The following is a 72089-nucleotide window of genomic DNA, read 5'->3' on the forward strand; positions in this document are numbered from 1 at the left end:
GTAAATAAATAGAACAATATGATAACGGAATAGTGGAAAACTTAACATTTATCGTTTTATTATTACTTGTAAATAACAAGTAAAGCATTTACATAGTGACCTCTACCCAACTATGATTAATGATTCCAAGATCCAAATTCATATTAACTTGGGCATCGGTAAAGCCGAATACAACCCTCATCAATATAACTCGGTGGATTAACTCTTTAATCGATTCTACTTTTAGAACTCTTGGTCGATAAAATTACATTAATATTTATCTTTAGCCCGAAACACATCCGGCAACCGTCGAGAATACTTTCGTTGAGTTCAACCCAAATTTCGAATAAATGTGTCCATGATCCAAATTTACATCAACTTGGGCATCGGTAAAGCCGAATACAACCCTTGTCTTTATAAACTCAGTGGGTAGACATTTATCACCCACTTTCCCTACATAACAAGGTTTGTACCCCGGTAGGGCCGAGTGCACTCCCTCATGAAATAGGTTTTCATGGTTTCTACTTTTTGGTAAGGCTAACTCTCAATTGTTTATTTTAGCGAGAGGTCATATCAATTTATTATCTATCACGTTTTAAGTGAACTAAAGCGGTGAACTACGATAATTGTAATTGACACGGTCGATATACTCGATTTAATGATAATGCATGTTTTAGTTATGGCGATTTAGCGATGCATGCAACATATAAATAAAATGCAAAGCATTAAAATAAAATCCTAGTATGGCCTTCCTAAAATAGTAAATCTAATAAACTATTATAAATTCGGAAACCAACTCCTTTGGTCCCTTGAACTTCGGTCTTGGCACGCATTTCAAGGCAACACTTTCTTTGATGGATCGCCTTCTCGAGTGCCACCGTCTTCAAGGAACTCCGGAATAAATAAATTACATAATAAATTACATAATTTCCTATTATACATTTGTAATTAAAATAAAAATAAATCTATTAAATTACAAAACGGTGATACGAGATCACAATAAATTACAACCGAATCGATATTCCCATAAATTTCAGGTAATATCAATTAAAACTAAGGCCATACTAAGTAAAATTACATAATTCAAAAATTACATAAAATTAAAATATGACAATCATAAATAAAATGCAGCAATATAATATGAATGAACATGCTCGATTTTATTCTAAATCGCCTTTAAAGAACCAATATCGTATATTAATCGGTTTTTACGGATTTGCGTGATTTAACCTTTTAAAAATCACAATAATTACATAAATTCATATTTATGTACAAGTTAAATACCCTAACCATATTAGGACTCAAAATTAGTCTCCACTAACATTTGACAATAATTAAACTTGGTTTCTTAATATTGTTCATAAATGGACCCAAAAATACAAAATTATGCCATAAACTTCAAATTAAATCATAAAAATTTCAAATAATTTCAAAATTTGAAATTTAAACTCATGAACATTCTGGAAAAATACCATGACACTCATAATGTTCAAAACTTAGGTTAAAAATTTTGAAAATTTATTGAGAAAAACAATGTTGCGGTTTATCGATTTTAACAAATATGACCATAAAAATATGAGAAAAATTATTTTTATCAACTTTTCACTTTTAGATCTGAAATATATGATAAAATGCAACATGTGACGTTTTTGCTTAATCATGAAGTATGTTTTAGCATTTTTTACTAATTAAAGTCACTATTTATGTGATTTTTCATCAAAAATTCATAAATCATGCATAAAGACTTAATTATAGCCAAATATTTTACACACATCTTATAAAATTGCATGTGACAACATACTAAATTTCCATGACCAGATTCGAAATATAACTCATATTAACCTATTTACCCATTTAAATACGATTTTAACTTGAAAAATCCATATTTCGAGCAAAACAACTCATTTTATCATGACAATTTACAGGCCATTAGTAGATAATATATGTGAAAACATATCTAAAAATCACTAAAAAATTCCAAGTTTAGCTAATTTTCGTCAAAAAATGACATTTTTATCATAAAAATCACATTTTAATGCCAATATTATATAAAATGAACAATAAAATCCATAAACAAACCAAAATGTCCTAAAAATCACTTAGGACCAGAAACTTTTAACATGCAAATTTATTTTAAGGTTTATTTTCATAAAACCAAATTAATTAGTTTTGTATGTTAATCATATAACTCGGAAAAACTATAAACCGATTTGCATGCAAATAACCTAAGGCTCATGATACCGCTTGTTGGAATTCATTAAACTAACTAATATACATATTCATATATGTTCAAATTAATTTAGTCATAAAATTAAAACTAGATCTTATGCATGCAAACTAAAATAGACAAGAGAAGAAATCGTCTTTTTTACTTTGTGATTTCGGATTAATGGGCACTAACAAATTCACCTATTTGTTAGTTCTTGAGCTTTCCTTAAAATGGATGAACAAAAGGTCCAAATTAGAACCTCTCCCAAATGTGAATACCCAAGGAAATCTCTTAATAACTAATATTATTTTGTACTAGAAATAATATAAGTCTTACTATAAAATTGACACAAAAATTGTGTATTTCCTCTTGAAAATTTTCGGCCAAGAGGAGCTTTTGTGAGGTTTTTATTTCTCTAAAAATGTTTCATAAGACATAGAGAGAATATATTTCTTACACTAGAGAAAATTAGAATTGTAGAGAATGAATATGGAGGAATCCATATTGGTGCCTCTTCATCAAAACCGGTGGGGGTGTCTATTGGGGAGCCAATGCATGGATCCAACTTTCTTCCCAAGAAGTGTAGGCTTGCATGGCTACATGTAGGTAGGTTATCATTGTGTTTTTCTCTTATTAAAATAATCAACACAATTTATCCACTAATACCCTCTAATTTTCGGCACATGTATAAAATGGGTGGTCCATTTTATTTTGTCATTTGTCAATTGTAGCATATGTGACATGTTACTTGACATATGAAATTGTAATGTATTTTTAACATATTAAAAATCAGCATACTCATAAAATATGTCATATACAAAATCGACTAGTAATTCGTAATTACTTGTACCAAAACGGTTTATCAAATTATAAATTATAACGTCTTGTATTTATAATAAATTATTCATTCAATTTCAATTTCAATTGTTTCGTAAACAATAATTTCATCCAAGCAATAAAACAATTCGATTACTTAGACCGTATCTAATTTAATCGAATTACAATAAGACACGTTAACTTTACTCACAAAATCATCCGTCAATTTTAATCAATTTAATTAACTCGTATCGGAATACGATTAATTAAATAATCAATTAAGAGTATTTACCTATAGGTATGACCTAAGGGGATCAACTGATCACCACCGTCGCACGACAGTAATGTCAAACTCTAGTCAGCCAATCATTACCGATATGTGTGGACCAATTGACTGTAAAATATTACCTCCCACAAGTATTCTTTAAATGAGATTTAAACATTTGATCATCATGATCAACAGTTGTGATCGCATTATTGTCGGAGGACACATATTCCAACATAAGACTAGTACAGTATGACAAACTAAGGTGCGGTGGTGTCGGCTGAAGAAAGAAAGAAAGAAAACTTGTGTTTCTTGTACTTGCGTAATACGCCCTACCCCTCTAAAAATACGGTTACGACCTCGTAACCAACCCATACCTGTGCGAAAAGGTAAGGGTATCGTTCTTTCATGGTTTCCTCGGCCTCCCACGTGGCCTCTTTAATTAGATGGTTAGACCATAATACTTTTACCAATGTCGTTTCCCATGTCTTGTATTCCTTATCTTTCGGTTTAGGATCTGTTTGGGTGTTTCCACATATGTTAAGGCATCATCCAACTCGATCATCTCCGCCTCAAGTACGTGTGAAGGGTCACTTATGTATTTATGCAATTGAGACACGTGAAACAGGTTGTGCACTTGGTCGAAGGCCGAGGGAAGTGCTAAACGGTAAGCCACTTCTCTGACTCTATTCAATATCTCATAGGGACCAATGAAATTTTGGCTCAACTTGCCTCTTTTCCCAAATCTCATAACTTCTCTCATGGGTGAAACCTTGAGTAACACCTTGTCTCCTACCGCAAATTCAATGTCACTTCTCCTTAAGTTGGCATAACTCTTTTGCTTATCTTGTGCCGCCCTCATCTTGTCTCGAATTACATGGACTTGATCAATCATGTCTTGGATCATTTGAGGCCCCAATAAGACGGCTTTGGTGCTATCATCCAAACAAATTGGGCTCCGACATTTTCTTCCATACAATGCTTCAAACGGTGCCATGCCAATGCTAGCATGGTAGTTATTGTAGTAAGAGAATTCTATCAAGTGTAGCCTATCTTCCCAAGAACCTCCAAATTTCAAGATATAAGCCCTCAACATGTCTTCCAACGTTTGAATAGTCCTCTCTGTTTTCCATCCCTTGCCGGGTGGAAAGTCGTACTCATCTTCAATTGAGTACCCAAGGAGCTTTGAAGTTCTTGCCAAAACCTTGAAATGAATCGTGAATCTCGGTCAGACACAATGTCCTTTGGGAATCCATGAAGTTTGACCACATACTTGCAATAAGCATTAGCTAACTCCACCTTGCTCCAAGTGTCCTTCATTGCAATGAAATGAGCCGATTTAGTTGACCTATCCACAATGACCCAAATCATGTTGTTCCCATTTTGAGTTCTTGGTAATCCTACTATGAATTCCATAGATATCGACTCCCACTTCCATTCCGGTACTTCTAGTGGTTCCACCTTCCCCTGTGGTCTCTCGTGTTCTCCATTCACTCTTTGGCAAGTCAAGCACCTTGCCACAAATTCTGTCACTTCTCTCTTCATGTTTGACCACCAAAAGGTCTTCTTAAGGTCTTTGTATAACTTATCACCACCCGGGTGCACCGTTTAAGGTGTGTTATGAGCTTCATCCATTATCTTTTTCTTAAGTTCTTCATCATTTGGTATGCACCATCTCCCTTTGAATCTAAGGCTTCCATCCCCATGCAATTCAAATCTTGAGGGCTCTTCCTTTTTAAGTACCCCTTTCCACTCTTGGATATTCATATTACTTGCTTGCTTCTCTCTAATTTCATCATATAACTCGGGTTCTAAGGTTAAGTCCCCAATTGCATCCCATTTTATTATCACATGAAGGCCCATTTTATTCACCTCTTCCTTTAATCTTAGCATGGACAAAGCGGTACACAAGGAGTGCACCGACTTCCTACTTAAGGCATCGGCCACCACATTGGCTTTCCCCTCGTGGTACACTATCTCCAATGAGTTCAATCCATCTTATGTGCCTCATGTTCAACTCCTTTTGGGTATAGTTGTATTTCAAACTCTTGTGATCGGAAAACACCTTAAAGGTTGCTCCATACAAGTAATGTCTCCAAATCTTCAAGGCAAAAACAACGGCTCTCAGCTCTAGGCCGTGTGTTGGATAGTTCTCCTTATAGGTCTTCAATTGCCACTATGCATAGGCAATGACTCTACCATTTTGCATAAGTATACATCCCAAGCCATTCTTTGAAGCGTCGGTGTACACCTCGAAATTCTCACTCCCCTCCGGCAAGGCTAACACCGGGGCCATGGTCAAGTGCTCCTTTAAGGTCAAGAAGGCCGTCTCACAACTTCCGCCCCACTTGAAACAGTTTCCTTTTCTCATCAACGACGCCAAAGGTCTAGCGATCTTGGAGAAGTCATTCACGAACCTTCGGTAATACCAGGCTAGACTTAAGAAGCTTCGGATCTCCGCTACGTTCTTGGTTGCTACCCACTTAGACACGGCCTCAATCTTGGTCGGGTCTACGACAACTTCCTCCTTTGATATGACATGGCCTAAGAAAGCCACTTTCTCTAACCAAAACTCGTACTTACTAAGTTTTGCATAAAATTCATGCTCCCTCAAGGTTTGAAACGCTATTATTAAGTGCTCCTCCTTGGTCTTAGAGTAGACCAAAATGTCGTCTATGAACACTACCATGAACTTATCTAAATACGGGCTAAACACCTTATTCATGAGATCCATGAATACGGCCGGCGCATTTGTTAACCCGAATGGTATTACTACAAATTCATAGTGTCCATATCTCGATCTAAAAGTGGTCTTCGGGATGTCTTCATCCTTAATCTTCAATTGGTGATACCCCGACCTCAAATCAATCTTTTAAAACACACCGGCTCTACTAAGTTGGTTGAATAGATCGTCGATCCTTGGCAGAGGGTACTTGTTCTTCACGGTGACGATATTCAACTCCCTATACTCGATACATAACCTCAAAGTCTCGTCCTTCTTCTTCACAAATAGAACCGGTGCTCCCCATGGTGAAACACTAGGTCTAATGTACCCCTTATCCGCCAACTCCCAAAGTTGCTTCTTCAATTCCTTTAACTCCTTTGGACCCATCCGGTACGGAGCCTTAGAGATTGGTCCCGCACCCGGCTTCAAATCCACCCTGAATTCCACTTCCCTTGGTGGAGGTAATCCGGGTAACTCCCCCGGAAATACATCTTCAAACTCTCTTACTACTGGTATCTCTTGAGCTTGTAGTATTTCCATGCTTTTATTCCACACATGACACAAAAACATGGGACATCCCTTCTTCAAACACATCTTTAAAGTCATTACCGTAATGAGTTTCACTTTGGGTTTGACCAAGTAACCCTTGTACGATACCCTAGCACCTTTGGGTCCTTTCTAGGCTATTTTCTTTTGGTAACAATTTATGTTGGCTTTGTGTTTACTTATTCAATCCAATCCTAGGATTACTTCAAATCCGTACAAAGAAAATTTAAAAAGATTTACCGGAAAGTTTGTTTCATGTACTATGACCGACCCTTGTTTATACACTTTTGAACACGTGATAGACTCTCCCGAAGGTAAGGACACATCGTCATTGGCTAATTCTCCCTCCCTTAAACCTAGGGTCGACACATGACTCTTAGACACAAACGAACGGGTGGCTCCCAAGTTAAATAAAACAAAACAAGGATGAGAATTAATAAGAAATGTACCGGAGACAACATAGGCATCCTCTTCAGTGCTCTTCTTATCCATGGCAAAGAGTTTGCCACTAGCCTTGGGCTCACCTTGTACCGTGCTCGCCGACTGGGTTGATCTAGCCCCCGAAGCATTGCCTCCCGTAAAGCTTGTTGCCCTAGATGGAGCTCCCCGGTTGAAGTTTCCCCGGCTATTTCTGTGGATGCGGGCCCACGGGGGCGCTTGGGAGAACAAGAGTTTGCATTTGTGGAGTCGCCACCAATTTATTGTGGAAAATTGAAAATCGTTCGAATACCTCGTGCCATGTCAAGACACAAAGTAGTGACATGAACACCAAGAACTCGTTACCCTTAGCATTCTATGTCTAGAGATCTGGAGTAAGGGGTGAGGGTACGTATTAGGAAGCTCTTTTGATCGAACACCTAATCCCGCCCGCCTCGATAGCGGCCTCTACTAATGATTAGGGAAATTGTCTATACTCGATATATTGTCGATTTATATTCATGCAATGCAACATCCAATAAATTAATCCTAGCATGTGAGAATTAACTAAGTCGGTTAACACGTAATTTAATCATACAATTGGGTCAAAGTTGGAGATTTAAGTTCAATTGCATGTGAAGGCATACAAGTGATACAATAAAAGAAATACAATAACGAAAATAAATTACAATAATTACATAGGATTAATTGATTTATGTTGAAAATACATCTAAAACGGATAATTTGAGAAAGAATAAATAAATAAATTAACGAACAGGAATTAGGGTGATAATACGATTAGTAGTTAATTAATACGTAAACTAATAAACTAGGTCAAGGCAAAACAGGAGTTCAGGGACAGAAATCAACCAGGAACAGGCGCAACAGAGCTGCGTCCCTTGGAAGAGGCGCAGCAGTTGCTTCATCCATTCCTTGGCTCAGTTCTGGCTGTGAAGTCGGAATTGCGAGTTGTTAATATTCGTTGGTGATTTTAATGCTTGATTAATGATAATTGACTCGGATGAAAGTGATTAACATGTTATTTACATGTGATTAAGGGTCATAAAAGCAATAAAACATGAAATAAAAACTAATTAGAACGAATTATTTACAAGATTTATAAGGTTAATTAACGAATTAAATAACTAACTAATTAATTAGGTTAAACAAGCTATTAATGACGAATTAATGATGGATATGATAAACAAAAGACGGGAATATATTAACGACAAATTCCAGAGACTCAATATTGATGAATCGAACCTCTAAAACCCGAATTTGATTTCAATGACGAAAACCCGCAAATATGAATTACTTGGGATTTAAGTCGGGATATTAATGGCGAATTAATTAACAATGATGATAAATAATACATGTCAGATTATTATGCTTGAGTAATTATGTCAAAGAATCAAAGGACAATCGAAAGAAAATAAAAAACAAACGAATTGACAAAAGACGAAGGAAGAAGAAAGGAAGCAGGAACTGCGGCAGCCTCACGAAGAGGCGCAGCAGGTGCTGCGTCCCTTCGAAGAGGCGCAGCGATTCTTTGCGTCCTTTCTCGACGGTCATCTTCTGGTAATTCGTAAAAAAGGATTTAAAGCATGGTTTTAGAAATCGGTTTTAGCAATACTTTCGACATAAACCTTACATTATTGATTACAAAAGTAAATAACAATAATAAAATAGGGATTATACACCCTCAGACTTACATGTTTGATGAAAAGAGATGAACTAAGTTAACATTTAGTGATGCTCGACTCGAATGTAGACGAAAGTGCCCTCGCAAGAGGAATTAAAACAGATTGATTAAAGTTGATTATGGTGGAGTTGGTCAAATTGGTCAGTCATGCAAAACGAGGCTAGTACTCAGAAGGATCCGAGCTTACGTGGTCGAATGTTCAAGCACGTAGACGCCAAAAAGTAAGAACGTGGTCTAGAATGCAAAGGGAGAAGAGAAGGGCGGACACTCGAGTGAGAAATATGTGAGACCGAAGGTCTCTATTTATACTAATCACGCGGAGGAAATAGGATTTTCGGAGAAACTTTGGAAGTGAATCTCGAAAAGATATGAAAAGATACGAAAAATACGCAGAAAAGGACTTGGGAAGAGGCGCAGCAGGCACTGCGTCTCTTGGAAGAGGCGCAGCACCTACTGCGTCCTTTCCCAAGTGGTTTCCTCCTGCGGAAGAAAGATTTCCGTGTTTTGGTTATGGAATAACGGATTTATCTTGTTTTCCTTAATATTTTGTGTGAATATTACGGGAAATTATTTGCCAAAGATTAAAAGATTTATAAAATATGGAATAGAAACATCCAGAACATTCCAGAACATTCTGACTCGGTTTTAGAAAATGAAGACGGTTTTATGACCCGGACTCCAAATGTACTCCAATTACTGCCAAAACGACCGTATCGGCACGTAGATGACAATTAAGAGGTAGACACAAGTGTTTGAGCGATCACTTGACGATAAACTTACGAACTGTCACAAATCGTTCCGCGTGCCAAACATGCGGCCCAATCATCACCGGGTGGTTTGCGGGAGGTTTAGAAATGAGGTATCTACAGAGCCCCCACTTTGATTGAGGCTTGGACAAGGCGAAATTCAAAGTATAGCCATCAGGTCAATCGAATATTACAACCTGACGACTATGGCGACGCGAGGCGGCTCAAGGGGTCTGAGCCAAGGAATTGTCATCAGGAGCATTTTAGAGTCTGTCGACTATCGGCGTTTAAAGTCCATTAGACTACGTAAGGAGGCTCGCCAGCCATAAGAAGAGACCATACCTGAAATTCCTTGAAACTCCAGAGGAAATAAAACGCGATATTGGGAGAAGACAGCAGGACACAGTCTGGAACTGTTGGGAGAAATCTGCTTGTGTTGTCTTCAAACAAACCTCAGAAGAGCTTGGGGTCGATGTTGATCTCCATGTCTCGAGAGGGAATGACTGTCGGTCGTGAACTCTCGCTGGGGGAACATAATCGGGAACTGATCTTCATGTCTCGAGAGGGAATGTCTATCCGTTTACTCTCGCTGGGGGAACATAATCGGGAACTGATCTCCATGTCTCGAGAAGGAATGTCTATCCGTGTACTCTGGCTGGGGGAACAGAATAAAGGTGTGTCGAAACACCTGCCAAAGAAGGAACGCTCGTTGTGACAAGCTAGATCTTGGATAAAAATAAGGCGATAATTTGCTGTTGGCTTGGAAGATGTGGATCCGGGTGAAGAATATACGTCAAACGGATCAAATATGCGATATGGCATCAAGGAAGAGGCGCACCAAAGATGGGCCCACAAAATAACGAACTCATAACTAATTTTCGAAAATTCGTATGAAGGGAGGCTGAGGAAGAGGCGCAGCAAGAGCTGCGTCCCCTGGAAGAGGCGCAGCACTTGCTGCGTCTATTCCTGGGCGTGTCTTTCCTGCGTAAAAACCCGATGAAACAGGGGGTTTATGTCATTATTTCGAAACAAAAATTCTCAATTTCTCTCTCAAATTCCAACCATTTCCGTCAAAATTAGATCCAAAAGCTTGCATTTTCCATGACTAATTGAGGTATGTGTATCAATCTTGCATTTATCTTCCGTATTTGATCAAATGGGATTGACAAAATTAGGGTTTTCGACCCTAATTAGTCGAAAATTTGGGGATTTTCCCCCAAATGATTTTGCCTTGCGGAATTGACTTTGTAAATGGCTAATTGGTAATATAAGGATCATAACCATGTATTTGTTTTGGATTTTTGTTGAGTTTTGAGTATTTGAGTGAAATTGAGACGGTTTCACAGCTAAACCGTAAATCGTTTCGAAAATAGCCTTAGGACTGCCCATTTGTGACGAAACTTGATATCTGGAATCCTTGTATTATGGGTAAACTTCCTACCATCTCGGAATTTTAATTTGTGACGGCTTTTTCAAGACACTTTCTAGGGCATAATCGCCGTTATAACGAAATGCTGTCGAAATTCCGACTCGAACCCATGACTAGGCTTCAACTTAGGCTTGACTTGACCCAAATTACCACATGAGCAGACGGGTTTGTGGGAAAGTTGCCAAAGATGGCGAGAAAAGAGCGATTTCGGAGCTCCGAAAACTCGAAAATCCCCTAATCAAGGCTTGACGTCACTTGACGCGGCCTAAATTTACTTTAATTTTGCAGGTGACGAGGCTTCTACATCCGGGAGGGATCCCATGGATGTGGACACTGCTATTGACCCTTCTCAGGTGCTTGAGGAGCCGTTGGAGGAGGCTTTCACTGCTGCTGTGACGGCTGTTGAGGACGAGGTCCTAGAGAAGGAAGTCATTGAGGAGGAGGAGGCCCCGAGACGGGCCAACGTTGGACGGGGTGGTTGCCAGTTGAGGGGAGCACCTGCGTGGGCTGAGACCTGGGACAGTAGGCACCTGTTTTGGGCTGCGGAGGGTCACCTGTCCTACAGGACGGTGAAGAGCTTGGTAAATAGAATTCATAACTCTTCATTCATCTTCTTTCATCTCTGTTTGTCATTCCTTTTCTTCTTCATCTGAGCTAAAGATAGCTTTTGTTTCAAATCAACATAGGAGGTCGGGAACGTCATATCGTTCTCGGGCTACACGACGGCGATGGGGTGCTACGAGAGGCTGTCGGCTGAGGAGCGAGCCATGATCGAGCGGCGAGCGTTCGGCGCCTTGGTGCAGGCTTGGAGGGATATTACGAGGAGGATGCTTCGGGCTAACTTCAGTCTCGTCCGAGCTTTCTTGGACCGGTTTTGGGACACGACCTCCACATTTCACATGCCTTTTGGTGAGGTGGGGGTCACGTTGGAGGACTACGGCATGATCTCTGGTCTGCCGTGTGGGACTGAGGTGGTGGAGTGGCCGGAGACAGCCATGAGGGTTGACTCGGCGGAGGCTAGGAGGCTGATCGGCTGGAACTTGGCGCGGAAGGCGGCTGCGGTACTTGGCTTGGTGCCTAGTTCCTACGTTCGAGACTACTTTGCGGGGAAGACCCCGACGTCAGTGGTGATCGAGGGGAGGGAGACGGCTCCTCCTCCCTGCACTGCAGAGCAGAGAGTCCGCTTGTGGCTCTGGTGGTTCTTCTCTTTGATCTACCTCGGAGACAAGGGAGAGAGGCTTTCGACGAAGCTTCTTCCCTTTCTTTCTGACCTGAGCTCTCTAGGCCGTTGGGACTGGGTCATTACTGGTTTTGCGGTCCTCATTCGCTTCATGAGGGCCATGGTTCGTCCGGAGTTGATGGAGAAGGGGACTTCTCCTGCTTCTGTCGGCCTTGGACTGTTGTTGGAGGTATGAACCTTCACCGCATTTCCTGAAAGATTATTTCCTTTTCTTATCAAATCACGAAAGATCATTATTGATTATCTTAATTTATAGGCGTGGGTGTACTCCTACTTTCCGGGCCTCGCGCCCAAGAGGACGGAGCCGGTGGAGAAGGCCTATCCCGTCGTGAGGGATTGGGTGATGTGTTGCACGAGGAGTCGGCGTTCCTTCCACGACGTCTGTCGGCGGGAGGTGAACGCTCTTTAGCTGGACGGCGTGAGTATTTCACCTTAAATTTGTTTGTCTTACTTTCTCTTTCTTTTAGAACTGATCATAAGAATGACCCTTCGTTCACTTTTCTAGTGGGTGCCCAGGCCTTGGGAGGAGTACGTTGGCGCTCCTTCTTTCGTGGCTGAGGTCCTTAGACCTAGGAGCTCGAGGCGGCTGCTGCTGAGGACGTCGATGGGTCCTGGGTGGTACTTGGGTGAGCGCTTGGCTCGTCAGTGCTCTCGGGACGTCTTGACGGTTCCCATCGATCCTCCTCGGACGATGTTTAGGGAGCCTTCTGAGGCTGAGAGGGAGGCTGACCTGGCTGACGTCGGTGGCGACGCCCTCCTTCTTCTTGGTGAGGACTACTCAGCGTTCCTCTACGGGAGGTTGGCGTACTGGCCGGTTGTGGTAAGTGCTTTATCCTCTTTCATTTTTTATTATTTGAGAATACGATGAAAGATCATCGGTTAACGGAAATCATTTGACTTTGCAGGAGGTCGAGGCGGCGGGCATCGAGCCCCCAGAGTACCCCGAGACCCTTGAGTACACCGACACGACAGGGATGACGACGATCTCCGAGCTACGCGACTTTGACGTGGTGGTGAGAGATGCTGGCTTGGATGAGTGGCAACATCTGATTCGGAGGGTGAGTCTTATAACTTGTATAGTTTTCGTGTAAGAACACATTTGCTCGAGTTTGTGCAATCGCTAAGAATTTTCCATTTGAAATGCAGGTTGCGCCATCCCGGTTCGTGGCCTTGTGGAGGGTAGCCAACCGGCTGCGGGCTACTGCCGTCGAGGCACTTGCTGGTGGCCGAGGACGTCAGGTATGAACCTTCCGCTTACTTAATTTTTGAATTTTCTAATCTTCCTTTATGTTTGAAATGATTGACATGAGCCAATTCTTGTTGTTTGCAGAGGGAGCGCGAGCTGGAGCGAGAGCTTGCCCAGTCCCGAGAGGAGACAGCTCGCCTGCTGAGGGAGCTCGAGGTCCGTGACGCCGAGGTTGCTACTCTCGAGGCGAGAGTTGCTGAGCTAGACGGCGACCAGCAGTAGCTTCCGTGTTGCTTTTTGTTTTTTTGGTTGTATTTTTGTACATTTATACATTTTAGGACCCACTTTTGGACATTTGGATCTTGTTTTGGGGCTCGAGCCCCCAGTTTGGTATACATATCCCTTTTTGGTTTTATATATGATGGCCTGAGTGCCTTTGCTGCTGGGTTGTTTTGTTTGTACCTGCAGGTTAGCTTTGAACAGGTTTGGTAGATTACGGTTTACGCCGTCATGCTGCCGAAATTTACACAGAAACCTCATAGAACATATATTTGTACATATGGCCTAAATTAGCGCAAAACAATGACTCGAAAATGCAAAACTATGACCAGAAATGAAAATGCAAAAATTTGGTCGGAAATGACCGGACGGTAGGGAGGGTCACCCCCTAAAAAAGAAAAAATAAAAACATATAAGTTTGAAATGTGATGTGGAAGGAGAGTGAAATGACTCCCCAAAAAGAAAATTAAAAAGAAAAATGTATAAGTGTGCTAAAAATGATATAATTAAATTAAATACAAAAAGTATAGATTTGAAAAAAAAAATGAGTAAATTAAATTAAATTGGTGAAATGATTCCCCAAAAAAGAAAATTAAAAGGAAATGTATAAGTGTGCTAAAATGACGAAAATGTCGATATCGTCTCGAAATGCGTGCCCGCAAAATTAGGAAACACGAATCATGGCAACCTGACGCATTTACCAAAACAATAACCCGTATGAATAGGAAATTATTCGTTGAGGAATTTAGGAAAGATCCAACGCTGAAAATCACAGAAAGAAGGCTGAGGAAGAGGCGCAACAAGAGTTGCGTCCCTTCGAAGAGGCGCAGCGCCTGCTGCGCCTGTTCCCCAGTGCATCCGTCCTGACGGATTTTAGGAAACGACTTTTAGTATAAATAGAGACGTCGAGGGAGGTTTTATTCACATAAATTTTCCGTCTTTCTTCGTCTTATTACACAAAGCTCTCAAAATAAGCATACATCATGAATACTCTTGAAATTCGTCTAAGAGAATGGACAAAGGAGTTCTGTAATGTGGAGAAGCATGACATGGGTGCTTATAATTTTGGATCGCTTTTGAGCTTGAAGTTGATCAAGGTAGTCAAACCATTTCTAGATGCTTGTCTTGACTATTGGGACCCTAATTATCACGTATTTGCCTTCCCTGGAGGCAACATTTGCCCATTTCCTGAACAAATTGCTGCGATTGGTGGTTGGGACCCGGAACATTTGCCTGCTATTCCCTCCACTTCTCAAGGGTATAAGAACAAGTTTAGAGACTTGCTCGGATTGGCCAGAGTTGATGTTGACCGTCTTGTGATATCTAAAGGAGTGCGAATGTTGGATTTCATCGATCACTTCATCAATAGGGTTGATCCCATTGTCTCTTATGTTGCGAGGTGGAGGGCATTCGGATTTTTCCTATTACATGTATATGTCCTTCAAGGGCATGTTGATGAGGACATGAGGGGCGACCCTCGTCTCTTGAGCTTGATTGAGCAAATGGAGCTGCGCAGGAGCCCATCTTGTCTGTGTTTAGGAGAGATCCTATTGGGGTTAGATAACAGGAAAGCCAATCGCGACCTTCCTTACTTGGGAAGTCCCATTATATTGCAGGTAAAAGAATTTTCTTTTTTTTTTTTATATTTTTTTTTTCGTTCGTTTTTTGTTTTTTTCTAATGCCCGCTTTTGGTAGGTTTGGCTTATGGAGCGTCTTCGATTGATCGAGCCCCCAGTTAATGTTCCTGCTTATCATGCTCGCTCAATTGCAATGAGGACCAGGCTTTACATGGTGGACTTCACTCGAGTTTGCAATTACTAGGAAAACAAATTGAAGAGCGAAGACGACCCCTTAATTAGATGGATCGTACCGTGGTGGCATCTCAAATCTGTCACTGGAGTATCTTCTTTGGATCCTACCCGTTCTGTTCGCATTCCCGGCCTAGAGTTTATGATATGCATTTTCCCGGAGAGGTTGATGAGGCAGGTTGGATTGAAGCAGATGATCCCGAAGCTTGACACTTTCCCGCAGACTGCCGTGGCGCTTACTACTGAGAGTCAAAGAGAATGGGCCATCAAATGGGCTCAGAGTAACATTTGGTTCTTGAATTCTTCTGTCAGTGCTCTATGGGTGTCAGACTCCTATCTGCGATGGAGGAAAGCTGCTACTCCGGAGGAGTGCGAGAGACTGAGGAAACGTGAACCTGTTGACTACAAGGTTCGTGAGGTGGAAAAGGAGAAAGAGAAGCATCTGACTGAGGGAGACGAAGAAGCCGGGTTTCGAGTTGTCCATCCTTCGAAGAAACCGAAGACTGCTCCTGCCGTCGAGATGGTGGTTGACAAGAATGGCAAAGCAAGACCACGAGAGAGACCATTGGTGATTAGGTCGGAAGTGGCGCAAGAGCGTCCGGCTCGAGGTCGTGACAAGAAGTATGATAGAAATGACAAAGGCAAAGGGAAAATGGAAGAGTAGCCTAAGTCTTCATTATTATTTATTATTATTATTATTGTAATAAGAAGGTGGGGTTTTTAGAATCCTAGCCTATTTATTTTTTATTATGATTTTATTATGTAACGTACTATTATTAGAAATGAAATAAAAAGGTTAATTGGTTATGAAACCGTTGTGATTTTCTTTTTATTATTCTTGTCGAATTTCAAATGCATTTGCAAATGTCCTTCTATTTAAATTTAAAATAATTAGATGGGTTGTATCCCGTGAAGGATTGCCTACGTATTCATTTTGAAAAATGAAATCAAACTCTTGTGCGTAGTTCGAGTAAATGTAAAAGAATAATTGTTCTAAGCAAGAGCTTGTAGTGAACTTAGAAAATGAGCATGAGCTTTACTTACTTCGAAAATGCAATTTAGTTTATTTGATGAGATGAGAATGACAAATTGTCAAATTGCAAGAGCAAGATGACATTAGCTTGATTTAGCTTGGCCAGGAGCCGTTTCTTTCGTGCCACAAGAGCGACACGTGAGGTTACGCGAGGCGCGTTTTTGCTCCTATTCTAGGCATAGTAACGTTTCAATTGGTCAAGGTTTGTTGGGTTGGCAATTTCGTTCCCGTCTAGGTCTGTGATTCTAACCGCCCCCCTGGAAGTATGGACTTGACTAGGAATGGCCCGGCCCAATTGGGTTTGAATTTTCCTCGTGGGTCGACAGGTAGAAGAGCCCTAATTGATTTGAGGACCAAGTCTCCTTCTTTGATGTTCCTTGGCTTAACCCTTTTGTTGAAGGCTCGTTTGATACGCGCCTGATATGTTTGCACATTGTGTAATGCACGTAACCTTCGTTCATCCAGGAGGATGAGTTCTTCATATATATCCCTCTTCCACTCGGCTTCGGGTATTTGACTTTCGAGTAAAATACGCAAGGATGGTATTTCTAACTCGACTGGTTGTACGACTTCCATGCCGTAGGTCAAATAGAAAGGAGTAGCCATAGTGGGCGTCCTAACGGATGTACGGTATCCCCATAAAGCGAAGGGTATCTTGCTTGGCCAATCTCTATAGTTGTCAATCATTTTCTTGAGAATCGTGACAACGTTTTTTTTTCCTGCCTCTACTGCGCCATTGGTTTGTGGTCTATATGGCGAGGAGTGGTGATGCTTAATTTTGTACTTGGCTAGCAATTGTTCAGTTTCAGCTTGGAAATGTGATCCATTGTCACTGATGATCTCATGTGGGCAACCGTATCGACAGATAATGTTGGTTTGTATGAACTTTGCCACGTTCTTGGCCGTAAGACTGGTGTAGGAGGCCGCTTCTACCCATTTGGTGAAATAATCGATTGCTAGTAGGATGAAACAGTGACCTCCTATTCCGACTGGAGTGATCTTGCCGATGATGTCAATTCCCCAAGCAGAAAACGGCCAGGGAGATGTCATGGTGTAAAGCAATGAAGGAGGAACATGTTGCACATTCCCAAAGATTTGGCTATTATGGCAATGTCTTACATATTTGATGCAATCAGATTCCATCGTGGTCTAATAATACCCTAAGCGTGTGATTTTTTTTGCTAGCATGGGTCCACTCATGTGAGGACCACATTCTCCATCATGGACTCCTTCCATCACTTTCCGTGCTTGTGAATGATCAAGACAACGTAGGATTACACCAAGAGGTGTTATTTTGTATAACTCTCTTTGCATGAGCACGTATTGGGAAGCTAGTAAGCGGATAGAGCGTTGTCCCCTTTTGTCCATTTCTGGTGGATAGGTGCCATTGAGTTTGAAGTTTAGGATTGCTTGGAACCAAGGTTCCTCCGTAATTTCCTTTCATCGGTGATTTGGTGCACATAAGCTGGTTCTGATCGTGAGTTCGATGCATAAAGGCATTTCTACCATGCTATCCGGCATATTAATCAAAGATGCAAGTTTTGCAAGAGCATCTGCAAATTGATTTTCTTCTCGAGGTAGATGTAAGTAGGTCACTTGATCAAAGAATTGGGCTACTTGGTCTATTCTGGCTTGATAAGGTGCCAAGCTTTCGCTTCGGATTTTCCTAGATCCTGTAATTTGATTGATGATCAAAGAGGAATCCCCATGTACTCGAAGATTCTTGATGCCTAAACTTACTGCCGCTTGCAACCCAATGAGACATGCTTCGTATTCTGCAGCGTTATTTGTCACCTCGAAGTCGAGTTTGACAGAGATTGGTGTGTGCTCGCCTTCAGGAGAAATGAGCAATACTCCTATGCCAAATCGTCTTAAGTTCGATGCTCCATCAAAATAGAGGTCCCAGAAGTCTACATCCGTTTGGAGTATATCCTCATCCGGAAATGACCAGGTGTCTATCGTTTGCGTATCATTGATGGGATTTTTTGCGAAGAATTCGGCAACGGAGCGCCCCTTTATAACTTTTAGAGGCACATACTTGAGATCGAACTCTGAGAGCATCAAAGTCCATCTCGCTAAACGTCCATTGAGAACGGGTTTCTCGAAGAGGTATTTGACAGGATCCATTTTGGAGAATATTTTGACGGAGTAGCTAAGCATGTAATGGCGTAGCTTCTTTGTTGCCGACACAAGAGCGAGGCATGTCTTCTCGAGTGGTGTATATTTGCACTCGTACTCCAAGAACTTCTTACTAAGGTAGTAGATGGCTCTTTTTCCTTTTCCTATAGTTTGAGCTAGCATGGCGCCCATGGCCGTTTCAGTTACCGTGAGATATAAACCAAGAGGTTGATCTCGTTGAGGTGGCATGAGCACTGGTGGTTTGGCTAGTATTTACTTGATTCGGTCGAAAGCCTTCTAACAGTCATCATCCCACATGGTGTGATCTGTTTTCTTTAACTTCTTGAATATAGGTTCGCAGATCATGGTGAGTTTCGATATGAATCGACTTATGTATTGCACCTTTCCTAGGAATCCCCTAACTTCTTTCTCTGTTTGAGGTTGCGGCATTTCGATTAGAGCTTTGATCTTTGAAGGGTCTATTTCTATACCTCGTTGGCTAACAACGTATCCCAGGAGTTTGCCAGATGTTACTCCGAATGCGCACTTCTGAGGATTGAGCCTCATGTTATACTTCCGTAGCCTTGAGAATAATTTGCGAAGGTTCGCGATGTGTCCCTCTCTTTCCTTGGACTTGACAATCATATCGTCTACGTATACCTCAACTTCTTTATGCATCATGTCATGTAAGAGCGTAGTTGCGGTGCGTTGGTATGTAGCTCCGGCGTTGATTAACCCAAACGGCATAATCGTATAGCAATAGGTTCCCCACTGAGTGACGAAGGCGGTCGTATACATGTCCTCTAAGGCTATCTTGATCTGGTTATATCCTGCGTATCCATCCATGAAGGATAGCAACGCGTGATCCGCCGTATTATCCACTAATATGTCGATATGTGGTAAAGGAAAGTCATCCTTAGGACTTGCTTTGTTTAAGTCTCTAAAATCAACACAAACACGGATTCTCCCATCCAATTTAGGTACGGGTACTATGTTAGCTACCCAGTCTGAGTACTCGGAAACTTTGATGAACCCGGCTTTGAACTTTTTATCGACTTCTTCTTTGATCTTGAGAGCCCATTCTGTCCTCATTCGACGAAGCTTCTGTTTCACGGGTTTGAAACCTGGTTTGATTGGGATTCTATGCTCTGCAATGTCCCTGTCGATCCCTGGCATATCTTTGTAGGACCAAGCAAAAACGTCTTTGAACTCGTGCAGGAGGTCTATGAATTTGGCCCTTTCGGTGGGGCTTAAGGTTGTCCCTATCCTAAGTTCTTGGGGTTCTAGTTCAGTTCCTACGTTGATGGGTTCAGTACTCTCTATCACTGGTCCCCCTTCCCGCTCTTGTAGTTGATGTGACCATTATTTGAGCATATTTAGTCCCTGAATTAGCCTTGTTCCCATGCTTTTTAGTGCATATTTAGGTCATTTATTGTCTTTAGTCCTTTGTTTTGCATATTCTTTGAGGTTTTGTTCCCTTGGTAGGAAAGGAGTGCAAACCTTGTATTTTCATAGGCAAAATGGAGCTAAATTGATTGAATTCAATGACCAAGCATCAAAGAGAAGACAAGACTAGAAGGCCTTTGTACATATTGTAGTAGATGGGCAATGATGAGAAAAGACCCTTGCATCCCCGACGAAATCCTCAAAGATTGTATGAAGAAAAAGGAAGAAAAGAAGAAAGGAGGAAGCTGACTCGGAATCCGAGCGGATTGCCCACAATCCGCCCGTCCAAGACAAGGAATCCGAGCGTCTTCCCCAGAGGGACGCTCGTCCAAAACCACCACAATCCGCCCGTCCACCCAACAAATCCGCTCGTCCAAAAGACACACAATCCCCTCGTCCCGTGCCCTGGACGCTCGGATTGTGTGACAGCTATCCCGTCTTCTACTAGTTCTATGAAGGATGCGCATACCTCGGGAAAGACTAGCAAAAAGGAGACTCGCATATTTTTCTGAGAGGAGCGATTCCTCAAGGACTTAATCGTCATTTAAGCCCTTAGTAAACCCTAATTTGTGTACCTAATCCCCACTATAAATACCTCATTAGTCTAATTAGATTATCATGTTCTTCTTATCAATCTTTAGTGTAGTTTATATCATTCTAATCTCTCTTTAATCTTGTAATCAACTTTTAATCAAGTCTTAATACAAATCTCATTTCCTTAATCTCTCTTTTGTTCATCTTTCATTTTGGGTAATTGAAGATTATTTGGGTTATTATTGGGAGATTGACAACCTTCCAATCAATCATCAAGTACTTCTATTATTCTTTGCTTTATTATTAGAATCATTAGTAGATATAATTCTCTTAATCCCTTTTTAATTATTGTTAATCATTTTCATTTATTCATCATGTTTTACTTTGTTGGTATGATTGACAACCTTGCTAGCATGTTCAACATGATATTGAGTGAGTAGTTTCCTTAGCTAGGGTTAATGGGTAATTAGGGGAAACCAACATGGGGGATGATTCATGCTTAATTTAATATGTTTTCATAGTTTATTTGCTTGCTTGTTGTGATCTCAACTTATGCACATGTTATGTTTGATGAAATGCGAGCCTATGAATCCTTGAATTTTTTACCCATCACCTACCTTTTCAATGAGACTTGTAAGACATAAACCAACTCGAGTCTCATTAGACCATGCATATAGTTGAGTAGAGAAGATTAAGTCGACTTGTAGGTGTTGTACAATCTAATCGATTCGGCTCCGGGACCCAAACTTTCCTAGGATTGTAAGATATAAACCAACTCGATCCATCACAACAATAATTGCTTGCTTATAATTTGAGAATATGTTTGTATGATCAATTCCCATGAATCCCCTATGACCCCATGACACCCTAGTGCTTTTTATCAATTGTTTACATCCCTTTTTAATCATCTTTCTTGTTTACTTTCATTGCTATTTAGTTTAGTGATCTTCTATTCAAACCCCAAATTGTGACACCCCTAGACACCGCTAGTTACAATTGAAAATCTCACTTCAATACCCGTCCCTTGGGATCCGACCTTTACTTGCCTCTTTACTAATAGTAGAGTTGTTTGTGGAGTTATAAATATTGTTTTGGTCTAGGTGCTCCTAACGACAAGTACCGAAAACTAAACCTCTCAAGAGGGTTCGACCAAAAATGGCGCCGCTGTCGGGGACGGTGTTAACTTGATTTAGATTTTCTTAGATTATTATTATTTGTGTCTTTCTTTGCATTGGGAAAGTAAAACTCCTCAAAGTTTGTTCTAATTATTTTCAAGTTGTTTGATATTTTGCATGTCTAGAAGATCACAAGGTAACTTATTACCCTTTGATCACGAAATTGAAAGGACTTTGACAAACAATAGAAGACTTGCTAGAAGAACTTTGAGAGGTAGTGGTGAGGTTGTATATATTCAACCAAACACTATTGAGTTCGTCAACCCTTTTGCAAGAGAAGGTGAGGAGAACCCAACACAAAATCCAACACAAAATCAACCCACAATGCCTAAATTTTCATCACATTCCGTACTAACCGAGGAGAACCTACCCAATGGTACTCCCACACCACAACACTTAACCGGAAATTTCATTGCCAAATCCGCATTTATCCAATTAGTCGAAAGAAGCCAATTTGGGGGGATGCCTAGTGAAGACCCTCACTCTCACATGGAGACTTTTTGTGACTATTGTGATGCGATTTCTCAAACCGGTGTAACTCAAGACCAAATTCGATGGGTCTTATTTCCTTTTTCTCTAATTGGCACCGCAAAACAATGGTTGAAAGGCCTTGATAAGGCTACTCTCGGAATTGACTCTTGGAAGAAATTGGCTCTAGCTTTCTACAAAAAGTTCTACCCACCGGAAAAGACTAACATGCTAAGAGCTCAAATTACGGGCTTTAAGCAAAGAGATGAAGAATCTTTGTATGAAGCTTGGGAGCGATTCAAGAGAATTTGTCGCTCATGTCCTCATCATGAACTTAGCGAGTGGTTCTTTGTACAACAATTTTGGAATGGTCTTTATGAAGACTCAAGAAACATTCTCAACATGGGATCAAATGGTATGTTCACCGAAGTTGACGATAATCAAAGTTGGAACAAGATTGAGGAAATGGCGGTCCATAATTCACAATATAGTAGACCTCGCAAGGCTACTAGAGGAGGAAAGCATGAAGTGGACTCTATTACTCAATTGGGTGCTCAACTTAGTGCTCACATTGATACCATCAATTTGAAGTTCGAAAAAGCTATGGCTAGACTTGAAGAAGCCTCAAAATCACCAAAGCAACATGTTAATGCCATGACGGCATCTTCATCAATCCCAAGTGGGATATGTGAGAATTGTGGAACCTTGGGACATGACCAAAGCGAATGTAGGGGAACAAATGAACAAGTAAATGCTTTTCAAGCATACAAGAGTGGTACCCCTTATTCAAATTATTACAATGAAAACACCAAATTCCACCCAAATCTCTCATACAAAAGCCAAAATGTTCAAAACCCTCAACCAACATACACCCCACCTCCCATGAGAAACCAAAATCAAAGACCGTTTTACAACCAAAACCAAGGTTACCAAAATCAAACTCCATACAATCAACAAAATGACCAAGGTTTTGATGTTCAAAAAGCGGTCCTCCAAATGCAAAAGAATCAACAAGAGTTTTTCACTCAAATGCAAAAGGATAGTCAAGCAAAGGAAATCACCATCAACAACATCCTAGCCCACACCAAAATGTTGGAAACCCAATTGACTCAACTAGCATCTTCAAGCTCACAAAGACAAAAGGGGCAATTACCACCTCAAAGTAATCCCCCGAGACATGAAACGGTTAGTGCCATTTACTTGAGGAGTGATACGTGGTATGAAGCACCGAAGAAGCAAGTTGAGGATGAAGTTGTGGAAGCTAGTGACAAAGAAGTTGTGCAAAACTCCAAGGATGGAGAACCATCAAAAGAAGAAGTTTTAAAGAAAAATGAAGACAAGGCCAAGGAGAAGGAACCCATTGTGATTAGACTTCCTTTTCCAAGTCGTCAAGCTAAGCCCAAATTTGATGACCAACTTGGAAAATTTATGGAAATTGTGAAGAATTTGGAAGTCTCGATTCCTTTCACGGAATTAATCAATCACGTGCCGGCCTATGCAAAGTACATGAAGGACATCCTTACGAAAAAGAAGTCAATCCGGAAGCTTGAGACTATCGCCTTCACTAAGGTGAGTAGTGCAATCCTTCAAGGGAGTTCACCTCCGAAACTTAAAGATCCGGGAAGCTTCTCAATACCGTGTACCATTGGCGACACAACGATCAACAAAGCCCTATGTGATCTAGGGGCTAGTGTGAGTGTTATGCCGTATTCGGTGAGTAAAAGGTTAGGGATGGGAGAGCTTAAATGTACCAACATCACACTCCAAATGGCCGATAGATCGACGAAGACACCATTAGGGATATGGGAAGATGTTCCCGTAAGAGTTGGGAAATTTTTCATCCCGGTGGACTTTGTCATTGTTGACATGGAAGAAGACTCCAATATTCCAATCATTCTAGGTAGACCTTTCTTGCACACCGCGGGTGCGGTGATAGATGTAAAGCATGGAGAGCTCACTCTAGAGGTGGGAGATGAGAGCATAACTTTCAATCTTGACAAGACCACGAGAGCTCCCCGTTTGCATGAACCATGTTTTATGGTTGATCATTATAGCCGAAAGGATGATAGGAAGAAGTCGGAATTCCAATGGAAAATGAAAGTTGATAATGCTCCATCAAAAGAGCAAGGGAATAGCAACAAAGAGAGCTTGAAAAGCTCACCTATGACAAGTGAAGAAGATGGCCTCATTGGCCAAAACAAGAAAGGAGGAGAGTTGTCTCTATCAACTCAAGAGATTTTTAATGATCAAGTAGACGAAGTTTGCGGTCTTTGGGACAATGAGTTTGAAGGGATTTTAAATCCCTACATTGGTAATGCTATCGGTCAAGACCAACATGAAAGACAACAAGTGCAAAGATCTATTGAGGATCTTTATCATGATAATGAACAAGCTTTTGACTACTTCTTCAAGGTGTTGAGTAACATTAACAAAACCTTGAACATGCCCCCATGACATCTGATGCGTGTCTAAAATATGATGTTTCACACTTTATTCTACACGCATTTCAGAGCTCAAATGTGCAATATATGCCATTATTTCCCTATTTTTCTCTACTTTTGTGTTTTTGTCTATTATTGCAGAAATGTGAAGAATTGAGCGGAAATCAAGCCGAATCCATCCCTAAGTAATTGACATTGCATTTGACATGAAGTATTGACTCGAGGAATGAGCTTGGTGCGCATTTCAAGGCCTAAAGATAGCAAAAGCATGGGTGCGTACGAGTTTAACAAGCAAAGAAGTGCTTCTCGACATTGCAGCCTGTTTCAGATGGCTATATCTTGAGTTATAGACCTGATAATCGAGTAATTCCAATTGGAGGTGAAATCTTATCCTCTTAGCTTTCCAACGCCGTGTAGAACGCCTGATTTGACCAAGGAACGAAGAAATGGCAGCTGTTTTAAGATCGGTGCGCGATCTGAGAATTCGTCGAATGCAATTTCAGATAACAATATTTGTTGGTCGATCGACTGGTCCAAGTGGTCGATCGACCACCCCACGGGTTCCAGTAGCTACTGTTCGCTGCTACTTAGTCGATCGACTGATGCTTATCGTCGATCGACTGAACAACGGGTCTGATGGGCAAATTAAAAGATCGAGAATTCCAAAGCCCATGGTGATTAGGTTAGGAATAAAGGTTACGCAGGATTTTTCCTATATAAACTAACCTATGTTTTCAGAATGATCAATCAGTTTGGAGGAGAGACATTAGGTCTCGATTCTAGCATAGTTTACATTCAATTCAAATATTTTAGTTTCTCAATAATGTTCGCTATTTTGCATCTGGATTTCCTTTCTGCCTTCAGTTTCGGTATTGCTCAATCATAATTTCAGTCTTTAAGTTTATTATTTTGTTAGTTTAGAATTGATTAGATTAGTTCCCAAAGCCATCAATATTTCGTTCTTTGCATCTTTATTGCTTAGTTAGTTTAATTATGTATTCGTTTCCGTTAATTGTTAATTTAGTTGTTGTTATCAATTCTATCATGCGTAGCTAATTACCCCGTGCTAAGATGTGAGGGGACCTGCGGCGAAGACGATGTAGATTAGTAGACCTGATGTCGGCCTTTGGTCGATCGATCGATTAGTCGATCGATCGATCGATTGTTTGGTCGATCGACTAGCTTAGCTGGTCGATCGACTGACACGCGATAGAATAGCACCGTTTCAATGTTTAATTGCAATATTTGACAACGAGACCGAGAGGAGATTTGTTAAATGCTTAGTATTTGACCGACCCACAAGATCGAGAGATAGGGGAGGGAAAATAGATTAATAAATTGAGACGACTAAATTGCTAAGATCGAAAGATAAGTAATTTAGGCATTAGGAATCACTTTTCAGGGCGAGAGCTAGTATTAGTGAGACCTAGGGACCAGTAGCATAGGCTGAGAGGCGCTACTAGTTAAGAATGGACCGAGAGGACTTCTTATTTGCCCACCTATCGTGATCTATCAGACTTACTTAGATACCGTCGTCGCAGCTGCAGTGAACCGACCGTCTTAGCATTCTTTTTATTACTGCTTACATCTCTTTTTATTACTTGCCCTTTTATTTATGCATTTAGACTTAGACTCAATTCAAATCAAACCCCCCAGTAATTCATAGACTAAAATAAAGACAATTAGAACTCCCTACCTCCCTGCGGATCGACCCTTACTACCGCTTGCTAGTTGTAGTTTGGTTTTATAAATATTATTTTTGATACTCACTTCGACGGGTATCAACATCTCACTAAGGATGAGAGTTTGGTGGAGTCCTCTCCAAACCACCATTTATAAATATTCCTAACTCCCTAACTTGCATTTTAATTCTTACATTGAATTTTTGTCATTTTTGGATTTTTGTGCCTAGATCAAGATATTCATCATTCTTGAGAGAAGTGAGGGAGGGACTAATGATTTTATTGATGTGTAGTGCTTTAACTTAGTGTGGGGATAGCAATTGCCTAGGCTATTCATGCCTTTGTAGTGCCCCTACAATGAAGAACACGGGATTTGAAGAATGAAAATGACACGGGTTATGCAAGTGCACGGATGGACCTGAATCCGGGTAGACCAGGTGGAATCCGAGCGGCTTAAGGGTAATCCGCTCGTCTTATAGGAATCCGAGCATCTGTGGAGGAATCCGTCCGTCCAAATGAGCTGCAAAATCAAAAATTTTGGTCTGTAAGAGAATCCGAGCGTCCCAGCTGAGAAGACGCTCGTCTGAAACTGGCCGCTCGTCTTTGTAAAAAGACGCCCGTCTTTTTGCCAGTGCAGATTAAGAAAAGTTCCTGTAAGAGAATCCGCTCGTCTTTGAGGAAAGCCGCTCGTCCTAAATTGCAGAATCCGCTCGTCTTCTTTGAAAGACGCTCGTCTTTAGGCGAGTTTTCCTGAAGCTAAATTGAGCAGAATCCGAGCGTCCCGGCGGGAATCCGCTCGTCTCCCCCTGCTGTTTTGAATTTTTCGGGTGTTTTAATACCCCTTCCCACATTCATTTCATTCATTCATTCATTCAAACACTACCCATAAACCCCAAAACCCTCATCCTATCTCCATCACCAAAAACAAAATTTCCTCAACCAAATTCCACAAAATCAAATTCAAACTTCCTTATAACAACAATTAATCACTCCTTTTGCAACAATAATCAATCCAAGCACCAAAATCTTCAACCTTTGAGTCCATTTTTGAAATACAAAGACAAATCCTTTCATCTTAAATCGATTTGGGTATAATTAGAAATTGAAGATTTTCAACCTTTTCTTGGTGTAAACAACAATGGCAAGAACAAAAGGAGCAACAAAGGCACTCAAGGTAAAGACACTTTCGAAAAGGCAACAAAGCCTTCAAGCAAAGAAAGCTTCAATGGCTATGGTGGTTTCTAATGCAAACTTGGAAGTTCAACAACAACAAGATCCTCCCTTGGACGCAACAACATCAACAACTCCGGAAATCGCTCAATTATCCAACTATCCGGAGGTAATTTTCATTTCTAACTTCCATAGGGATACATTTGCCAATTATGCTAAGAAAGCCATTTTGCCCACCAAATTCATTTGTGAAGATGCCTTGAACAAATTGGGTGTCCTTGAACAAATAAAAGCCTTCTTTGAAGCCATGGGGTTGGGTAAATTATTTACTACAAGAGAATTGACATACCCCTCCCTTACCTTAGAATTCTTAAGTTCATTGAAAGTGACTAAGGTAGAGACTAGAGAATACATCGAGTTTCGTCTTGCCAATGTGAATAGACGCATCACCTTTGATGTTTTGAGTAAGGTATTAGGCCTTAGTGATACACCATATTATCACAAGATGCCCGAAAAATATTGGGAGGCGATTTCCGGGAAGAAATTTGTGAGCTTTCATGCTTGTCGTACTCTATTAGTCCACCATCTGGGCATTAGAGTGTGGCACAAGGTCATCGGGAATACTATAATAGCAAAGAAAGGAACTAATCACTTTACAAAGCTCGATTGCGTTCTACTTGAGTCGGCCTTAAATGTCGGAAGAGAATTCACTAAGCCCTACAATGCTCTAAGGCTTTTGATGGAAAGATGGCTTAATGTTGATTGTGGTAAGGATGTCACCGCTCATATTATAAATGGAGATCTAGTTACTCTCTTGGCCAAGCACTTTGACGCAAATTTCAACAAGGATAACACCTATGTGGCGATCAAAGGGGGTCATCTCATTGACATGGACGCCATGATTTAAAAGTACAAGTGGGTCAAGCATAATTCTCTTGACACCAACTATGGGTGGCTAACCAATGATGCTAGATCTTTCACTTTGCCTTCCAAGATTTGTCAGTTAAGTGCTCATCGAACAAACTACCTTCTTCCACTCTCCAAAGACGCCGAGTACATCATCCGTCAACAAAGGGGCGAGATTGAAGAGCCCTCCTCTTCCATTGTCACACCACCCTACCCATTCACATATCAAGAGTTCAAACCCAAAGATGTTGAAGTGGGCAATGACTACATGACTCTCCTCATGAGAGAGATGCACAAAAAAGCTTTTAATGATCGAGTAGATGCATACTTGGCCCAATATCCACCCCTCCTTCATTTAGCTAGGCAAGGACTACTTGATCCATCATGTCCTTTGCCTAGTTGGGCGGATAGGGAAGTCTTCTTTCCAAGCACATCTAGGGGTGAAAGACCGGGTGAAGATGAGAATGTCGATGATGAGGTTGTTGATGATGAGGGTGTTGATGAAGAGGTAGATGAAGAAGAAGAGGCTAATGAAGATGATGAAGGAAGTGAGCAAGATCAAGGAAGTGAAGATGGGAGTGTAACACCCCGATTTATAAAGGAGCCTCTAGCAAGACATTCCCTAATAAACCGGACTGTTACCATCTCGGTTTCCCGAGGTAGTGAATAACAAATTAAACTCCAAGGCAAATTACATAATTTCTTTAACTTAACCTTTTTACAAAACCTCATTTACATCAAATTACAAAGAACTAACATAAATAAAAGTGAAAGTCTTCTAAATGATGATCTAGCTACTAAGTCTTCTGGTCCAGTGTCTCACGCCCATCAAGCTCCCATCCTATCTCATAAACCTGTCAAGTCTGCTTGCCAATATTTGGGTCATCACAGGTGTTCACGAATACACAGGGTCAACCACGAGGTTGAGTAGGGAATACAATGAAACAACAAAATATGATATGCATGCTCCTCCGTCACCTCCACCTCCATCTCAACTCATATCTCATAACCCGTACAACCCAGCCATACCGATCCCCGGTAGACTATATATCGACCGTAGCCGATCTCGCCCCGCGGTGAGGACACCAGGGCAAGTCCGCAGAACCCGCCTGGGCCTTATCACAACATCATCATCACCACACCACGTCACCACAACATCCTCCATCTCCAATGCATATGAATGATCAAGAAATTAATGCAACACAATATGTATATTATTGAACTGGTAAATCGTAGAATCATGCCGGTTACCGAATGTTGTGATAATATACTCAATACGATCAATTCAGTCAAGCACATTTCAGGATATGAATCATAACATGAATCAAAAACCACGAATCACGTCAACGTTCACAGTTTGGTCATATGAAACACAAACAAGTCAACACAATTCAACAACAACGATAATAAGTCAAGTGTATTTCCCTACCTTTTCGCAATCCAAGCACACAAGCAATCAATTATGATCCTTCACATATCCATCACCTACATAACATAATTATGTATAATTACCACCTACTCAATCAAATAATCATGCACATAACCTAGACTCATCATAACTTAATAGGAATATCAACTTAAAGAACAAACACGATTTTTCCTGATTTTCCAGCACATGACAGACTCGGAATAAAATACATGACTAATTCCAGAAAAATCAAATTGATACAAGGCCAATTGGATTGGAACCCCATGAGTCTTAGCTACAAATTATATCTAACGTGTGTTTCTCAAATTCCAAACTTATCAAGAGTTTTTAGGCTGATTTCCAAAAACTGACAGAAACCGTCGCATAAAAAGTATTGATTCATAAAACGAGTTTAAAACATTATTTTGCAGTAATTCCAAATCCTATTATCATCTAGACTATACGAAGATGATGTATGAAGAAGCCTCATAACTGAATCGACATAAAAATTAGGGTTTCAAATCATTTTCCACAACCAAAACAGATTCGCGGACTTTTCAGCGACATGTTCATAAATAAATCACCTAGGACAAACCATAAAGAATTTGACTACAAGATTTTATATGCATAAACTAGACATCAAATAAACAGGACTCTCTTTTCAAACCTTTTGAAGACGAACAATTTAAAACAGTATAAATAATGGAATGAAATCGACTTACAAACAGGGAAATCGAATTAGGTTGGAATCGATGAGAAATCTTCAATCAAATGAAAGGCTCGACAATTCTTCTTCCTCTCCCTTTCTCTAGGTTTAGAAATGGTTTTATGAATGATAAAATGAAAAGAGGGGAGAGGGAGAGCGGCTCTTAGATTAGGTTTAGGGTAAATGGTGGTTACATGTTCCGAGTAGGGCAAATGGGTTAAACGGGTATGGTCGTTGGGTAAATGTAGATGGGTAATTCTTGACCCAAAAGACAAAATGTGATGTAGCCCGACTCAACATATATGATATAAACCCGACTTAATAACATTCACGATATTACGATGCAACCAATATAAAATGTATAATACTAATATATAATAATATCCGTTTAATCGATTATATAAAATACGGGGTCTTACAGTCTACCCTCCTTAAAAGAAACTTCGTCCCGAAGTTTACCCTCTCTACCAACCAACGCAAACGAATTATGAAACGCATATACAAAAGTATGTAAGGCACCCACCAAATTGAATATTAAACGTAGTATTACATTCCACCCTCCTTAAAATAAACTTCGTCCCCGAAGTTTAACCATAACAGAAACACATCATGTAACACTCCAACATAACCCACACAACGCATAACCAATATAGCCAAACTGAGAAATCACACATGAAAGTATAAAGATTTTACAATCCTACCCTCCTTAAACATGGTTACGTCCCCGTAACCTTCATTATTATAACAAAAGTTCTCAAACTATCGCTAACAATCGAAAGAGGATAAAAGATTCACAACTCACGCTCAAGTTACTAATCCCTACTAAAGACAATCAATATACAAGCTCTCTCAAGATGCCTAGGTGCTCACATATGGTTCATGTCAAATAACATCGTTTCATCAAGGTTACTAAGCAAGATCACTAACGTAACATACCACGATAATCCTATCCGGCGTATTCTCGTGGCAGCATATTTTCCAAGAAATATTGGTAACATTTATTCATGTGAATAATCAAATTATGAATGGAACAATGCTTTACAAGGTTACCAGAAAAAAATCATTAGTAATTATTCATTTCACTAATCATTGTAATCTCATACCTTAGGAACATAGGGAATCAATCAACATAAGAAAAGAATTAGGGTCAAAACTTTATAAATCGATTTATGAAAATTTGTAACCTAATAGGTCCAGCCCGACTTTCCTTTACATAATGTATGCATTTAGGTCAAGACACAGAATCACCAATAAAATGAAGACAACCAGTTTAAAGATACTTATCATCCTAGAAATATTTTTAATCCTCATAACAAAGGGTTTGGGATTTATTCACGAATGACGAACGCACATTGATTGGCAAATTTTACAAACTTATTGGCCGAGTCAATCAAGCGAGTAAACAGCGATATTGGAAAGTTAACATACAAGACTATCATACATAAAATTTCGTTCTTGGTGTTAAATATATTTAAACTGCACCCAACACAATGACATAAAAGATTAAATGTATTTAACTACACCAATTTTACAAATATTCATTACATATTATGCTAATATCAACATACCATGTTAACACATAACTCACTTAAATCACCACATTACATTTCCCGTTTTGACATTCATAACTAACCACAACCCACCAATTCACTACATGAACGAACAACATGACCAAATTAACCCACTAATTTGTGACTCCGTTCTAGCTTCATTCCTCCAGACTAGCAAATATCATGAAACCATACAACCAGACACTAGCTGGAAATCTCATTCCGAATTTATACTCACACGACAAAATTTAACTTCATTTTCAAAACTTTTACTTTCATACTGGACGGTGAATAACTTTCTTAACATAAATCTTCTAACAGAGCCGTCCATAGAATCCATTTACAGCTTACTACGAAACTCAAAATCAGATAAACTTAATTCAATTCCTTCAAACAATACAAGCTTAGGTGTCGACTCATATTTCATAATTTACAGGTTCATCTTATTCATTTCAGTCCTATCTTTACTAATGAACGACTATTACCTCAACATCAGGGTTCTAGTCACACTTCTTTACTCAGTTATATACACGGCTAACACGACTACAGCATTTAATCGAAGACCTTTTAGATAGTACAGATTCCCTGGTGACGTCTCATCAAAGCATACGATTCGTACCATAAAGTAAAGCAAGTAACTACAAATTAAATGTGTTCAATCAAATTTTTTACCTCTTTATTATAGATCTATTTATCACAGGTTGCATGGTCACACAAAGTATAAGTACCAACTCAATTACATGTTAAATTTTAAAACGATTTATCACGTCATAAGAACTAGACAAGAGTCTAACCATATAGTCAATATAAGAAGATTATTAGTTTAGATCGGAGGCATACTATAAAATTCCCAGTTAAACTCCTTACGGAACCATCGACTGTGCGTCATGAGTAATTAACTTAATAATGTAGAAGTCAAACAACTGAAATTACAATTGAGTATTAATAGTTATATGATTCACAATAACCACAAAATTACTTCCATATCACGCATATGTTTAACATTTTAGCAACCATACCATTCAATTGTATCCATCAACTCAGTATAATTCATTTTCAGCAAAAATAAAAGATATCGCATAAACAACTTAAACATGTACATATACCATCATATAACTTGTAAAACATTATCTATGACAAAAGATTAGTAAGGTGAACAAGTTCTCTGGTTTGCACGGTTTGAACAAATAGGCAACTCGCGGCTCAATTAAACGTAACTATAACGACTATCATTTAAACATACGCATGACATGTGAATCATCAAAGGGTTATCTCATTATAATTCGACGGTTCGAGAATATATTTCAAATATCGTAACTATATCGTAACTATATCAACTATATTTCAAGTATCGTGACAATTGCAACAATCACCTTAGCATTTCATGACAATACAACTATGAACATATCCAATAAGGAACAACACTATTTTATTATCATATCATAAGTTTAGGTTCAACTGAAATAAATTAATGCAATGAAAGTAATAAGTATAACTATAGGCACACAGACTCACATAAAAGACATGAGAACTCCGATGACATCCTACATGTGTGAACATTTAGACATACTCATTACTACCATCCATGTGTAAACATTTAAACATAATTATTATAAATATTCACGCGAGTATATTAGAACAATCAAGTTAACATTTAACGCCACCAACTTTACCAAGATATGACAATATAGTTTTATATTTATATATATCCGACCACTATACAAATATGATGAACACACCATAGATATTACAACATGCCAAACATATATAAAATATGCAACAACTGGACTCGTATAAAATATTTCACCCTCGATTAAGGATCAGATTAAGCTATTCAATTTCACACATACTATCATGCCAACAATGTTATAAACTAAACTTTAATTTTTTTATCACTTATTAAGATACATAACCAATGAATATGTGTGCTACTATCATCATATAAGGACACTATAATTTCACATTAATAAGGCTCATGAAATAAATCAACAACCGTATGAAAACTCAACATAGAATTCACATTTTAAAAGTTATGATTCACGTTGTAACTTCCAAAAATCATGAATAAATAACCGTTCAACGAAAACTTGAGTTATATTACTTTTTATAACATACAAAGAGTTAATAATTCGTGAGAAAAAGAATGAGGTCCAAAGCTCAAGAATTCAATTTTTAAAGAATTTTACAACTCAGTTGGTCCAAACAAGTATGTGACAGCAATTGGTCCGAAACTTGGGTCAGTTTGCAAAACTTACCATTTAATATAGAGACATCAAGAATTTTCGTGGCTTATCAATTTAAAAACATATGCGAATCTTCTGATCGATGGAGTTGGAATTATGCAAAAATTATTAATACAATTTAAATGAGGAGTTTTACAAAATCGTTGGTCAAAACATCACTGCACAGGAACTTCCTGACCACAGCCCACTAAAATATTTATTACTCCTAATCCGTATATCCTATAAGCATAAAACCAACGCCAAATGAACACTAACTCCCGAGGCTATCTCCCATAAAATTTTCATCCATAGGCAATAAACAGAAAAGAAATGGCAGTAAGGTCAATTAAAGAGTAAAATCAAACAAAACGAGTTTCAGCACTAGGTCATTCTTTACTATGTTACAAGCTCTTATGAACATACTATGTATACTAACCCATCCCAACTTAAATCTCCCACTTTGTACTTACGTAAACATCTATCCCATAGAATCCCTTCGCATCTCGATCTACTCCTTACATCTAAATCACAATTGCTATGACTAGAAACATGCAATTCAATAGTGTTTCTGATTACTATCACAATACTATACTAGCATGGCTTCGGGATCACATAGCCGCATATCATTAGACATAATAGCACTATCAACACGTCATTCAACATCCATCCAGATAAATATCATCAATTCGCAATTATTTCTACGCTCACGATTACCACAATCCAACACTTCATTGATTATCAACTTGAACACGAAAATTTATTTCTCATCTCCACAACATCATATGATCACGTCATCATTCATACAAAATACTTACCGTAACGTTGTCCTGCAGAGTGGTTAGAATATATAGGTCTTAAGGTGTACACCCACTCGATTATATCCAAGGTTTTCCTTCTAACTACCCCATTCACTCGATTTCTCTCGGGTTACCTGGTTCAAAACTGAGAGGGCAAAAGAGCACGCATTAAGGGCGCCTTCTTAACCGCACTGTGAGCTCCTAACAGTTTATTCCCAGGGGTTCATTTTATTTAGACACATCCTACGTTCATTGGGTTCATTGGTTTAGGCCTGAGGATCGTTCACTGACGATACCACTTTGTAACACCCCGATTTATAAAGGAGCCTCTAGCAAGACATTCCCTAATAAACCGGACTGTTACCATCTCGGTTTCCCGAGGTAGTGAATAACAAATTAAACTCCAAGGCAAATTACATAATTTCTTTAACTTAACCTTTTTACAAAACCTCATTTACATCAAATTACAAAGAACTAACATAAATAAAAGTGAAAGTCTTCTAAATGATTATCTAGCTACTAAGTCTTCTGGTCCAGTGTCTCACGCCCATCAAGCTCCCATCCTATCTCATAAACCTGTCAAGTCTGCTCGCCAATATTTGGGTCATCACAGGTGTTCACGAATACACAGGGTCAACCACGAGGTTGAGTAGGGAATACAATGAAACAACAAAATATGATATGAATGCTCCTCCGTCACCTCCACCTCCATCTCAACTCATATCTCATAACCCGTACAACCTTGACCATACCGATCCCGGTAGACTATATATCGACCGTAGCCGATCCGCACATTTCCTTGTTGAGGACACCAGGGCAAGTCCTGCAGAACCCGCCTGGGCCTTATCACAACATCATCATCACCACACCACGTCACCACAACATCCTCCATCTCCAATGCATATGAATGATCAAGAAATTAATGCAACACAATATGTATATCATTGAACTGGTAAATCGTAGAATCATGCGGTTCTGTTCGAATGTTGTGATAATATACTCAATACGATCAATTGATCAAGCACATTCTAGGATCTGAATCATAACATGAATCAACAACCACGAATCACGTCAACGTTCACAGTTTGGTCATATGAAACACAAACAAGTCAACACAATTCAACAACAACGATAATAAGTCAAGTGTATTTCCCTACCTTTTCGCAATCCAAGCACACAAGCAATCAATTATGATCCTTCACATATCCATCACCTACATAACATAAATATGTATAATTACCACCTACTCAATCAAATAATCATGCACATAACCTAGACTCATCATAACTTAATAGGAATATCAACTTAAAGAACAAACACGATTTTTCCGATTTTCCAAAGACATGACAGACTCGGAATAAAATACATGACTAATTCCAGAAAAAATCAAATTGATACAAGGCCAATTGGATTGGAACCCCATGAGTCTTAGCTACAAATTATATCTAACGTGTTTTTCTCAAATTCCAAACTTATCAAGAGTTTTCAGGCTGATTTCCAAAAACTGACAGAAACCGTCGCATAAAAAGTATTGATTCATAAAACGAGTTTAAAACATTATTTTGCAGTAATTCCAAATCCTATTATCATCTAGACTATACAAAGATGATGTATGAAGAAGCCTCATAACTGAATCGACATAAAAATTAGGGTTTCAAATCATTTTCCACAACCAAAACAGATTCGCGGACTTTTCAGCGACATGTTCATAAATAAATCACCTAGGACAAACCATAAAGAATTTGACTTCAAGATTTTATATGCATAAACTAGACATCAAATAAATAGGACTCTCTTTTCAAACTTTTTGAAGACGAACACTTTAAAACAGTATAAACAATGGAATTAAATCGACTTACAAACAGGGAAATCGAATTAGGTTGGAATCGATGAGAAATCTTCAAACAAATGAAAGGCTCGACAATTCTTCTTCCTCTCCCTTTCTCTAGGTTTAGAAATGGTTTTATGAATGATAAAATGAAAATAGGGGAGAGGGAGAGCGGCTCTTAGATTAGGTTTAGGGTAAATGGTGGTTACATGTTCCGAGTAGGGCAAATGGGTTAAACGGGTATGGTCGTTGGGTAAATGTAGATGGGTAATTCTTGACCCAAAAGACAAAATGTAATGTAGCCCGACTCAACATATACGATATAAACCCGACTTAATAACATTCACGATATTACGATGCAACCAATATAAAATGTATAATACTAATATATAATAATATCCGTTTAATCGATTATATAAAATACGGGGTATTACAGGGAGTGGAGATGATTCCGCTTCTATGGAGGAAACTGATGATAATGATTATATGATGGAGGACTAGCAAACTTTGGAGGCTCCTACCCTCTTGAGGTTTATCTACTTCTTTCTTTGTTTTCTTTATTTTTATCTTGATCATAGTTTGGAGAGTCCTAACAACACGAGGACTAACACCTCGGCCCCATTGAGGTATTCTTTTTATTGTTCCCACATGGAATATCCAAAATGACAATATATAGTTTTATGCATTGCATTTTGTGTGCATGAACTACCCTAAAATTTAAGACATTAGAAATAATGTCTATTTTGGTTTGTGGAACTACATACATACGCAACGGGAGGTAATCTAAATTACGCTCTCCGTCATAAACAAAAACCCATGCATCATGTAGTGTAGCTTAGTATAGCTTGCATTTAGTATAGAAATCATGCATCATACTTGCATAATTTCCTATCATATTGGCCATTGAGGACAATGCCCATATTAGTGTGGGGATGGGAAATTCTAACTTAACTTTTATTCAAAAAATCCTGTTCCGGGTGTAATTCCAGAGCAGTTATTTGTTACCACCCGTGCTTGTAGAATGACGTCTTTGGTTGAATCCTCCTGGCGGTCTCCTGAAACAATGAACAGACTGAGGGCTCGGCTTTGGACCGAGCGAACTCACTCCGACGCTCAAGTCAGTAAACTTAGAGAGGTAAGTTGTTGTTACTTGGTGAAGTGTATATTGTAGAGAGATAAGGAAGATATTACCAGATGAATAGTGGTTCTTAGGTTAGATTGTGGATCGTTTCCTCAATGAGAGTTGAGGAGTATTTATAGACTTTCACCTTTTGTCACGTAGTGGCCAAGTGGCCAAGTGGCTAGCAGGTGGAAAGACTGATCTACCCTCGGCCGAGGGACCCATGGCAGGCCGGCGGGCCCTGTTGACTCGCCGCCGAGGGGTCTTGGATATGAGTTCGCGGATATGTGCCCCGACTGGCTAGTTGTCCTAGCCGAGGCACAAGAGACAGGCCGACAGGCTGTGTCGGTTAGGCTGTCTAAGTCGTTGACTTGCTGTGGATATCTTTGACCTTGCTCAATATGTTGACTTGGTCAGCGGGTGCAGAATATGCCCCATCAATTTGCCCCCAGCGTAGTCTATGCCGTGGTATGGGCTCCGATGTATGTTGAGCGTATATTCTGCGCAAGTTTGCAAATTTTTCTTCCCCGGCTTCTTCTTCCTCGGCTTGGTTCTGCTTAGGCCGTACCATATCCCCCCTCCACATGGATGTGTGATGGACATCAGATGTGGAAAAGAAAGTGGTGCTGGCTGAGACCGAGGTTGTGAGTGCCGTGTGCTTTTGATTGCCCCCAGCCGGTGCTGACAAGCTTGGTTGATCACGTGGCCGGCGGAGAGCAGATACTTAGGAATTTGTTGAGGAAGATGAATAGGCAAAGAGATATGAAGGGGCGTGTTGAAGACGCTTGGTCACTGTTGCATTGATTGACGTTCAACTGTTGCAACGATTGACATTCCGTGGTTGCATGTCTGACACGTGTCTCTGTTCACGATTGGTGACATTTCATGGGTCGTGCCCGATTGGTCCTTCTTCATGGGCTTTCCCCTATAAATAGGGCAGTTAGTCCCTGAAATTGGCCACCAATTTCATTTTCTCTAAAATTTTCTTCTCTCTGAACTTTCAAGGGCTTCTTTCTCTTCTAATTTTCAGAGTCGTTACTTCGGCTAGCGCTTTTCTTCAAGGTAAACAAACAAATTTTTCTCTCTTATTTTGTTAAGTAATTGTTGCTACCATGTCTTCTGCTGATGCCGGAACTAGTAATCGTGCGCCGGGGGGTTCCCCGTCGCGTCTTGATGAGGAGGAGATACTAGACGCCATCCCGATAAGGTCCGGGGGCCCTAGGTCTCCTTCTCCCGAAGTCGATCCAAAAGTTTTGGAGGATTGGGAGGATGATGATGACGGGGATGATGCTGAAAGGGGTCACCCTAATGAGGGGAGGCAGTACGTCACGGATCACGGCGAGGCCTGCATGACTGGTCTTGATCGTGCCTGGACCAATAAATTCGCCAGTTGTTCCGGTGGAAATCTTTTCGAGGGTCATTTCTCCTTCGGTGAGGGGTACAAAATTGTTATCCCTGGGAAGGGTCAGGCGGTCTGTTGCCCTCCCCCGGGTCACATCGGCGTGTATATCAGGCACTTGGAGTATGGGCTCCGGTTTCCTTTGAATGAATACGTCACGGCCATCATCAAAGCTATGAACGTCGCTGTGGCTCAACTGCATCCGTTGGCCATTAGGACGATAGTTGGCTTCGTGTGGCTCTGTCTCTTTAAGGGGGAGGTCCCTACAGTTAACTTATTCCGCCGGCTTCATCATCTTCGGCCGTCGACTCCTGGTAAAGTGGGGTGGTACAGCGTGCAGATGGAGCCGGGCTACATCTCCGTTGATAAGCTTTCTTCCTGCAAGGACTGGAAGGGGCGGTGGGTGTATGTCGAAGTGCCGGATGACTATCCGCTGCCCCGGTCCTTCCAGCACCAAGTTAATTTGCGGTGCGAGAGCGAGGCAGAGCGTGACAAATGGGTAACCCGGAGTAAGCTTAAGATGGACGCTTCGAAGGTCTATCTTAATGCAGATGAGAAGCGGGCGATGCAGCTTTTTGATGCTGAGAAGGGATGGGTGCCCCCGACTCAGATTATTCTTCAGGATGAGCTGCTTTGCCGCGTCGGCCTCATACCGGCCCTCAACCAGGGTGAGTAGGGTCGGTGTGAGGCCCATCTTTGCCTGTTATGCTCCTGTTTTCAGAGCTTTGTTTTACTTCTTTCATGTAACCCTTGTTTGGTTTCTTGCGGACCGGTTTGGCGGGGATCGTCTCGAGAGGACCTTGAAGAGGTTAGGGCTTGACAAGGACGGGGAGGTCGTTCAGCGGCATCCTCAGGCTGACGCGCGTGATCGTAGACTGGCTCCCAACGAGCTCATGGACAAGCAGCTGAAGGCACTGGATCCGGCGATGGCTCAAGCACGGGTTCTCGGAGGCGTGCCGAAAAGAAAACCAAAGGCAGCGTCCAGGTCAGCGACGGTGTCGATCCCAACTCCCTCTTCAACCCCAACGGTTCAGAAGGAGCATGTGGAGGTCATCGATGTCTCCGAGGAGGTGGTGACCGTTGCGAAGGGCCCTCCTCCTCCAAAGAAGAGAAAAGAGCCACTGCCAGAAGCTTCTACTTCTTTGCCGGGGAAAAGAATGATTCACCTGGTCCTCCATCTAAGAGGGTCCGGGACTGTACGGACCTAACTCGTGGTTCGAGACTTAGCTGGTTCATTATGCATTCCCGATGACAGACTCTACGATTTGTCAATGAATGTTGACATGGATGCGCGTGTGAATTTTTGTAGATCCGCAGTCGCTCGGCAACCGCCGTTCTCACCGAGCGCGATTAGAGAAGCGACTGAGAAGGCGGGTGATAGAAATGTCACCGTTGACTCCTTACTCCAGAAGGTTCCCCCCGCCGAGCTTGTGGCAGAGGGGACTAGAATATACAAGAGGCTGGCGAAATGGACTCAACTAGCCGACTCCCACATTATGGAGCAAGAAAAGACCATGGCCCGGGCTGCGCCACTGATCGAACGGCTTAAGCTTGATCTTTCCGCTGCAAAGGGGGAAGCCGGGAAGGCTAAGCTGGACCTCCTTGCTGCGCGAAAGCGTGTGGAGGAAGCTGAGAGGCTGCTATTGGCCGAGAGGGCCAAAGTTGAGGCTGCTGATGCCACCGTTGCCAAGTTGCTGGAGGAGCGGGATAGGTATAAGGGCTGTTACGACGTCGTTGTTGCCAAGAGGGAAGAATGGAAGGAGCTGTACTTGTCTCAGTCGGAGGCACATAGGGACACAAGGGCTATCCTTGCCCAAAGGGAGAAGGATATTGAGATGCTTCAAACTGAGATCATCCCTAACATGTGCGCTCAATTCCGGGATCAGGCCGAGGAAGCGACCAGGGAGGCAATCAAGAAGCTCGTTCCTGAAGGCTCCTTTCCGTGGGAAAAATTTGAACAGCTTCTGGATGAGATGGCCGATGCCGCGGAAAAAGCGGCTGCGGAAAAGGCGGAGGCGGCGAAGGTGGCTCAGATAGCTGAGGCCAAGGCGGCCTACGATGCAAAGGTGAAGGAGGCCCATGAGGAGGCTGAGAGGCTAAAGGCACGTGAAAATGACGAGCCTTCCTCTGGGCCGGCCACCGAAGATGATGATTCTTGATGATGATGATCGCCGCTGCCGATGGAGGGCAAAGAACAAGCATAGGGAGACGGGCGGTCGTCACCGGACTCACCCGGCATCTCGGATAGCTGTAGGCTGTTCGGGGCCAACTATTGAGCCTTTCCTCCCCGCCATTTTTGGCGCTTCAAATGATATGTACGTAACCTTTTGCTTTTCTTTTCCTTGTTTTTGTAAAACTTTGGTAGGTTGCGTTTTGGCTTATCCCTATGGGGGACGGCCGTCGTCTCGTATTCTTCTCATTTGTAACCTGTTATCATTTTTAATAAGAGTTTGCTTGTTTCGCCCCGGCTTGGCCGAGGTCTTCTCTTGTCTTCTTGCGTTATTAATTGAGCGCTTTTTCACTTTCGCCTTCGGCTTGGCCGAGGCAGCTAGAATGCGTATCTCAACTGTGTTTAACGTCTTTTTCTTGAACATGCTAGCATGTTGGTCGCTTCCTCTTTCACTCTCGGTCTAGCCGAGGCGTCGGATTTGCGCTTCCCAACCGCCGTTGTGAACATGTTAGCGTATCGACCGTTGTGTCCTCTGCCGGGCCTTCGGTTGGCCGAGGCGACTAGAGGTTACGGCGCGACAGCGTATGTTAGCGTATCGACCGTTGTGTCCCCTGCCAGGCCTTCGGTGGGCCGAGGCGACTAGGGGTTACGGCGCGACAGCGTTCGTTAGCGTATCGACCGTTGTGTCCCCCCGCCAGGCCCTCGGTTGGCCGAGGCGACTAGGGGTTACGGCGCGACAAAGATTCTTTGGCGTATCGACCGTTGTGTCCCCCGCCAGGCCTTCGGTTGGCCGAGGCGACTAGGGGTTCTGCGCGACAGCGTTCTTGGGGTGATTGCCGGCTTGGGCCGTGGCGTCTACCTCGATATGACTGCGGAGGGGATAGACACTTTGGTGGAAAAATTGGGTGATTCTTCATTAGATGTAAACATGCGTTGGGGTGCCAACAATTGTTTTGGACACCTCCGCCGCTACACAAAGTATTTCCTGAGATTGTCGGTGTTCCAATGGCTCATCAGAGGCACACCCTCCATGTCGGTCGCCCCGGTATGTACCCGGCCTCATTTCTTCAACCACTTTGTAGGGACCCTCCCAGTTGGCCGTTAGTTTACCATGAATGTTTCCTTTGTTGGTGGCGGCCGACTTTCTTAGGACTAGATCCCCTACTTTCAAATCCCTTTTGTGGACTCTCCGGTTGTAAGCTCTTCTCATTCGATTTTGGTATACTGCCAAGTTGAGGCGTGCTGTATCTCGGCTTTCTTCGACCAGGTCTAGGGAGGTTCTTAAGCCTTCCTCATTTTCAACCGGGTTAAAGGTGGCCGTTCTGAATGTCGGCACCGTTGCTTCAATTGGCGGGGCGCTTCGGACCGTAGACTAAGTGGAACGGACTGCACCCGTTGCTTCCTTCTCCGTGGTTCGCAGGGACCACGGGGCCGGGCGTTCATCGGCCCATCTTCCCTTTAGGTCTTCAACTGTCTTCTTCAAACCGTTGAGGATTGTTTTATTCCGCCTCACTTTGTCCATTGCTGGGGGGGTGACAGACGGAGGAGTATGCAAATTTGATACCAAGTTCCTCCGCCGGACTCATTATTGTGTCACTCCAAAACTCTCGGCCGTGGTCGAATACCATGACTTGGGGTAACCCAAAACGAGTTATGACATTTTCCCCGATTACCTTTCTTACGGTGCCCGTCGTCTTCGCAGAATCTTGCTACGACTTCAACCCATTTGGTGAAGTAGTCAACGGCGACAATCAAGAACTTTCTTCCGCCGGATGCCGTTGGAAATGGCCCTAGTAAATCCATCCCCCACTGTGCAAAAGGAAGGGGATTAAGTACCGCATTGCGAGGTCTCGGGATGGCGCATGTATCACCGGAGCATGCATTTGTGGATTTGTTGCACTTTTTGGTTTTGGCTCTGGAATCCGCAAGCATGGTGGGCCAGAAGTAGCCGGCTCGGAGAGCTTTGTGGGCTAGTGTTCTTGCCCCCATGTGATGGCCGCAGATGCCTTCGTGAATTTCTGTCAGTATTAGCTCCGCGTCGGCTGGACCGACACACTTCAAGAGTGGCCTCGTCACGGATCTCCTGTACAATTCCCTTTCGAACACCAAGTACCTTGCTGCGATCCTCTTTATCTTCTGCGAGAGACTGCGGTCCTCCGGTAGTTCATTTGTCAATTTGTATTTCATTATCGGAGTCATCCACGTCGTCTCGGTCTCTATGTTACCCACCATGCCGACGGCCTCAGTAATGCTCTTGGCATTCCCGATGTCCACCAGCACGGTTCGGCTGACATTCTTGATGGTTGAACGGCAAGCTTTGAGAGAGCGTCGGCTCGGTTGTTCTCGGACACAGGAATGCATTGTATCTCGAAAAGATTTCAACTTTGAGGTGTCGGCTTTTACCCTTTCCAGGTATCTTACCATTCCGTCGTCTCGAGTCTCGTACTCTCCTCGGATTTGATTAGCCACTAAAAGTGAATCTGTTTTCAAAATGATGTGCTCCGCCCGGCGAGCCCTAGCTAGCTCGACTCGGTTATCACCGCCTCGTATTCGGATTCGTTGTTTGAGGCCGAGAAGGTAAATTTCAAGGCGTACTCAAACTCGTCCCCGTTTGGGCTGATGATAAGTATGCCGGCTCTGAGTGTTCGTCGTGGAGGACCCGTCGGTGTATACCTCCCATACTCCGGGGTTTTGCTCTTCTTGGTATGTGCACTCGGCCGGGAAATCGCGCGTGCTGTCCCTTTATCGAGGGCCTCGGCTTGTCTTGAATGCGAAGCCGGATAGCTCTCTTGCCCATTTGATGAGCCTGCCGGATTGCTCAAATTTTTCCAATGCTTTCTCCAATGGCTGGTCGGTTAAGACCGTCACGGGATGTGCGTCGAAGTAGGGTTTCGATTTCCTCGCGGCGGCGACGACGACAAAGATAGGCTGCTTTTTCAATCGGCGGGTAATTTCTCTTGGCGGGCAACAATGTGTGGTCGACAAAGTAGATTAGTGCTCTTTGCTTGTCCTCTTCTACGACGATTACGACCGACCGTGGCCGAGGTAATCGCTATGTATAGATATAGCGTCTCCCCCGGACAAAGATCGGCCCGGACGGGGTTGGGAGAGTCTCGAAGGTGAGCTTTCGGTTGCTTGAAAGGCGTGCTCATTCCTCCCCAGTGAAGTCTTTATTCCCCTTCAACACTTTGAAGAATGGGGTGCTCTTGTTGGCTGACCGAGAGATAAAACGGGCAAGAGCCGCCATCCTCCCGGTCAGCATCATAACCTCTTTTCGGTTCCTCGGCTCTGGCAGGTCCAGGATTGCTCGGACTTTGTCTGGATTGGCATCAATTTCCCTGGCGCTGACAAGCACGCCGAGGAACTTACCTGCCCGGACACCGAAGTTGCATTTCATTGGGTTGAGCTTCATCTTGTATTTCCTTAGTGAACAAAATGTCTCGTGTAAATCGGCCAAGTGCTCGCTGTCAGACTTGCTTTTTACAATAGCATCGTCGACATAAGCCTCAATGTTTCGCCCTTTTTGATTTTGGAACACTTTGTCCACTAGTCTTGTGTAGGTTGCGCCGGCGTTCTTCAAACCAAACGGCATCATTTTGTACATGTATGTGCCATTAGCGGTGATGAATGCGCACTTAGGCATGTCTTCCTCGGCCATGAATACCTGATGATACCCTGAGAAGGCGTCCAGCAGGCTCAGCATAGTGTAGCCTGCCGTGGCGTCGATTAAACTATCTATTCGAGGCAAGGGATAACAATCTTTGGGGCACGCTTTATTAAGATTGGTAAAATCTACACACATCCTCCATGCCCCCGATGACTTCCTCACCATTACAACATTGGCCAACCACTCAGGATAAGTACAAGGCATGATAAAGCCCGCCGCTAGTAATTTATCTACCTCGGCTTTGATGGCCTCATCCTTCTCGGCTGAGGAGTTCCTCATCCTTTGCTTGACAGGGCGAGCGGTGGGGAGTACGTTCAACTTGTGAACAATTACCTCCCGGCTTACGCCTGGCATCTCGGCCGCTGAGTAGGCGAAGACGTCTTTGTTCTTCCTCAGCAGGTCTAGGAGAGCAGCTCTGAATTTTGGTTCCAGGTTGACACCGATAGTTACGGTGCACCCTGGGTCAATTTCCACCTCTTCAGTCTCGGCTCCCTCGACCATGCCGACAGTTGCATCCTGTTGCAAGGATAGGCTCTTCCCCTTCCCTGTCTTCTTTGCCACTTTGAGGGATTGCATGTTGCACCCTCTGGCGGATATCTGGTTGTTGACCACCTCGTCCTTGGAGACGAGCTTATGCGCTTCCCCCCGGTCCGAGACATACATCAGTGTCAGGGCCCGGATGGACATCACTGCGTCGGCCTCGCTCAGAGTGACTCGGCCTATGAGGACGTTGTAGGAGGACGAGCCGTCAATGACCACGAACTCAGACGGGACGTTTTTAGCCGCATTCCCTCGCCGAACATCACCGGCGGCTGATTGACCCTGGGGGTACCAGGCCGGCCGGAAAAACGTACAACGGATTGGTGCAGGGGCTCAAGTCTTCGACCTTCAAACCGAGGTTGAGAAAGCACTCTCTGAACATGATGTTCGTGTAGGCGCCTGTGTCAATCAGGCACCTCTTGACCAGGTGGTTGGATATGTCCAAGTGGACTACAAGTGGGTCCTTGTGAGGGGCGATGACTCCCTCGTAGTCCTTCTTTCCAATAGTCACGTCGGGGATGTTGGAAGCGGGGATCGCTGTTTTGGGCACGAAGTTGATGGCCCGATACGGCTCGTTCAGTGCCGTTTGTGCCCATGAGCGGACCACCGTTCTCGTTGCCCCGATGACAACATGGATCACTCCTATCCGTTCAAAGACGGATTTCTTATTCGAGCCGCCGGCATCAGTCTTTTGGCCTTTGGCGACATATTTGTCGAGGCTCCCCTTCCGGATCAGCTCTTCGATGGCGTTCTTCAGATGCCGACAGTTGTCAGTTAAGTGGCCGGTGTGGCCATGGTACTCACAGTACTAGCTCGTGTCACCGTCACTCCTCGGCCGGGAGGCCTTTCCCACTTTCGACCCTCGTTCTTGCTCGGGGCGAAGACTTGGCGGCGGCAGAGACACGACCGGGGGTGTGATCATTGTACCGCTTCGGCGGTTCGTTCCCGAACTCCCCGGCGCCCGCCGAGTTTACATTTTCGGTGGACTGTCGGACCGTGACCTATTATCGTCACGGCGTCTTTCATCCGGGTTGTGCTCCCGGCGGCTCTTATTTCTCGAGTGCCGGCCTCGCCGGAGCCTACCAGTCTTGTGGTAGTCTTCCACCTTAATGGCTTGATCGACCATCTTTCTGGCGGAGTCTAGGTTGTTGCCGCCGCACTTGATGAGCTCATTTTTAGGTCTCCTCTCGGGAGGCCTTTCATCGCCGTCAAGGTCGCTGCCGGTTCGGTTGTTCGGCTCACGAATCTGCCGAACCTTGGCGTCGAATCTCTTCACATAACCCGGAGAGACTCGCCTCCCTCTGTCGATAGTCGGGAGGTCCGAGGTCTCCACGGCCTTCCTCTTGTTGTAGGAATACTGGGCTAAAAATATGTCCTTTAGGTCGGCGTAACAGTATACCGACCCGTCGGGTAGCCCCTTGTACCAACTTTGTGCCATCCCATGCAGTGTCGTTGGGAAGAGTCGGCACCAAACCTCATCGGGTTGCTCCCATACCGACATGTGAGACTCGAAAGCCTCGACGTGGTCGGTTGGGTCGCCTTCTCCTTTGTATGCTATGGGTGGCAACTTTAGCTTAGTCGGCACTGGGGTCTCTAAGACGTAGGTGCTGAGGGGCTGTCTGACCACGTGTCGAACGACACGCGGCGATCGACTCCTCGCATCCCTAGTCCGGCTCCTCTCCCCGTAGCGGGAAGGGCTTCTTCTCCGACTCTGGTGAGTCGGGCTTCTTCTCCAACTCTGGTGAGTCGGGCTTCTTCTCCGACTCTGGTGAGTCGGGCTTCTTTCACTCCTCCGGGAATGCCTCGTCAAGATCGCGGCGACGCCGTCCTCCCGCGAGTGCAGGAAGGACTCAGGTCTACCACTAGCGCTTTGGGCACCCCTGGCGTCTTGACAGGGCCAGCTTCTTCCAGTGCTCCGTTCAAGTCTCTTGGAGTCACATTCTGGGCCCTGGTCTCCTGGACGGGTTCCGCCGCTCTTGTCGGTGTGACAGTGTGAGCCGGCGTACTACCAATTAGGTCCAGGAGTAGCTTCAGTTTTGCTGCATCAACCACATGTCCCATGATGGTGACCTGGTCGGCGGGCAGCGGTGTATCTTGTTCTTTTGGCATCCCATTCGTCGTATCAGTGATACGGCCGGTGGGGGACTTCTCGATTTCTGAGTTGTGGAATGTGTCGTCTTGGTAGAATTTATTTTCCACCAGCACCTTCTCTGGTTGTTTCGACATCTTCTTAGCTTTTTGGGTGGGTTTGAATGTGACTAGCTTCTAGTATCTCTCCCCACAGACGGCGCCAATTGTTCCGGGTGTAATTCCAGAGCAGTTATTTGTTACCACCCGTGCTTGTAGAATGACGTCTTTGGTTGAATCCTCCTGGCGGTCTCCTGAAACAATGAACAGACTGAGGGCTCGGCTTTGGACCGAGCGAACTCACTCCGACGCTCAAGTCAGTAAACTTAGAGAGGTAAGTTGTTGTTACTTGGTGAAGTGTATATTGTAGAGAGATAAGGAAGATATTACCAGATGAATAGTGGTTCTTAGGTTAGATTGTGGATCGTTTCCTCAATGAGAGTTGAGGAGTATTTATAGACTTTCACCTTTTGTCACGTAGTGGCCAAGTGGCTAGCAGGTGAAAAGACTGATCTACCCTCGGCCGAGGGACCCATGGCAGGCTGGCGGGCCCTGTTGACTCGCCGCCGAGGGGTCTTGGATATGAGTTCGCGGATATGTGCCCCGGCTGGCTAGTTGTCCTAGCCGGGGCACAAGAGACAGGCCGACAGGCTGCGTCGGTTAGGCTGTCTAAGTCGTTGACTTGCTGTGGATATCTTTGACCTTGCTCAATATGTTGACTTGGTCAGCGGGTGCAGAATATGCCCCATCAAATCCAAAAAAAAAAATCAAAAATTTCGAAAAAATAAAAAAAATTAAAACATTGAAAATCCAAAAACAAGTTCATTTCCTTTGTAGTGTAGTCTTGTATATATTGTTTGTATATATTATGTTTGTATATCCTTGTTCACATTGACCGACTACGCCACATCCGAGACATGAGGATATTGAAGACCGCATGGTATGATCTTTCCAATCTCCTTTTTCCTCTTTATGTTAATGACTATGTGGGTTTATTTTGATTGATGCGGTATAAAAATTGTGAATTTAGGACTTGCATTTAGATTATTTGGCATATTAGTTGGTAGAATCATATGCATTAGGATGTATATATGTTAGTTGCATCATGGCATGTAGTTTGCATGTTAGAAAAATTTTGTGAAACCGTCTACGTGGGAAGCTTGACAAGTGTATATAGGCCCTAGTAGATGCTTTTTCTTCTTAAGACTTTGCTTGTTAGAATACTTGTAAAACACCCTAGGATGTGTTATGCTAGTATCCTTTGACCCATGGATTAAGGCCTAGTCAAGAGTACCTTGTGGTGTGATAACTCCTTGACTACCGTTTATTCCAAGGTGACCCTTGAAACCATGCAACCATCATTCATTCATGTTCCACCACATTTTTGTCATCAAAGGGAATGGGCGCAAAAAGAAATTGATTTGAGTTCAAGAAATGAAATGAAAAGTGAAAGAAAGTTTGCAAAATGCATCAAATGAAAAGAGGAGCAAAAATAGACTCTTAATGCTTCAAATATAAGGCACCCTCACTACATATGGGGTGACTTTGAAAATGTTCAAAAGAAAAATGCAAAAAGTTGAAAGTTGTCAAGTGTTGAATTGCCAAAAATCAAAAGAAATGGCAAAAGAAAGTGTTCTCAAAATGTCAAATGCCACAAGAAATTGGGGGGAAAAACAAAAAACAAAAGCAAACTCCCAAATGAAACTCAAATTCTATCGATCCCTTTATCCATCGTATCCACTTTTGTGCATGGTAGAGAGGGGACGACCCTTCTTCTTGTCTAGGCAAGAGGGGGAATTCCGCGATCCTCCAGTGTTTCTAACACCATAGAGAGTCTACTCTTGACAAAAGCATTTAACGATTGAGGACAAAGGTACCCTAGCTTGAAACAATTTGGAGGTCATTTATTGGTATCCTTCTAGGCTTAGTAGTTTGAAGAAATTGCATCTATGAAGGAGTGTGTACCCTTGAATTGCTTCCCTTGTAGATAATTTCCGCCACTTAGATGAGGAAAGTGGCTATTCTTTTGTAGATGCATCCATTACTTGATTTTATGTGCTTTAATGTTTGGATGTGTCGCCATTTTGGCAAGACCCACCTTGCCTTGCAAGAAGGCATCCTACCTCATGGTTGTCTTGTTGTGAGTTGAAGGGGCGGAGTGAGACCCGCAAATTGTCTCATATCGGCTATGCTATTAGGTTAGTTTAAATAACGGTCCTAGTCTTTGTCACCTCTTTACTCGGGACGAGCAAAGGTTCGGTTTGAGGATATTTGACGTGACCATTATTTGAGCATATTTAGTCCCCGAATTACCCTTGTTCCCATGCTTTTTAGTGCATATTTAGGTCATTTATTGTCTTTAGTCCTTTGTTTTGCATATTCTTTGAGGTTTTGTTCCCTTGGTAGGAAAGGAGTGCAAACCTTGCATTTTCATAGGCAAAATGGAGCTAAATTGATTGAATTCAATGACCAAGCATCAAAGAGAAGACAAGACTAGAAGGCCTTTGTACATATTGTAGTAGATGGGCAATGATGAGAAAAGATCCTTGCATCCCCGACGAAATCCTCAAGGATTGTATGAAGAAAAAGGAAGAAAAGAAGAAAGGAGGAAGCTGACTCAGAATCCGAGCGGATTGCCCACAATACGCCCGTCCAAGACAAGGAATCCGAGCGTCTTCCCCAGAGGGACGCTCGTCCAAAACCACCACAATCCGCCCGTCCACCCAACAAATCCGCTCGTCCAAAAGACCCACAATCCGCTCGTCCCGTGCCCTGGACGCTCGGATTGTGTGACAGCTATCCCGTCTTCTACTTGTTCTATGAAGGATGCGCATACCTCGGGATAGACTAGCAAAAAGGAGACTCGCATATTTTTCTGAGAGGAGCGATTCCTCAAGGACTTAATCGTCATTTAAGCCCTTAGTAAACCCTAATTTGTGTACCTAATCCACACTATAAATATCCCATTAGTCTAATTAGATTATCATGTTCTTCTTATCAATCTTTAGTGTAGTTTATATCATTCTAATCTCTCTTTAATCTTGTAATCAACTTTTAATCAAGTCTTAATACAAATCTCATTTCCTTAATCTCTCTTTTGTTCATCTTTCATTTTGGGTAATTGAAGATTATTTGGGTTATTATTGGGAGATTGACAACCTTCCAATCAATCATCAAGTACTTCTATTATTCTTTGCTTTATTATTGGAATCATTAGTAGGTATAATTCTCTTAATCCCTTTTTAATTATTGTTAATCATTTTCATTTATTCATCATGTTTTACTTTGTTGGTATAATTGACAACCTTGCTAGCATGTTCAACATGATAATGAGTGAGTAGTTTCCTTAGCTAGGGTTAATGGGTAATTAGGGGAAACCAACATGGGGGATGATTCATGCTTAATTTAATATGTTTTTATAGTTTATTTGCTTGCTTGTTGTGATCTCAACTTATACACATGTTATGTTTGATGAAATGCGAGCTTATGAATCCTTGCATTTTTTACCCATCACCTACCTTTTCAATGAGACTTGTAAGACATAAACCAACTCGAGTCTCATTAGACCATGCATATAGTTGAGTAGGGAAGATTAAGTCGACTTGTAGGTGTTGTACAATCTAATCGATTCGGCTCCGGGACCCAAAATTTCCTAGGATTGTAAGATATAACCAACTCGATCCATCACAACAATAATTGCTTGCTTATAATTTGAGAATATGTTTGTATGATCAATTCCCATGAATCCCCTATGACCCCATGACACCCTAGTGCTTTTTATCAATTGTTTACATCCCTTTTTAATCATCTTGCTTGTTTACTTTCATTGCTATTTAGTTTAGTGATCTTCTATTCAAACCCCAAATTGTGACACCCCTAGACACCGCTAGTTACAATTGAAAATCTCACTTCAATACCCGTCCTTTGGGATCCGACCTTTACGTGCCTCTTTACTAATAGTAGAGTTGTTTGTGGAGTTATAAATATTGTTTTGGTCTAGGTGCTCCTAACGACAAGTACCAAAAACTAAACCTCTCAAGAGGGTTCGACCAGTAGTATTTCTTTAGCTATGTAGGGAGGTATCTCTATTGAGTCTGGGTCTGGGTCATTCTCATTATCATCGTAAACAGAATTGCATTCAAGATAACACGAAGAGTAAGAAGAACCTGATTTATTCATATTAAGATATGAGAAAAGTTGAAACAAAGAAGCCATCTGATCTGTGGTCAGTGGCGGTAAAGGGACAGCGATTGGGACATTTCCCGAACTACCGTTGCTACTTGACACTAAGCTAGGAGAAACGAGGGGAGTGGAAATGACGACAGGAGGAGACTGTCTAGGAACTTCTCTAGACTCTGACTCCGACTCTGACTCTGACTCGAATTCATCCTCTTCTGGTTCTCCTTTGAACATCTCTCCTTCTCCAGTAGTGAGCTTGAAGTGTCTTCCTTGATTGTTTGTCCACTTGATCGATTTTCTCCATCCTTTCTGCTGATTGGTGTTGGTTTCTGTGTCCAGTGTGGCAATGATATGATCTATTATGCTTTCGGCGCTCTTGATTAAGGGAAGATCTTGGAGGTAGACATCTTCCTCCTTATCCGTCCATATCCCATTGATCACCTCTTCTTTTGGGGAGATACGATGTGAGCAATCTAAGGTAGATTCATCACTTGTAATCATCAGAACTCCAAGAGGATTCTGAGTGTTGTTAGGTTTACCTCCAGGTGGTATTGGTAGGCGACCGTCTTCAATCATATCTTGGAGTACATTTTTCAATTTGTAGCATTTTTCTGTATCATGTCCCTTACCTCTATGGTATTCGCAGTACGAATTCTCATCCCAGAATTTGGATTTCTTTTCTGGTTCGGGTGTAGGGCCTATGGGTTGAAGTTTGCCGAGTTTCATCAACCTTTTAAGAGCGTTGGAATATGTGTCCCCTAGATTTGTGAATTTCCTTGGAGGGGTACTCTTCTTAGATGGCTCGAGGTGGTTAACTTCATCAGTCTTGCTAGTAGAGCCGTAAGAACGACTTGTTGAGCCTTGATATCCATGACCTATCGTTTTGGACAAGAGCCCTTTACGGATATCATCTTCGATCCTCGTCCCTAGTACGGTCAAATCTTTGAAGGTTTTGATGTTTTGATACCTCAAATGATTCGCATAAATGGGCTTTAGGTTGTCCACGAATTTCTCTACGAGGGTGGCTTCATCCGGATGTTCAACAAGTTGAGTACTAGTCTTCCTCCACCGACTTAGGAAATCGGTGAAACCTTCTTTGTCATTTTGGGTAAGAACCTCTAAAGTGCGCATGTTAACTTGGATTTCAGCATTATCCGCGTATTGTTTAGCAAACTCGATGGCGGCATCATCCCAGGTAGCGATTTTCTTGTGTTCTAGCGAATAAAACCATTGCTTTGGGATGGTGTCAAGAGATGAAGGAAAGATCCTTAAGAACATCTCGGGTTTAATGCCTTTGATAGACATGTAATCCTTGAAAGCACGGATATGGTTCAAAGGGTTTTCATGCCCCTTGAATTTTGGGATATCTGTCATGTTGAAGTTAGTTGGCAACTTGGAACTCACAGCCTCATATTTGCGATTGTTCTCCCTATAAATGTCATCCCCTTTGAGATACATCAATTGTTCCTCCAAGTATTGGAGTCGTTTCTCAGCTGCAGTCATACCTATGGGAGGGTTTTCGTCACTAAAGTTGTTCACGAAGTCATCAGCCATCTCACTTTCTCGAGGAGGCATCCTCGTTTCTACGGCATATATTCGGCCCTCAATGGTGTCGAGGCGATCATACACTTGGTCTTGAGTAACTTGGAGATGAGCTAGCGCGGCTAGGATTTGATCATTACCATTCTAGAGTTGGTTGAAGTTCATGTCGCTTGTTTCAGGCATCTTGGAAACTGAATAAGAGATCAACGACGAATCAAAACACGATCGACCATTCTAGCACACTTACTCGAAAAGAAATGTTTTGACTCGTGAAGTGGGAGTGTGCCACTTGTGTCAGTGAGTTTTGAGGAAATGACAAAGTTTGAAAAATGTTGGTCCTAGTCAACTTTAGTGTAGTTGTAGGAGTGGACTCGAAGTGAGGTTTTGAAATGGGTTTTGAGGCCCGAATTTTGACTCGACAGAGTTTCGACTTGTTTTGTGCTAATATTAGGCCTATATTTCGAAATTTTACATTTTAAAGAAGGATTTTGAATTTACAAAAATCGTCATGGTTTCGTTTAGAAAATGGTGATCACGTATGGTACAAACAATATACAAGCATTATAACGGGATGCTGAGTGCATTTAAAAGGGTTTTGGTTTAAAGGGTGGGTTGCCATACCGAACAATCAAACCCGAAGTCTGTGGAGAGGCTCGTACCTGATGTGACCATAATTGGCGCATATTTAGCCCCCGAATTACCCTTGTTTCCATGCTTTTTAGTGCTTATTTGGGTCATTTCTTATCTTTAGTTCTTTGTTTTGCATATTCTTTGAGATTTTGATCCCTTGGTAGGAAAGGAGTAAGAATCTTGCATTTTCATGGCAAAACAAGACTAAATTGATCAAATTCAATGACCAAGCATCAAGGAGAGACAAGATTAGAAGGCCTTTGTACATATCATAGTAGAAGAGCAATGTTGAGAAAAGATCCTTGAGTCCCCAAGGAAATCCCCAAGGAATTTATGAAGAAAAGGGAAGAAAAAGAAGAAGTATCACATCGACAATCCGAGCGGATTGTCAGCAATCCGCCCATCCCGCCTATCCACAATCCGAGCGTCCCAGCTGGAATCCGCTCGGATTCCCCTTCAACAATCCGCCCGGATTCCTCAGAATCCGCTCGGATTCTACCGCCCAAATCCGGCCGTCCCGACTCTAATCCGCCCGGATTCCTTCACAGTGGTTGTCTTCTTCAAGCTACGAAAAGAGAAGCCCTTCTCTCCAAAAATACCGGCTTCTCCTTGCTCAACTTAAAAAGTGTAATTACTAGTTTAGCCCTTAGTTAACCCTAATGCATCCTCCCTAATTTTCACTATAAATACCCCATTAGTCTAATTAGAGGAGCATGTTCTTCTTATCAATAATTAGTGTAGTTAATATCAATCAAATCTCTCTTCAATATTGTAATCAAGTATTAATCAAGTTTTAATCCAAGTTTTAGTTCTTTAATCTCTCTTTTGTTCATCCTTTATTTTGGGTAATTGAAGATTATTTGGGTTATTATTGGGAGATTGACAACCTCTCAATCTAGCATTCAAGTACTTCTTTTATCTTTGCTTTATTATTGGAATCATTAGTAGGTATAATCTCTTAATCCCTTTTTAATTATTGTTAATTACTTTCATTTATTCATCATGTTTCATATTGTTAGTATGATTGACAACCTTGCTAGCATGATCAACATGATAATGAGTGAGTAGTCTCTTAGCTAGGGTTAATGGGTGATTAGGGGAAACCAACATGGGGAATGATTCATGCTTAAATTAATATGCTTTCATATCTTATTTGCTTGCTTGTTTTGATCTTAACTCATGCACATGTTATATTTGATGAAATGCTAAGCCTATGAATCCTTGCATTTACTATCATCTCCTATCTTTTCAATGAGACTTGTAAGACATAACCCAACTCGAGTCTCATTAGACCATGCATGTTGTTGAGTAGGGAAGATTAAGTCGACTTGTAGGTGTTGTACAATCTAATCGATTCGGCTCCGGGACCCAAACTTTCCTAGGATTGTAAGATATAACCCAACTCAATCCATCACAACAATAATTGCTTGCTTATAATTTGAGAACATGTTTGTATGATCATATCCCATGATTCCCTTATGATCCCATGACACCCTAGTGCCTTTAATCAATTGTTTACACCCCTTTAGTTCATCTTGCTTGTTTTTATTCATTGTTATTCTAGTTTAGTAACCTTCTACATCAACCCAATTTGTGACACCCCTTAGACACCACTAGTTACAATAGAAATCTCATTTCAACTCCCGTCCCTTGGGACCCGACCTTTACTTGCCTCTTTACTAATTGTAGAGTTGCTTGTTAAGCTATAAATTGTGTTTTGATTCGACCGTGACCAACGACCACATCTATTTATTTGTGAATGCAAAACGGACCGATCAAAAATGGCGCCGTTGCCGGGGACGGTGTTTGTTTGATTTAGATTTCCTTTTTGTTATTAGTAGTGTCTTTCTTCGCCTTGAGGAGGTAAAAATCCTCAAGGTTTGTTCTAATTGTTTTTGAGTTGTTTGATATTTTGCATGTCTAGAAGGTTACAAAGTGATTTGTTACCTTTTGACCGTGAAATCGAAAGAACCTTGACGAACAATAGGAGACTTGTTAGGAGGAATTTGAGAGGTGTTGGTGAAGTTGTTCAACCCACTAGTGAGTTTGTCAATCCTTTCGCAATAGAAGGAGAAGAAAACCCATTACACAATACCCTACAAAATCCACCCACAATGCCAAAATTCTCGTCACACTCCGTACCCACCGAGGAGAACCTACCAAATGGTACTCCTACACCGCAACATCTCACCGGAAATTTTATTGCCAAGTCCGCCTTCATCCAACTAGTTGAGAGGAGCCAATTCGGAGGAATGCCTAGTGAGGACCCTCATTCTCATATGGAAACCTTTTGCGATTATTGTGATGTTATCTCTCAAACGGGCGTGACTCAAGACCAAATTAGATGGGTCTTATTTCCTTTTTCCTTAATCGGCACCGCAAAGCAATGGTTGAAGGGCCTTGATAAGGCCACCCTTGGAATAGATTCTTGGAAGAAGTTGGCTCTAGCTTTCTACAAAAAATTCTACCCACCGGAAAAGACCAACATGCTAAGAGCTCAAATTACGGGTTTTAAGCAAAGGGATGAAGAGTCTTTGTATGAAGCTTGGGAGCGGTTCAAGGGAATTTGTCGCTCATGTCCTCACCATGGACTTAGCGAATGGTTTTTGGTGCAACAATTTTGGAATGGTTTATATGAAGATTCTAGGAACATTCTCAATATGGGATCAAATGGAATGTTCACCGAAGTTGATGACAATCAAACATGGAACAAGATTGAGGAAATGGCGGTCCATAATTCACAATATAGTAGACCTCGCAAGGCTACTAGAGGAGGAAAGCATGAAGTGGACTCCGTTACTCAATTGGGTGCTCAACTTAGTGCTCACATTGACACAATCAACTTGAAGTTTGAACAAGCTATGGCTAGACTTGAGGAAAACTCAAAATCATCGAAGCATCATGTCAATGCCATGACGGCATCCTCATCAATCCCAAGTGGGATATGTGAGAATTGTGGAACTTTGGGTCATGACCCAAGTGAGTGTAGGGGAACAACCGAACAAGTTAATGCTTTCCAAGCTTACAAAAGTGGTACCCCTTATTCAAATTTTTACAATGAAAACACCAAGTTCCATCCAAATCTCTCATACAAAAGCCAAAATATTCAAAACCCTCAAACAACATACACTCCACCACCCATGAGAAACCAAAATCAAAGACCCTTTTTCAACCAAAACCAAGGTTACCAAAATCAAAATCCATACAATCACCAAAATGACCAAGGCTTTGATGTCCAAAAAGCGGTCCTCCAAATGCAAAAGAATCAACAAGAATTTTTCACCCAAATGCAAAAAGATAGCCAAGCAAAAGAAACCACCATCAACAACATCCTAGCTCACACCAAGATGTTGGAAACACAATTGACTCAACTAGCATCTTCAAGCTCACAAAGACAAAAGGGGCAATTACCACCTCAAAGTAATCCCCCTAGACATGAAATGGTTAGTGCCATTCACTTGAGAAGTGGTACAAGGTATGAAGCACCGAAGAAGCAAGTTGAGGATGAAGTTGTGGAAGCTAGTGAAAAGGAAGAAATTGTGCAAAACTCCAAAGATGGAGAATCATCAAAAGAAGAAAGTTCAAAGAAAAATGAAGACAAGGCCAAAGAGAAGGAGCCCATTGTGATTAGACTTCCTTTTCCAAGTCGTCAAGCCAAGCCCAAATTTGATGATCAACTTGGAAAGTTCATGGAAATTGTGAAGAATTTAGAAGTCTCAATTCCTTTCACGGAATTAATCAACCACGTTCCGGCCTATGCAAAGTACATGAAAGATATCCTCACAAAGAAGAAGTCGATCCAGAAACTTGAGACTATCGCCTTCACTAAGGTGAGTAGTGCAATACTTCAAGGGAGTTCACCTCCAAAGTTAAAGGATCCGGGAAGCTTCTCAATACCGTGTACCATTGGCGACACGACGATCAACAAAGCCTTATGTGATCTAGGGGCTAGTTTGAGTGTCATGCCATACTCGGTAAGTAAAAGGTTGGGAATGGGAGAGCTTAAATGCACCAACATCACACTTCAAATGGCCGATAGATCGACGAAGACACCATTAGGGATATGGGAAGATGTCCCCGTGCGAATTGGGAAGTTTTTCATCCCGGTGGACTTTGTCATTGTTGATATGGAGGAAGATTCCAACATTCCAATCATCCTAGGAAGACCTTTCCTACACACCGCCGGTGCGGTGATTGATGTGAAACATGGAGAGCTCACTCTAGAAGTGGGAGATGAAAGCATAACTTTTAATCTTGACAAGACCATGAGAGCTCCTCGTTTGCATGAGCCATGTTTCATGATTGATCATTATAGCCGAAAAGATGAAAGGAAGAAATCGGAACTCCAATGGAGGAAGAAAATTGAAGATGCTCCATTCAAAGAGCAAGTGAATTGTGACAAGGAGAGCTTGCAAAGCTCATCAAAATTAACCAAGGAAGAAGAGGATGGCCTCATTGGCCAAGAAAAGAAATTGGGAGATTTGTCTCCATCTAAGCAAGAGATTTTCAATGATCAACTTAATGAAGTTTGTGGTCTTTGGGACGACGAGTTTGAAGGGATTTTTAATCCCTACATTGGGCATGCCATCGAGCATGATCAACAACAAGGGCCACGGTCTATTGAGGACCTCTACCATAATAATGAACAAGCTTTTGATTACTTTTTCAAGGTGTTGAGCAACATCAACAACACCTTGAACATGCCCCCTTGACATCTCATCAAGAATGAGAGTTTGGTGGAGTCCTCCCTAAACCACCACTTGTAAATATTTCTAACTCCCTAACTTACATTTCAATTCTTGTATTGCATTTTTGTCATTTTTGGATTTTTATTTACTTTGATCAAAATAATTGTCATGTAAGAGAGAAGTAAGGGAGGGACTAACGATTTCAATTGATGTGTAGTGCTTTACCTTAGTGTGGGGATGGAATTGTCTAGGCTATCCATGCCTTAGTAGTGCCCCCACAATGAAGAACACAAGAAATGAAGAAGAATGGAAGAATGGTAAAGGGAAATGCATTGTGCACGAATGGAATGAATCCGGGTACAAAGGACCAGAATCCGAGCGGATTGTACCAAATCCGCCCGTCTTGTGCAATCCGAGCGTCCTGCAGAAAAGACGCCCGTCCTGAACTGAACTGAAATTTGAAATTTTCCCACTGTTAAAGAATCCGAGCGGATTCCAAAAAAATCCGCCCGTCCTGAAGAATCCGGCCGTCTTGTAAATAAGACGCCCGTCTTTGCAGCAAAGGAAAACAAGCAAAAATCTCTGGACTGAAATCCGTCCGTCTTTGAAGAAATCCGCCCGTCCCGTGTTCAGACAATCCGAGCGGATTGTACAAAATCCGCCCGTCTTTAGGCGAGCTTTCGCAAAGATTGAAGAAGCAGAATCCGCACGGATTGTGCCTAATCCGCACGGATTGCCCCTGCAGTTTTGAAAATTTCGGTCTCTTTATAACCCCTCCCACCTTCATTCATTCATTCATTCATTCATAAACACTACCCACAACATCAAAACCCTCATCCTCTCCATCATAAAAACAAAAACCCTCAACAACATTCAACAAAAACAAATCAAACCACCCTTCCCACAACAATTTAATCACTCAACCTTCAACAAAAATCAAAACCAAGAACAAAATCTTCAACCTTTGAGTCGATTTTTGTTTTCATAAAGGCAAAGCCTTTCACCTTCAAATCGATTTGGGCATCCTACATATTGAAGATTTTTTCATTCGTTTCTTGGTTAAGCTCATCAATGGCAAGGACTAAGGGTGCAACAAAGGCAACCAAGGCACCAAAGGCTAAGGCACTCTCACAAAGGCAAAAGGCTCTTCAAACAAAGAAAGCTTTGGCTATGGTGGTGACAACACCAAACTTGGAAGTGCAACAACAACAACAACCTTCTATGGGACCATCAACATCCTCTACTCCGGTAATTAATCAACTTTTGCATTATCCGGAGGTAACTTTTATTTCCGATGCCCATAGAAATACCTTTGTCAAGTTTGATATGAAGTCATTACAATCCACCAAATTCATATGTAAAGATGCCTTGGAAAAATTGGGTGTTCTTGAACAAACAAAAGCCTTTTTCAAAGCCATGGGGTTGGAGAAATTGTTTGAAACAAAGGAATTGACATACCCCTCCCTTGTCTTGGAATTTTTAAGTTCTTTGAAAGTCACCAAAGTTGAGAATAGGGAAAATATTGAGTTTCGTCTAGCTAATGTTAGTAGACGCATTACCTTTAAGGAATTGGGTGAAATTTTGGGTCTTAGTGATGAAGAAAGTTATTTCAAGAGTTATGGAAAGTATGATCCCGAACCTCTTTGGGAGGCAATCTCCGGGAAGAAATTTGAGGATTTTCATGCATGTCGTGCTCTTTTGGTCCATCATCCGGGCATAAGAGTATGGCACAAGGTTGTGGGAAATACCATAATTGCTAGGAAAGACACCAATCATTTCACAAGACTCGATTTTATTCTCCTTGAATCGGCTTTGAATATCGGAAGAATTCACACCAAGCCTTACAATTCTTTGAGGCTATTGGTTGATAGATGGCTTAATGTTGATAATGGGAAGAAGGGCACGACCGTTATTGTCAATGGCGGGCTAGTCACGGTCCTAGCTAAGCACTTTGATCCTAATTTCAATAAGGATAAGAAGTACAAAGCAAAGGAAGGTGGCCATCTTATTGATATGCACATTATGATTCACAAGTTCAAGTGGGTTGCCCATAACCCCCTTGACACTAAATATGGATGGTTAACTAGTGAAGCTAGATCGTTCACCTTGCCCTCGAAGATTTGTCACCTAAGTGTCCACCGGACCAATTATCTACTTCCCCTTTCCGAAGAAGCCGAGTATATCATTCAACAACAAAAGGGTGATCTTGAAACCCCCTCCTCTTCCATTATCATACCACCTTACCCCTTTGAGTATGAAGAGTTCAAGCCGGAAGGAATTGAAATTGGGAAAGACTATGTGACTCTTCTTATGCAAGCAATGCACAAGCAAGCCCATGAAGATCGGAAAAATGCGTATTTGGCTCAATATCCACCCCTCCTACATCTAGCTAGGCAAGGACTCCTTGATCCATCTTGTCCTTTGCCTAGTTGGGCGGATAGAGAAGTCTTATTTCCGGGTGCATCTAGGGACGTGGTGGGAGATAATGAGGTTGTTGGAAATGATGAACAAGTTGATGATAATATTGAGGAAGAAGCAATGGAAGGAGAAAGAGATGGTGAAGATGATGATGAGGAAGAAGATGAGGAAGAAAGTGACAAGGAAAGTGGCAATGTGACCACTTCTCATGAGGGAAGTGGTGATGATGATAGCATGATGGAAGACTAGCAAGCCTTGGAGACTCCTACACTCCCATGGTTTGTCTATATCTCTTTGTATTTTAGTTCATTTTGATCATTGTTGGTTTAGTCCTAGCAACATCAAAGGACTCACACCTCGGTACCATTGAGGTGTCTTTATTGTTCCCATTTGTAAAATCCAAAATGACAAAACTAGTTTCATGCATAGCATAGTGTGTGCATGAACTATACCCATCCTTGGACATTAGCAATAGTGTCTCACTCGGTTTGGGGAAGTTAATGCATACACAACGGGAGGTAATCCAAATTATCCTCTCCGTCATAACAAAAACCATGCATCATGTAGTGTAGCTTAGTATAGAATTGCATTTAGTATAGAAATCATGCATCATCTTTGCATAATTTCCATCATTTTGGCCATTGAGGACAATGCCCATATTAGTGTGGGGATGGGAATTCTAACATTTAACTCTTATTCAAAAACCCATAAAAATTGAAAAATTTCAAAAATCATAAAAATTGGAAAAATTGAAAACCCAAAAACAAGTTCATTTCCTTTATTGTCTTGTATATATTGTGTTTGTTTTATCCTTGTTCACATTGATTGACTACGCCACATCCGAGACATGAGGATATTGAAGACCGCATGGTATGATCTTTCCAATCTCCTTTTTCCTCTTTATGTTAATGACTATGTGGCTTTATTTTGATTGATGCGGTATAACAATGTGAATTTAGGATTGCACTTAGTTTATATGGCATATTAGTTAGTAGAATCATATGCATTAGGATGTTTATATGATAGTTGCATCATGGCATGTAGTTTGCATGTTAGAAAAATTTTGCGAAACCGTCTACTTGGGAAGCTTGACAAGTGTATATAGGCCCTAGTAGATGCTTTTTATTCTTAAGACTTTGCTTGTTAGAATACTTGTAAAACACCCTAGGATGTGTCATGCTAGTATCCGTTGACCCATGGATTAAGGCCGAGTCAAGAGTACCTTGTGGTGTGACAACTCCTTGGCTACCGTTTATTCCAAGGTGACCCTTGAAACCATGCATCCATCCATCCATCATCCATGTTCTACCATATATTTTTGTCATCAAAGGGAATGGGCACAAAAAGAAATCAATTTGAGTTCAATGAAATGAAAAGTAAAAGAAAGTTTGCAAAAATGCATCAAAAGAAAAGAGGAGCAAAAATAGAACTCCTAAGCTTCAAATACAAGGCACCCTCGTTACTAATTGGGGTGACTTTGAAAATGTTCAAAAAGAAATGCAAAAAGTTGTCAAGTATCGAAATGCCAAAAATCAAAAAGAAATGGCAAAGAAAGTGTTCTCAAATGTCAAATGCCACAAGAAATCGGGGGGAAAACAAGAACAAAAGCAAACTCCCAAAGTGAAACTCGAATATTTATTGATCCCTTTATCCATCATATCCATTTTTGTGCATGGTAGAGAGGGGACGACCATTCTTCTTGTCTAGGCAAGAGGGGGAATTCCGCGATCCTCCAGTGTTTCTAACACCATAGGGAGTCTACTCTTGACAAAAGCATTTAACGATTGAGGACAAAGGTACCCTAGCTTGACACATTTTGGAGGTGATTTATTGGTATCCTTCTAGGCTTAGTAGTTTGAACAAATTTCATCTATGAAGGATTGTGTACCCTTGAATTGCTTCCCTTGTAGATAATTTCTGCCACTTAGATGAGGAAAGTGGCTATTCTTTTTGTAGATGCATCCATTATATGTTTTTTGTGTGCTTAATGTTTGGATGTGTCGCCATTTTGGCAAGACCCACCTTGCCTTTCAAGAAGGCATCCTACCTCATGGTTGTCTTGTTGTGAGTTGAAGGGGCGGAGTGAGACCCGCTAATTGTCTCATATCGGCTATATTATTAGGATAGGTTAGTATTGGTCCTAGTCTTTGTCACCTCTTTACTCGGGACGAGCAAAGGTTCGGTTTGGGGATATTTGATGTGACCATAATTGGCGCATATTTAGCCCCCGAATTACCCTTGTTTCCATGCTTTTTAGTGCTTATTTGGGTCATTTCTTATCTTTAGTTCTTTGTTTTGCATATTCTTTGAGATTTTGATCCCTTGGTAGGAAAGGAGTAAGAATCTTGCATTTTCATGGCAAAACAAGACTAAATTGATCAAATTCAATGACCAAGCAACAATGAGAGACAAGATTAGAAGGCCTTTGTACATATCATAGTAGAAGAGCAATGTTGAGAAAAGATCCTTGAGTCCCCAAGGAAATCCCCAAGGAATTTATGAAGAAAAGGGAAGAAAAAGAAGAAGTATCACTGATCGACAATCCGAGCGGATTGTCAGCAATCCGCCCGTCCCGCCTATCCACAATCCGAGCGTCCCAGCTGGAATCCGCTCGGATTCCCCTTCAACAATCCGCCCGGATTCCTCAGAATCCGCTCGGATTCTACCGCCCAAATCCGGCCGTCCCGACTCTAATCCGCCCGGATTCCTTCACAGCGCGGGTTGTCTTCTTCAAGCTACGAAAAGAGAAGCCCTTCTCTCCAAAAATACCGGCTTCTCCCTGCTCAACTTAAAAAGTGTAATTACTAGTTTAGCCCTTAGTTAACCCTAATGCATCCTCCCTAATTTTCACTATAAATACCCCATTAGTCTAATTAGAGGAGCATGTTCTTCTTATCAATAATTAGTGTAGTTAATATCAATCAAATCTCTCTTCAATATTGTAATCAAGTATTAATCAAGTTTTAATCCAAGTTTTAGTTCTTTAATCTCTCTTTTGTTCATCCTTTATTTTGGGTAATTGAAGATTATTTGGGTTATTATTGGGAGATTGACAACCTCTCAATCTAGCATTCAAGTACTTCTTTTATCTTTGCTTTATTATTGGAATCATTAGTAGGTATAATCTCTTAATCCCTTTTTAATTATTGTTAATTACTTTCATTTATTCATCATGTTTCATATTGTTAGTATGATTGACAACCTTGCTAGCATGATCAACATGATAATGAGTGAGTAGTCTCTTAGCTAGGGTTAATGGGTGATTAGGGGAAACCAACATGGGGAATGATTCATGCTTAAATTAATATGCTTTCATATCTTATTTGCTTGCTTGTTTTGATCTTAACTCATGCACATGTTATATTTGATGAAATGCTAAGCCTATGAATCCTTGCATTTACTATCATCTCCTATCTTTTCAATGAGACTTGTAAGACATAACCCAACTCGAGTCTCATTAGACCATGCATGTTGTTGAGTAGGGAAGATTAAGTCGACTTGTAGGTGTTGTACAATCTAATCGATTCGCCCGGACCCAAACTTTCCTAGGATTGTAAGATATAACCCAACTCAATCCATCACAACAATAATTGCTTGCTTATAATTTGAGAACATGTTTGTATGATCATATCCCATGATTCCCCTATGATCCCATGACACCCTAGTGCCTTTAATCAATTGTTTACACCCCTTTAATTCATCTTGCTTGTTTTTATTCATTGTTATTCTAGTTTAGTAACCTTCTACATCAACCCAATTTGTGACACCCCTTAGACACCACTAGTTACAAAAGAAATCTCATTTCAACTCCCGTCCCTTGGGATCCGACCTTTACTTGCCTCTTTACTAATTGTAGAGTTGCTTGTTAAGCTATAAATTGTGTTTTGATTCGACCGTGACCAACGACCACATCTATTTATTTGTGAATGCAAAACGGACCGATCAGTACCAAACAGGAGTAAGGCCGATTCCTAGTCCATTTCCTCAAGTAGTGAAAGTCCTTGATACAAACAAGAGTAAGTACCACTGTATGGATGACGCCAATCGCTATCCATCCTTAGGCCCAAATAAAAATTAGGACCGTTTAGACGGGACGATTGGTCGAATGGGTTGGGTTGGGCCTAGGAAGGCCGAATGAAACGATCCAGGAAGACCGAGTTATGAAAACCGACAATTATCTTGTACAAACTATTCCCTAACCTTGTTTAAGTTTCACCCTTTTGGCTACACGTAAGTGTATTAATCCCCAGCGGAGTCGCCAAACTGTGGACGCGGGCCCACGGGGGCGCTTGGGAGAACAAGCATTTGCATTTGTGGAGTCGCCACCAATTTATTGTGGAAAATTGGAAATCGTTCGAATACCTCGTGCCATGTCAAGACACAAAGTAGTGACATGAACACCAAGAACTCGTTACCCTTAGCATTCTATGTCTAGAATGACTCTCGTGGAAGCCAATGAACACGGATGTTCACAGATATCTGGAGTAAGGGGTGAGGGTACGTATTAGGAAGCTCTTTTGATCGAACACCTAATCTCGCCCGCCTCGATAGCGGCCTCTACTAATGATTAGGGAAATTGTCTATACTCGATATATTGTCGATTTATATGCATGCAATGCAACATCCAATAAATTAATCCTAGCATGTGAGAATTAACTAAGTCGGTTAACACGTAATTTAATCATACAATTGGGTCAAAGTTGGAGATTTAAGTTCAATTGCATGTGAAGGCATACAAGTGATACAATAAAAGGAATACAATAACGAAAATAAATTACAATAATTACATCGGATTCATTGATTATGTCGAAAATACATCTAAAACGGATAATTTGAGAAAGAATAAATAAATAAATTAACGAACAGGAATTAGGGTGATAATACGATTAGTAGTTAATTAATACATAAACTAATAAACTAGGTCAAGGCAAAACGGGAGTTCAGGGACAGAAATCAACCAGGAACAGGCGCAGCAGAGCTGCGTCCCTTGGAAGAGGCGCAGCAGATGCTGCGTCCATTCCTTGGCTCAGTTCTGGCTGTGAAGCCGGAATTGCAAGTTGTTAATATTCGTTGGTGATTTTAATGCTTGATTAATGATAATTGACTCGGATGAAAGTGATTAACATGTTATCTACATGTGATTAAGGGTCATAAAAGCAATAAAACATGAAACAAAAACTAATTAGAACGAATTATTTACAAGATTTATAAGGTTAATTAACGAATTAAAGAACTAACTAATTAATTAGGTTAAACAAGCTATTAATGACAAATTAATAATGGATATGATAAACAAAAGACGGGAATATATCAACGACGAACTCCAGAGACTCAATATTGATGAATCGAACCTCTAAAACCCGAATTTGATTTCAATGACGAAAACCCGCAAATATGAATTACTTGGGATTTAAGTCGGGATATTAATGGCGAATTAATTAACAATGATGATAAATAATACATGTCAGATTATTATGCTTGAGTAATTATGTCAAAGAATCAAAGGACAATTGAAAGAAAATAAAAAACAAACGAATTGACAAAAGACGAAGGAAGAAGAAAGGAAGCGAGGCTCGCGGCCCCTCACGAAGAGGCGCGGCAGTGCTGCGTCCCCTTCAAGAGGCGCGAGAGTTGCTGCGTCCTTTCTCGACGGTCATCTTCTGGTAATTCGTAAAAAAGGATTTAAAGCATGGTTTTAGAAATCGGTTTTAGCAATACTTTCGACATAAACCTTACATTATTGATTACAAAAGTAAATAACAATAATAAAATAGTAATTATACACCCTCAGACTTACATGTTTGACGAAACGAGATGAACTAAGTTAACGTTTAGTGATGCTCGACTCGAATGTAGACGAAAGTGCCCTCGCAAGAGGAATTAAAACAGATTGATTAAAGTTGATTATGGTGGAGTTGGTCAAATTGGTCGGTCATGCAAAACGAGGCTGGTATTCAGAAGGATCCGAGCTTATGTGGTCGAATGTTCAAGCACGTAGACGCCAAAAGGTAAGAACGTGGTCTAGAATGCAAAGGGAGAAGAGAAGAGCGAACACTCGCGTGAGAAATATGTGAGACCGAAGGTCTCTATTTATACTAATCACGCAGAGGAAATAGGGTTTTCGGAGAAACTTTGGAAGTGAATCTCAAAAAGATATGAAAAGATACGAAAAATACGCAGAAAAGGACTTGGGAAGAGGCGCAGCAGGCACTGCGTCTCTTGGAAGAGGCGCAGCCTCTGCTGCGTCCTTTCCCAAGTGGTTTCCTCCTGCGGAAGAAAGATTTCCGTGTTTTGGTTATGGAATAACGGATTTATCTTGTTTTCCTCAATATTTTGTGTGAATATTACGGGAAATTATTTGCCAAAGATTAAATGATTTATAAAATATGGAATAGAAACATCCGGAACATTCCAGAACATTCTGACTCGGTTTTAGAAAATGAAGACGGTTTTATGACCCGGACTCCAAATGTACTCTAATTACTGCCAAAACGACCGTATTGGCACGTAGATGACAATTAAGAGGTAGACACAAGTGTTTGAGCGATCACTTGACGATAAACTTACGAACTGTCACAAATCGTTCCGCGTGCCAAACATGCGGCCCAATCATCACCGGGTGGTTTGCGGGAGGTGTAGAAATGAGGTATCTACAATTTCCACCATTAAAAGTGGGGTTGGCATTCCTCGGGTTGCTCCATGCCCCCGAATTTCGGTTACTTGTCCCGCTTTGGGAAGAGGTGAAGTAGGAGTGTCCTTTCCCGAACCTCCAGTTGGGCCCTTTTTGAGTGCTAGTACACTCCATCCTCTTGTGGCTGAAGCCACCACAATTGTAGCACCTTAATCCTCCTCCTTCACTAGCGGCTCTCTCTCCGTAGCTGCCCATCCTTCCAAAGCTATTGCCTTGTGCTCCTCCCGAATAAGACTTTGATAGATTAAAAATGATCTTCTTTAATTGGTTTCGTCCTCCTACACCTTCGGTCTTTCTCTTTTCTCCGAACCTTTCCTTAGCGTCCTTAATCATGTTGAGAAGTATTTCCGCGTTTCCGGCCCTACCATATTTCACACTAGACAATTCGCCCGGTGGGAGTTTCTCCAAGATCTTGACGGTCAATCCCCCTTCAAACTTAAGGGCCAAGTGAGATTGGCTAAGATTAAGGTCTTCCCATAGGTGGCAAGCTCGCTGAAACGAATATAGTAGTCTGGCACCATCATAGCCTCGGTCATTATGAACCGATCGAACTCGGCCGGGAGCTTCCATTTCACGTGCTCGGGGATGAACGCATTCCTCATTTTTACCTTTAAGTCGGCCCATGGAATAGCGGCTTCACCTCTTTCAACGTAGTAGTCCCTCATGGCGTCCCTTTCCTTGTACCACCAACCTCCGGCTAGTCCTTCAAGATAGAAGGTGGCTTGCTCCACCTTGAGCTCCTAGGAGCATCTCACCACCTCAAAGACATTCTCCATTTCCCTCACCCAATCCCTGAAGAGATTGGGCTCACCCACCACTAGGTACTTGGTGGGGGCGGTGGCGTGAGATGGCGGTGCTCACTGATGTGACTCATATTTGAGCACATTTATTCCGTGAATTAACCTCGTTCCCATACTTTCTAGCATATATAAGGGTCATTTCTTATCTTTAGTTTCCCATTTTGCATATTCTTTAAGGTTTTGTGTCCTTGGTAGGATAGGATTGCTAGTCTTGCATTTATAGAGCTAAATGGATCGCATCTAATGACCAAGCGTCGAAGAGAAGACCGACACTAGAGGCCTAAGCAAATAAATGAAGTGAAATGGGTAATGATGAAAAGATCCGTGCTTCCCCAACACAATCCCCACGGATTGTTAAGGAGCCAAACAAGAGAAGATCCCTGTGCCACGATCCAAGAGTCCTGAGCTCAGGACGAGCGCCCCAGAGCCAGGATCCGAGCGTCTTCAACACAGTCCGAGCAGATTTTCTTACAGGACCAGCCGTGCTTCAGGCAAGGACGCGCGGATTCTCGTGGGACTTGCAGCATGATCCGCGCATGTCTTTCGGGATTAGGAAGATTGTTAGGTTTCTCTTAGGGTCTTAATCGTCATTTAAGCCCTTAGTAACCCTAATCCTTGTACTTAATTTTAGTATAAATACCCCATTGTACAATCTAATTATCATCTTATCATCTTATCATAATCATTTTCTTAATTTAGTCTTAATCAAAGTTGTAATACCCCATTGTACAATATAATTATCATCCTTAATTTCTCAATTGTTCTTAGTTTTAGTTGGGTAATTAGAAGATTATTTGGGTTTATTGGAGGATTGACAACCTTCCATCAATCATCAAGTTTGCTTCTATTATTCTTTGCTTTATTATTTGGATCATCTTAAGTAGGTATAATCTCCTTTACCCTTGTTTAATTATTGTTCCACATCATTTATTCATCATGTTTTGCTTTGTTAGTATGATTGACAACCTTATTAGCATGTTAAACTTGATCATGAGTGAGTAGTCCTTTAGCTAGGGTTAATGGGGAATTAGGAGAAAAAATATGGGGATTGATCTATGCTTAATCTAATATGTTTTCATAAATAATTTGCTTGCTTGTTGTGATTTCAACCTATGCACATGTTATGTTTGATGAAATGCTAGACTATGAAACCTTGCATTTTTTTTACCCGTCTCTTATCTTTTCAATGGGGCTTGTAAGACATAAACCAACTCGAGCCTTGTTAGACCATGCATAGAGTTGAATAGGAGGAGACTAAGTCAACTTGTAGGTGTTGTACAGGCTTGATCGACTCGGCTCCGGGACCTAAATCTTCCTAGGGATTGTAAGATATACACTAACTCGATCCCATCACAACAATAAGTGCTTGCTTCTAATTGAGAACATGTTTGTATGATCTATTTCCATGAATCCCCTATGAACCAATGACACCCTAGTGCTTTTAATTAATTGTTTAAAAACCCCCTTAATTGATTTACTTTGTTTTCATTAATTTACATTCATCTTGTTGATTAGTTTAGATTACATCTCATTTCAACCTAATTTGTGACACCCTAAGACATAGCTACTTGCAATTGAAATCTTAAATCGATACCCGTCCCTTGGGATCTGACCTTTACTTACCTCTTTACTAAGAGTAGTGTGTGAAGTTATAAATATTGTTTTGGTTGGTAGTGACGACGACATAATACACACGATAAATACCAAGCCAAAAATGGCGCCGTTGTCGGGGACGGTGTTCAATTGATTTGATTTTTGTTAATTGTTTTTAGTTGTGTCTTTCTTTACCTTGGGGAAGTCAATCTCCTCAAGGTTGTTCTAATTGTTTTCGAGTTGTTTGATATTTTGAATGACTAGGAGATCACAAGGTAATTTATTACCTATTAATTTCGAGATTGAAAGGACCTTAACCAACAATAGAAGAGTTGCTAGAGGTACTTCAAGAGTTGTAGGTATTGGAGAGATTGTGGACATTCAACCAAATAACATTGAGTTTGTCAACCCTTATGCAAGAGAAGGAGAGGATAACCCAATTCAAAACCAACCACAAAATCAACCCACAATGCCTAAATTTTTATCTCATTCCGTACCAACCGAGGAGAACCTACCAAACGGTACTCCTACACCACCACATTTAACCGGTAATTTCATTGCCAAATCCGCATTCATACAATTAGTTGAGAGAAGTCAATTTGGAGGGATGCCTAGTGAGGATCCCCATTCACATATATAAACTTTTTGCGACTATTGTGATGCAATTTCTCAAACCGGAGTTACTCAAGAACAAATCCGATGGGTATTATTTCCTTTTTCTTTGATTGGTACCGCAAAGCAATGGTTGAAGAGCCTAGACAAGGCTACCCTTGGTATTGATTCATGGAAGAAGCTAGCAATTGCCTTCTACAAGAAATTATATCCTCCGGAGAAGACTAATATGTTGAGAGCCCAAATCACTGGGTTCAAGCAAAGGGATAAGGAATCATTGTATGAAGCATGGGAGAGATTTAAGGACACTTGTCGTTCTTGTCCACACCACGGGCTTAGCGAGTGGTTCCTTGTTCAACAATTTTGGAACGGCTTATATGAAGACTCACGTAATGTGCTCAATATGGGATCCAATGGGATGTTTACCGAAGTTGATGACAATCAAACATGGGCCAAAATCGAAGAGATGGCGGTTCATAATTCCCAATATAGTAGGCCTTAAAAGGCCACTAGAGGAGGAAAGCATGAGGTAGATTCCATCACACAATTGGGTGCTCAACTAAGTGCTCATATCGACACCATCAATTTGAAGTTTGAGAAGGCCATGGCTAAGCTTGATGAACTTCCAAATCACCCAAACAACATGTCAATGCTATGGTGGCATCATCCTCAATTCCAAGTGGAGTATGTGAAAGTTGTGGAACTTTGGGACATGAACAAAATGAATGTAGGGGAACAAATGAACAAGTGAATGCTTTCCAAGCATACAAGAATGGCACCCCTTATTCCAACTACTATAATGAGAATACCAAATTTCATCCAAATCTTTCATACAAGAGCCAAAATGTCCAAAACCCCCAACCAACATACACCCCACCTCCAATGAGAAATCAAGCTCAAAGACCCTTTTTCAACCAAAGCCAAGGATATCAAAATCAACCTTCTTACAACCAATCCAATGACCAAGGCTTTGATGTTCAAAAAGTGGTCCTCCAAATGCAAAAGAACCAAAAAGAATTCTTCACCCAAATGCAAAAAGATAGCCAAGCTAAAGAAATTACCATCAACAACATATTAGCCCA

The 72089-nt window shown here is 41.6% G+C and overlaps 1 protein-coding gene and 3 non-coding genes across 4 annotated transcripts; all 4 read right to left on the minus strand.

The window, feature by feature from the left end:
• Positions 1–5445: 5445 nt before the first annotated feature.
• LOC141651410 (putative mitochondrial protein AtMg00860) lies at positions 5446–6003 on the minus strand. Its single transcript, XM_074459125.1, has one exon. The coding sequence runs from the start codon at positions 6001–6003 to the stop codon at positions 5446–5448; it is 558 nt and encodes a 185-aa protein (XP_074315226.1).
• A 16346-nt stretch (positions 6004–22349) lies between these two features.
• Positions 22350–22456, minus strand: LOC141654408 (small nucleolar RNA R71). The gene has a single exon (XR_012547969.1). It is a non-coding gene; the product is annotated as a small nucleolar RNA R71 (small nucleolar RNA).
• A 34235-nt stretch (positions 22457–56691) lies between these two features.
• Positions 56692–56798, minus strand: LOC141654302 (small nucleolar RNA R71). Its single transcript, XR_012547863.1, has one exon. It is a non-coding gene; the product is annotated as a small nucleolar RNA R71 (small nucleolar RNA).
• A 14438-nt stretch (positions 56799–71236) lies between these two features.
• On the minus strand, positions 71237–71343 carry LOC141654080 (small nucleolar RNA R71). Its single transcript, XR_012547656.1, has one exon. It is a non-coding gene; the product is annotated as a small nucleolar RNA R71 (small nucleolar RNA).
• Between the last annotated feature and the right edge of the window lie 746 nt (positions 71344–72089).

The sequence above is a fragment of the Silene latifolia genome, chromosome 4 (genome assembly GCF_048544455.1).
Source record: "Silene latifolia isolate original U9 population chromosome 4, ASM4854445v1, whole genome shotgun sequence".
Classification (NCBI taxonomy): Eukaryota; Viridiplantae; Streptophyta; class Magnoliopsida; order Caryophyllales; family Caryophyllaceae; genus Silene; species Silene latifolia.

Excerpts from the sequence above, each read along its gene's own strand:
- LOC141651410 (XM_074459125.1), bottom strand. The coding sequence starts at position 6,003 with ATGGATCTCATGAATAAGGTGTTTAGCCCGTATTTAGATAAGTTCATG.